The sequence below is a fragment of the Pogona vitticeps genome, chromosome 3 (genome assembly GCF_051106095.1).
Source record: "Pogona vitticeps strain Pit_001003342236 chromosome 3, PviZW2.1, whole genome shotgun sequence".
In the NCBI taxonomy this organism is placed as follows: domain Eukaryota; kingdom Metazoa; phylum Chordata; class Lepidosauria; order Squamata; family Agamidae; genus Pogona; species Pogona vitticeps.
The window spans coordinates 72,905,849-72,977,937 of record NC_135785.1 but is presented as its reverse complement, the minus strand read 5'-3'; the positions used below and the strand labels follow the sequence as shown (position 1 = coordinate 72,977,937).

General features: G+C 38.8%; 1 long non-coding RNA gene across 1 annotated transcript; it reads left to right on the top strand.

Moving 5' to 3' along the window:
* Nucleotides 1-16,330: 16,330 nt before the first annotated feature.
* Nucleotides 16,331-43,002, top strand: LOC144588389 (uncharacterized). The gene is made up of 2 exons (XR_013543929.1): nt 16,331-17,415; nt 18,408-43,002. It is a non-coding gene; the product is annotated as an uncharacterized LOC144588389 (long non-coding RNA).
* The last annotated feature ends 29,087 nt before the right edge of the window (nt 43,003-72,089 follow it).

The following is a 72,089-nucleotide window of genomic DNA, read 5'->3' as shown; positions in this document are numbered from 1 at the left end:
TAGTCTGAAAGAAAGATTAGAGAACAGGAGAGAGTAATACATTACCTACACTTGCCACTAGTCTTTTAGTACTGTACAAGGAATCGCTCTACGTTTCGTAATTCTACAGTGACCATTCTTCTAACTAAGGAACAGGTAGTGCCAATAACTGAATAACTGTGAGCAATCTAATTGACTGTGAGCTGCCTTAACCTTCCTATGGGGAGAAAGGTGGCAAATAAATCAAATCAAATAAATCAAATCTAGCCGCCTAGAGTGGTCGAAATGACTAGATAGGTGGGGTATAAATACAATAAATAATAATAATAATAATAATAATAATAATAATAATAATAATAATAATAATAATAATAATAATAATAATAATAATTTCACAGTTCAGTGATGTTAATGATGCAAGAAGCATTCCATTTCAATATACCAGAAACACAATGTTGATTTTGTTACTTAAAATAATTTGTAAGAACTAACACTCTGTTTGGGAGCTAACAGATATGAGCAGGATATGCCACTCTATAACTATTATAGAGTTGTTGTTGTTGTTGTTGTTGTTGTTGTTGTTGTTGTTGTTGTTGTTGTTGTTGTTGTTGTTGTTACACTCTACACAATCCAATAGCCAAAAAACGTTAAAATACAACCATAACATAATTACAATGATAAAAACATACAGTAAACAATTATTATTCCATAAGAAAATAACAACAATCAAAATAATTATAATAATGTAATAATTGAAGTACAGTAATTCTATCTCAATAATTGTCTATTTCCATGGTCAACCCCTATGGTTCCAGGTTGAACAAGTAGTTTTTTAGGTCTCATTTGAATTTGTCCAACTCTAGTTCCACGCAAAGGTACTGCGGAATTCCATAATTTGGGGGCCAGATGAGAAAATGCTTTAAGTCTAGAATTAGAGATCCTCTAGGGCTGCCTTCCTGCACAACATATGAATCTTTATCTCATTTTCTTGCTTTTACAGTACTTGCTACTTTTAACAGAAAAAGTGAACTCCAGACTACTATAATCTAAAGAAAGCTAAAAGGTTTTGAATAAAAACAAACATGCAGCTTTGCAGAGTGGTCTTAACCGACCAGATAGGCGGGATATAAATAAAATAAAATAATAAATAAATAAAATAAATAAAATTCTTGCTGCACAAATAAACATGAAAAGAGGAGGTTTGACTCTTGCACTAGGAACAGGATGAGCAGATTAAATTCCCATACAGCTGCTTAATTTCCTGCATTTCACATTAGCTCACTTTTTTAGCTAAACATGTGGGAATAAGAGTAAGAATGACTTAGTAAAATTAGGCTACTTGGATGTAGAACAAAGTTTCTGTGACTATACAGAAATTCAATACATGCATCATTTACGTGCATGCAATTTGTGCCCCTCCATGTATTCAAAAGAAGACATAATAAATGGATGAGATAATGCTGTTGAAGTAGCCTGCTTCTGGTCAAAATTAGTCTAATTATTTTAACGTTTTAATTTGTTTTTCATTTAACCTATATTTCATATACGTCCATAACTTTAAATTGTGCAACACTCTGATACAAAGGAAGAAAAAAAGGCTGTGACAGTCAACAAGCTGGTGGGTGAATATAGTCACATTTTACTGTGGTTGCTTCACCAGCTTGAGTGCCATATGAATCAATATTGAACAAGATAGTAGCCAAACAATATTTTCCTTAATGTGCATCATTTTCCTACACATCCCTTTCCAGATTATTCCCCTCCTTCATTTTCTTTTAAACGCCCCATCAGTTTGCTTGAGGGGTGTATCTTCAGTCTTCAGGAAAATGACTCATTGTCTTTGTTTCTTCTGGCAGAAATGCAACTGACAAGTAGGAACTGTTGTTGGAATTTCTTTTTCTGAGTGTCCTAAATTGCAACAATTCTACGGGAAAGTGCACATAGCATTAGTACAAATTCTCAGGTCCACCTTGAAGCTGGTAATGGCCAGGTGCTATAACATGCAGCTTATGTCCTGCACAGTTGTTGTCCTTGCCTTCAGCATCTTTCCAGGAAGATGGTAAAAAATAAGTTTGAAGACCCTGCCTCATGTTAATTTCTTGTCGCTATGAGCCACCAAGTCAGCCCTGACTTCCGGCAACCCTATGAAAGAGTCATCTCCAAAATGTCTGCTCCTGAACAGCCCTGCTCAGTTCTAGCAAATTCAAACCTGTGGCTTCATTTAGGGAGCCAATCCATCTCATATTTGGTTGTTGTCTTTTCCTGCTGCCTTCCATTTTCCCCATCATTATCATCTTTTTCCAAAGAATCCTGTCTTCTTATGATGTGCCTAAAGCCGCTCAGAGTGGTCAATTTGATAAGATGAGCAGGATATAAATCAAATAAATAAATAAATAAATAAATAAAGTAGAACATAGTTTCATCGTTTTTTTCAGTTGGGTTGTTTCCAGAACGGTCACTCTACTACTCAGAGGTGTTTTTGTTTGTTATGAAATAATTATGAGTTCTACCCCTTTCCAACATGTAATCATCATATATAAACAAGTTCTGAAAGCAAGAAATGTGTACTGGGTTTTTTGTTGTTGCTGCTGTACGCATATTCAGTGAAAGTAGAATCAGATCCTGCTTCTTAATGGAGCCTCTAGGTGTTGCTGTAATACAAATAATAAAAAATATATAGACATGCATCTCCTTAAAAAATTGTCATTGTGGTTTTTTTGTCTCTATTTCTCTTAATAATAAATTCCAGTTTTCACACATTGGAAACCCACACATAAATCCTGAATCTCTAACAGCCACTATGCAAAAGCAGATATTAAATAAAGAAGCTGCTCATCAAATTGAGAAGAGATTGCCACAGATGTACAAAGAGCGGGAAAAAGTAAGTAAATTTTAATTTGTTTTTGTTGCTTCAGTGCATGCATGTTTGTGATTAGTTAATTACTAATTTAATTAGATAGCAGGAGGAAGTCTGAACTTATTTTGGATTCTAAAGTCTCTACATCTAAGTTTACATTCATAGTTTTTGCCCTGTCATATTCTGTGCATTTTGTAACATTATGAATTGTATATTATACAATGCAATGACAAAAGGTTCGCAACAATACATTTTTTTTAATGCAGTCAGGTCTGTATTTCCATAGTCAATGCCTCATATCAATAAAAATAATGACTGGACTGGCCATTCACTGATATGAGTACCTGTAGTTTCTATTACTATATTGTGGTGCTCCACCCGCCTCAACTTTTTCTAATGGTGAAGAAACTGCAGGAGCATATCAATCCATGTTGGTTTCTATTGGAAGGAGGAGATTTGCAAGGTTTTGACATATACAGACCTAAGTACAGGCAGAGACAGTAGTACTGTAAGAGGCTCCAACAGCCAATTCAGTTTCTCTCACCTATCAGGAAAAGTGGTATCATATATGTGTAATGCTGTTTCCTCATAGGAAACTTGACTGAGGTCTCTGATTATTGCTGCACTAGGGTGTAGAAATGATCTTGTGCTTTAAGGCAAATCAACATTTTATAAGGTATTTCTAAAAATGGGGGCAACCCAAACAAAAAATTATAACTTTGAAACTATACTTCATATCAGTGCCATATAGTTTGTTGTTGTTTGGGGGAAATTGGGGGAAGTTTTTAAGTTATGATTTTTTTAAAAAATAAAAGTATTTACAGCTCTTGTTCAAAAATTTAGGTGATGTTAAACATCCACAGATTAAAAAGCAATCATATAAATTCAAAATATCAATCTTGCTTATGTTAATAGAGAATGATTGGCACCAAACAACTTCTTAATTTGGAAAGAATCCAGGCTGCAGAAGCTGAAATACTAATCCTCAAAAAAGGCCTTTCAAGAGAGAAAATTGGCTGCTTTGTTATAAGACTGAGCATGTGTAATACAGGCTAGCCAGGAGGAGCTTTGCAAAATGGAACATTTTATACATTTGCAGGAAGTGGGGAGGGAGAAGCAGATTAAAAAGACAGGTAATTCTTTAAAACGTTTTTTAAAAGTGTGCTTAAAGAAATTAATGGAATGACAGTCCTCCAGAAAGGGGGATATTTTGCCACGTATCTCACAAAATTTCTGGAACCAAACAATCTCTTTACATATGTTTTCTGAGGGGGAGTCAGCACCAGGTTTGGGACAATTTGAACTTTTGATCCTGTGAATCAGGATGTAATTAACTGACTCTTAGCTAACTTTTTAGTTACTTTCTGGCCAAAAGGCTTATCAGAATCAAGGAGGAGGGTTTCTGTATCTAGTTGTAAAAATGGAGACAGAAAAACAATACTAGCTTTTTTAAAAAATAGATATTGAACATATATATATATATATAAAAGAACACAGAACAAATATTCAGAAGCTCAGCTATGTAGGCTGTGAAATTACTGTTTTTGGCTTTGTGACTGGGAATGGATTTACATACTTGATGTTAGCACAGCTAACATTGTGTCATACTCTTCTGCCGCAATCTCCATTCCCCCCATAGGCAACCCTTCTCATGTACCTTTTTGCCTGCTGCCCCCCCATACCACTATTCCTAGTAATATTGTCTTTTCCTATCAGTTCCGTATTCTCATTATATGAGCAAGGTAGGATATCCTTAATTTACTGATTTTTGCTATAGTGAGAATTTAGATTTGACTTGATCAAGGACCCAATTACTGTATTAGCCTTTCTGGTAGACTGTGGTATCTGTAAGGTTCATCTCAAATGAGTTGATTTTCCCCTTCCATATTTCTTCACAGGCAGTGTTTTAAGCAGTATGGATGATTTTGGCCTTGGTTTCAAGTGACAGTCCTTGCTAACTCCCACCTCCCCTTTTTTCTTTCGAAAAGCAAGGAGACATATTTTGGGAAGCACGCAGGCAACATGTTTGTAGAGCAAGAGTTTGGAAATTGGAAGATAGCTTTCTAGTCTGCATTCTGAAGAGCAGGCATACCAACATTAGCTTACCTGAGAGGTCAAATGGTGTGTGTGTTCCTCTGCTGCATTTGTTGCACTCACACTTTTGCTTCACCATTTCATTAACTTCAAAACAGCATTTCAAAATATTTTGGCATAGAGAGACTGTAGACAAATCCCAGCTGTTCTTGGTTCTGCCCTCCACTAGCAACCATATTACAGATAATGCAGTCCTCTTCTGGGGCAGTCTAACACTGGGTAATTATACATGAGGGAATTTGCTGTTGGAATGTGTGTGTAGTGTACATATACTTAAACTTTCATTTTAAAAAAGCCAGGAAATTCCGTTCAAAGTCACTATCAGAATGAAATTCCTTTTAGTAAGCGGGGGGGGGGGGGGACATTAGCAAAATTTACTGAACCTTTTTGAACATGAAAAGAAAAAAATATTCAAGGAAAAGGACAGGGGGCCTATCTTTAATCCACACACTGCAGCTAAGGGTGCTGTAGCCTAGGTCACTCTGTTTGCAGTTGTTACTGAGGAACACACACACACACACACACACACACAGAGAGAGAGAGAGAGAGAGAGAGAGAGAGAGAGAGAACACAAACTATAGTTTCTGAATTCTTCAAAAGAAACTTGCAGTTTATAAATGTGAGATATTGTGCTTCTGTATCCACAATTCAGAACTTCAATAAATGCCCTGATATTGCTGCACAATACCATGTGAACATTGCCAGCAGGAAAAACTATGTCAGTTTACATAGCAAAGGGCGACCTGAATATTGCAGTCAAGATGATCTACAGCAGTGGTCCCCAACCTTTTTAACTCCATGGGGAAGGCAGGGCATCCACATGCACAAAGGGGTGGGGCGGGCGGGCACTCGGGGGGCATTCGTGCACACTCGCAAAGTAGTGGGAGGCACACACACAAACACAATCGCATGCATGCACCAAGGGGCTGTTTGGGAGGGTGGGAGTGCATGTGGGGGGGGGGAGATCTGTCTCCACGGCCCGGTCCAGCCCAGGCAGCGACCCAGGGGTTGGGGACCCCTGACCTACAGGATACCTTTGTGTCCATTTGTTACCCAAACACAAAGTAATTGTTATGGCTGTTTTTCAACAAGTTCAAGTTTCTTCCTGGCACTCCTCCCTCCCTGCCTGCATTTCTCGCTCCCACCTGCAAACCCTACATAACCCTGAGCTGCATTGTGTGGATTAAAGATAGGTCCCCTGTCCTGTTCTCTGAATGTTTTTCCCCCTGTTCAGAACATTCAGTGAATTTTGCTAATGGATTTTTCCTGCTTTCTAAAAATAATTTCATTCTGAAAGTGATTCTCTTCTTTTAGTTTATAGTCATATGAACTCATTAGAAAAAATGGTTTTGTTTTGAAACTGGAATCATTTAAGAATATGAAAATTGTACCAAGATCAATACTGCAGTCCCTTTCACCTATGTTTGACTGCCAGTTCATCATTTCTTCATGTGCTTGTGGATATGGAAATTGTTTAGCAGTTGGAACAAACGCCGATAATCAGAAGGTCAGAAGTGATTTTTCTGTTTAGCTGGATATAATTGACAACATTTGCAAGTCATTTGAATAATTGTAATGCATGCTAAGCCACAGATGGCAAACAGATATACTATTTTGTGATACTCTTAATATGAAATTGTTAGCCTAACCTTTAGGGGAAAAATAATGTATAAACATAATCAAACAGGCTAGGAAATCATGAGATGGGGGAAAACATATTAATATGGGCTTCTTTAAATATGTGCTGCACATATTGCCTCAAGTTCTGTACAGTATTTATTTATTTACAGTATTTATTACCCTCTGTGGAGTCTAAGCTCTCAGAACAACAGCAACAAAATTAATAACATACAATAAGACCACTACAAATCGAAAACCACAAGCAGAGCTGAATAAAATATTATTATAAAGTGACATACAGACTGACAGCACAATCCTGTATATGTATACTTCGAAATCAATATCATTCAGTTCAGTGAGACTTGTACCAATAAAGTCAATATAGGAGTGCAGCATAAGGCTATGACAGAAAAATTTAGAGGAAGATATATTTTATATGCATTAAAACAAGTATTCTGCTTCCTACCATGTTTCCCTGAAAATAAGACAGGGTCTTATATTAGTTTTTGCTCCAAAAATGCATTAGGGCTTATTTTTAGGGGATGTTTTATTTTTTTTTCATTGACCACAATCTACATTTATTCAAATACAGTCATGTCATCATCTTCTGGTTGCTGCCCAATGGTGGAGGGTGGGGTTTCACTTGACTGGGGCTTATTTTTGGGGTACGGCTTATATTAAAAGCATCCTGAAAAATCGTACTAGGTCTTATTTTCAGGGAAACAGACTATGTGTTAAATGTTGAACTCCAAAAGTTGCAAGCACATACTGGGTTTAGTGAAGAGTAGTGCAAGAGGCTAAAGATACAGGGAAAGGAGATTTACACTTCCTTGTAAACCATCTGTTCTTTTGGCCACTGCTTAGAAGAGGATATTAATTCATTGATCTACAGTATTTTGGTCTGAGATGTCTTTCCTTCTACATTTGTTTATGTTCTTTTGAATATTGAAAAATATTCCAACAAGTATGCATGTTCACTTTATAATGGAGGAAATCTGGCACATCAGAATTAACAATACTCCATTAGATGGTGTATGATGTCACAAAACCTGAATGTGAGAATTTGCTTTACTTCAACAGTTTTTTAATAATTGTTGGAGAAGTCTTTTCCTCAGTTCAGAAGAAATTGGAAACTGACTGTGGGTAGCAGCTGATTGCCTTTAATCTCCCCCTATGAGGAACCACTCTAGCTGTGAGATTAATTAACTATCTTAGGAGGAGCACTACTTTATTTCCTCTGTTGTATTTGACTGTTCTTAATTTGTTACAGACTCAAAACTGGTTTAAATTGTAGCTAAATTATCAAATTGTGATTTAATTCACTAGATAGATAGATAGATAGATAGATAGATAGATAGATAGATAGATAGATAGATAGATAGATAGATAGATAGATAGATAGATAGATAGATAGATAGATAGATAGATAGATAGATAGATAGATAGATAGATAGATAGATAGATAGATAGATAGATAGATAGATAGATAGGGACTAAAAGAATTGCTGGAATAGTTCCATATGTCTAAAAGCGATCTGAGGTTACGTTTTTTAAAAGCAGCTCCACCCCATCCTCCACAGCACAGAGCAAACAAGTTTTAAGATTGAGATGACTTTCAAAAACAGATCTTCCTTTTGGAGATGGGAAGTAAAAAAATATCCTGGGTATGCATGTCTTATCCAGGGGTTTGGAACCTACCTTCCTTCCTTCCTTCCTTCCTTCGTTTATTCATTCAATTTGTATATTACCCCATTAGTGCAAACACTCTCTGGGTGGTTCACAAGATGTCAAATCACATTAAAATCAACAATAAAATATGCAATAAATACAATAAAACAGGTAAAATCCTGTCACTAGCTTAAAACAAACAAAATTAAACAAAAAAAATTTGGGAATCTGGGGGTCAGTGGTTAAAAACACTATTAAAAGGCCACCTTAATTAATTGTGATTTTTTTTAAAATTAATAATTTCCTAAAAACTGAAAGAGATGGCATGTGACAAACTTCTGTAGGAAGCGTGTTCCAGAGGGAAGGGGCAACAACCAAGAAAGTACTGCTCCTGATTTTAGCTATTTTGTCCTACGTAAGTGTCACCATTTTTAACACCAAAGACTGCAAGGAGCAGGTGGGATCGGCAGCTGTTTTGTGGGAGAGACAAGTATTGAGGTCCTAAACCATTAAAACTTTATAGATCATAAGTAGCACCTTGAACCAGGCATGGAAACTAATAGGGAGCCAATGAAGTCACATAAAGACTGGGGATATGTGTTCATTTCTGCTGGTACCTCTGATTAGTCTGACAGCCACATTTTGCTGAAGTTTCTATACTGATTTCAAGGACAGGTCCTATGCAGAGAATGTACAGTAGTTTATTTTAGAGATGCATAAACTACTCCAGTTAAGCATTTCTTTTCCAGGTAGGAGTGCAGCTGGGCAATCAACCAAAGCTGGCCACAGCAGATATTTGCACCGCCTGGGGTGAAATCCAAATGCTAGTTCCAACTAATAGCTGGATTTAGAGAAAACAGTTGCTTGGGTCTTTAGAGAAACAGTTGGTAGTTCAAACAATGGTATCATTATCCTATTCAGATAGTGTATACTTACCACAAGTAGGAAGGAATGCTTTAAGTTCCATTCCCTATTTTTTTCCTTTTGTCATTATCCTACTTAAAAAGACCAGTGGGTCTAAAAGGAAAGCACCTTTTATCTATGCCAGTAATATACATGAGTCAGAACCATGCGAAATCAGCATCCTCACCTATTAGACAGCAAGGCGCCACAAGTAAGAGAATGATACAATGGGAATTAGAAGGATGAGGCTAGAGTGCTCTCCTTTACCTCTGTGAAATATATATGATTTGCCAACAACTGAATAGGACTATTGTCAATACAGAGCTTATCAACAACGTCCAGTATGCAAACATTACTACTACCATGTTTCCCCAAAAATAAGACAGGGTCTTATATTAATTTTTGTTCCAAAAATGCATTAGGGCTTATTTTCAAGGGATTTTTTTTTCATGGACAACAATCTACATTTATTCAAATACAGTCATGTCATCTTCTTGTTGCTGCCCAATGGTGGAGGGCAGGGTTTCACTTGACTGGGGCTTATTTTGGGGGCAGGGCTTATATTATGAGCATCCTGAAAAATCATACTAGGGCTTATTTTCAGGTTAGGTCTTAATTTCAGGGAAACAGGGTAGTTGACAAATTAAATAATCTGCAAAAGTTACTTGCTAAAGTTAGTGTAGTAGATTAGTCTAAAATGAATGTTGAGAAAGTTCATGGTGATCAATATAAATCAAGTGGCCCAAAATGCAGTTAAAAATCGAAAACAAAAGAATGAAGCATGTGACAAACATAAATACCTTTGAATCTGGTTGAATCAATAATTATATAGCCACACAATGGCCAAAATCCTGTTGCTTAGCATAGTAAATTGCTAAAGAGTAGTCTCATTGAATCAATAAAGATTTGGGAGTCAACTCTTGTGTAAGTTACATTTATTCAAATGGGCCTACTCTCACTATGACATACTTTGGAATAATAAATTGCACTTAGAGCAGTTTCATTTGTATCAATGGAACTAGGGAGTAGGCTCACCAAATCCCCATTGATTCAGTGGCCTTCTCTAATGCAATTTAGTACTCTAAGCCACTGGTTCTTAACCTTGGGTTACTCAGGAGTTTTGGACTGCAACTCCCAGAAGCCTTCACCACCAGCTGTCTTGACTGGGGTTTCTGGGAGTTGCAGTTCAAAAGCATCCGAGTAACAAAGGTTAAGAACCACTGCTCTAAGCCACTAGTTCTTAACCTTGGGTTACTCAGGAGTTTTGGACTGCAACTTCCAGAAGCCTTCACCACCAGCTGTCCTGACTGGGGTTTCTGGGAGTTGCAGTTCAAAAGCATCCGAGTAACAAAGGTTAAGAACCACTGCTCTAAGCAACAGGATTCTGACCATTAACTCAGAGCAGAAATTACCTGGAACAGCTTCCACACAACAAATTTTAAAATTGGCTTTGAGAATGTACAGTGTTATGTATTCTCAGTTCTACTGTGTAGCTTGTAATTGAAATAGGCTACTGTAATCCATTTGAAATATGGATTTATTGCCAGGTACTAAGAATTCCTTTGTTCACCAGGACAAGGAAGAAATTCTTGGTTCAGGAACAAGAAATATGAAAGCAAATGAATAAAGATGAAGAAATCATAAAACACATTAAACACAGAAGAGTAGAGTACTTGGCTGTATAATGAGAAATTAGAAGTTCACGTTCTTGCAGCCAATCATTTAGAGTAAAATACACGGGAAAAGAGATTAGCGAAGAACGTCTTGGCTCACAAACCTAGGAGACAGACTTGTATACAACACAACAGCCTTGCTTATACTGTCCGCATCCAAAGTGAGAAAGATGATGTCCAGTTGAAGAGGGACAAGAGGAAAAAGATCTCTTACCTACAGTACACCATTGAGGAATGGGATTTACTGAGTCAAGAAGACATTTGTCATCCCATTGATTTTAGTGTTTATTCTATTTGGGACTATCAATTGGATCTAGGCCCGGATACTTGGGTTTATGTTTGCCATCAATCCAGCCCAACATAGTTAATAGTAAGAGTTGGGGGTTGTAGTCTAAAAGCATCTGGTTTCTCCAACTCTGCCCAAGTTGTTGAAGATGCTTAAAATAGTGCTTTGGAAGCAGTTGTTTTCCTCTAATATATATTTAATATATCCTACAAAATACCGATGTCTTTGTACAGGATACACAATGATACACCTTTACTTTGTATGAGCTTAAGTTTTATAAAAAACATGCAGTTGTCTCTAACTTTTAGGTTTATGAAAAAAGTTGTAAAAAAACAACAGAAAGTGCAGTTTGAAATGTGGATTTCAGTCATGCCTGGATTTAGGAGCCAAAATCATTTCCACTAGTCAGCAAGGATGTACTACCACTGAGTCTAAGTACTTTTCCTTCTCCACTCAGAATGAGGTAGCCTGCCCTGTCACAGGATTAAGTAGAGCCAACAGCACTGATGGCATTATTCATTAAAAGCCTGGCTTCCTTGTAAGTTTCTTTCTGAAAAGTGCTCATACTTGCCTAGCAAGTCCCAATGCAGGCCACAAGCATATGTCTTCAAAAAAGCATATGTCTTCAAAACAAGAGTTATAAAAGATAGGGAAGTGATTCTCTTTCTTCCAAATAGATCTACTCTAGATTTCCCTTCCTCTCTGTGCAGTAGCTCTTTTCCACAACACTTTCCTTCTGTGTTCTTGCTCATCCTCAGGAATTAGTATAATTTAAAAGGTTTGTTTTTTAATTTTCTTTTGTGTAAAGTGGAAGTGAGATAGAAAGAAACTAGTTGGAAGCGTTGCTGGGAGCGAAGAAAGACGTTGGAAACAGATGCATAGAGAGAAGGTAGACGCTGAAGGACAAAAAGGGCAGTTTTGAAGTATAATATTTGAAGTATAAAAGTGCATTAAACAAATGAAGTCTTTAGCTATGCCACAGTTATACCTACCTAATATTATAGCATACTGCTGCCATTGCAGTTCTGTGCTCTCCTGACAGTTAATTAGAAAGCAAAACAATGCTAGTAGAATACAAGAGATAATGTAGTAACTCCAACAAATACTCCCACAGTATCTTTACAAGCCCTGTGGTCAAACAGCAAACATGAACAGGTACTGTGGAGATTATTCCCCATGTTAGATATGTATGGAAGGCACTATGAATGCATTATGATCAAACAATTCTGTTGCAACTGCAGTCCCACATATTTCCACACATATGAGAAACCATACAGCAGGGCATCTGGGAAGAGCAGGCTTACCTCTTCTAATACAGGCACCTATACGCCCAGATCAGTGCACACTTCATGCCCAATGTGTGCCAGAACAAGGGGAAGTTAAAGCCTCTGACATCAGAGGGCAGGAAGGTCCCTACTCAGGGAAAATGCAGTGTTGGGGAATCTAATGCACTCTACTGAGGTTCACTCCCTCGTTCCAGACAGAAGTCTACCCTGCTGCATTAATGCCCTTCCTGGCTTATAAAAGCAGCCAGAAAGGGACTGGCTGAGTGGGCTTGGGGAGTAGTGGACGTCTCCTTGCAACAAGGCAAAGTATGACAATGCCTTAAGAAGGCAGTAGTAGTACACTTGTTAAAACATCTCTCTTGAAGCCCACTGTATTGGATAATTATTGGCCAGTCTCCAATATTCCACTTTGAGGCTAATTTTTGGAGCGTTTAGTGGTGTCCCAGCTCCAGAGATTCATAGATGAAGCAGATTACCTAGATCCACTTCAGCGTGCCTTTAGGTCTGGCTATGGAACAGAGAGGACTTTGGTCACTTACCGCTGCTGGTTACAAGGAGTGGATAACTTCCTTATTACAACAGCTTCAGATTGGTTGCCAGTTTGTGTCCAGACTAGAGATGTGGTTATTCATATTTGAATCTGCGATCTCAGTCCCCTTTCAAGGGAAAGGCATGCATGCATGCATGCATGCATGCATGCATGCATGCATGCATACATACATACATACATACATACATACATACATACAGTACATACATGCCCACCCCATGGTCTGAGGAGCAACAGTGGCAATCAGTAGTAGCTGGAGTGCAGACCAGATAGCAAAGTGTTCACTTGCAAGCATATGGAAACCTATTTTGATCAGCAAGTGAAATTCATAACATCTGTGTTTGGATGGCTAGGATCAGATCTCACAAGTACATCAGGAATGGTGGGGCTGTCATACTTATTACCGATACGGTCCCCCTTGATATTTAGTCCAGTTATGTCTGACTCTAGGGCACGGTGCTCATCCCTGTTTCCAAGCCATTGAGCCAGCGTTTGTCCATAGACAGTTTCCGTGGTCACATAACCAGCGTGACTAGACACGGAACGCCGTTACCTTCCCACTGAGGTGGTACCTATTTATCTACTTGCATTTTTACATGCTTTCTAACTGCTAGGTTGGCAGGAGCTGGGACAAGCGACGGGAGCTCACTCCATCGCATGGATTCGATCTCATGACTGCTGGTCTTCTGACCTTGCAGCACAGAGGCTTCTGCGGTTTAACCCGCAGCGCCACCACGTCCCTTTCACTTACAGTGGTACCACTAGTGCAATTGATTTATCAAGCCATGGGGATTTCTACAGATGTCAGTTTGAATCTTATGGAAATCTAAAGATAGGAGCAGGACAAAACATGATTTAAAGAGGAACAGAGTGGTAGTTCAGTCTGCCCTTCAGTATGGGGAACAGTGCTAGTGTAATTGTGACTGTTATTCTATAGAACGAGTAAGAATGAAGCTTTTGTGGGGACTTAAGCAAGATTCCAGCAGGACGTTTTTAGCCCCACAGCACTACTGATTGTTTCACTATGGGAAATAACTTTATTGGATTATTTATGTACTTGTCAAGACTGGTTGCAGAAAAAAAAATCAAATTGCTTGGATAATTTAGACATTGGGAAAGCTAACAGTGCTTCAGAGAAATAAATCAATGCACAATACAATGGGTAGACTTTAAAATGCAAATGACTCAAATGTGCACAAAATGAGAAAATATGCACAAGTACATTTTACTCAATGGGAAAATGCATACATCAGGCATAATATATAAATAAATGGGTGGCTTAGGAAAAATCTATTAAAATGTGGACAAATACTCATTTGAAAGAAGAACACAAGTTTTATAGTCTTATACAAAATAAGATGGGGCATAAATTTAGGCAAGGTCAAACAGTGTCGAAAGGTTTTCACATCCTCCTGTATTCCACACAGTTATTGAATGTGGCTCAGTGTAACTAATGCCTGTGTGAAAGGAATGTATATTTTACAAAGAAAAGAACTGTGTACAAGATGAAGGAAGAACATTATAGCAGCATCTACACAAGAAATGGCAACAGGGGCCGCTTGAATGTCCAGTGAGAAAGAAAATGCAGTGGGAAGCAAAGCACATGGGTTTTTGTAAAGCTTACCATTTGGGCAGGAGTAAAAAATGTGGGACCCTCTAGACCAGGGGTCCCCAATCCCCATTCTGCAGCCCGGTGCCGGTCAGTGGCCTGGGCCAGACTGGGCCAAGGAGATAGATCTCCCCGCAACACTCCCCTGGCACAACCCCTTCACATACATGTGCAGGTGCGTGTGAGCCCCGTGAGTGCCTCCGCCCCTTTGCACATGTGTGTCAGCACGGAGGGTGCCCCACCTTCCCCGCACACGGACCCCATCCTCCCCCAATTGTTCCATGGTGTCAAAAATGTTGGGGACCACTGCTCTGAACACTCTAGGATTGTAATTTCCATCAGGTCCAGATGGTATAACTACAGTAGAGAGATCGTGGGAGTTGCAGCTGAAAAAGATTTTTGCAAGGCCCCTTGTTTCCCAAGCCCTACCCAATCCAACAAAAAGAAATATGTAATTACAGTATAAGTAAAATGCATTGGTAACTTTGGAATTTTGCTTTTGAAAATGTAAAATGTATGGCTCCTGAAGTCAGCCAATGAGATCATAGTGGAAAGGGACATCACTGTGATCAACTCATCATTGCGAAAGAGATCATTGTGTGAAAGAGATAATTGTTTGGCCCTGACTGGGAGGTGGTGTTTTGGCACTTCTTGATCTTTCAGCAGTTTTTGATATGTTCAACTATAGGATCCTGCTGGATAGGCTCAGAATACTTAGTGATCGGAGGTCTGGTACTCAGCTCGTTCTGATCCTTCTTGAGTCCAGAGAGTTCAACTTGCGGAAGCATTGTCATCCTTGTGGATGCTCAGTTGTGGGGTACCTCAGGAATTGTCTGTCTCCGCAATGCTTTTTGACATCTTTGTGAGGCTGCTGGGAAAGGTTATGTGGAGTTTTGGGGTATGTTGCCTTCAGTATGCTGGTGACACACAGCTCCATCTCTGTTATTCTTTCCAGGTTCTTAAGTGCTGCCTGGCTATGATTGTGGAGTGGACAAAGGCTAATAAGTTGAAACTGAACCTAGAGAAGACAGTGCACCTTTTGTTGCCCCACTACCAACTGAGGGGCATCTGCCTAGGTTGAATGAAGTCATCGTCCCTCTTAGTGACTGAGTCTGTAACTTGGGGTGCTCCTAGACCTGGCTCTTTCATGGGAGCATCAAATATCGGCTGTGTCTATGTCAGCCTTTAACTGATTGCCCAGTTGCACCCCTACTTGGACAGGAGGTCCTTGATGACACTGGTTCATTTGCTGGTGATCTCAAAGATTGACTACTCTAATACTCTCTATGTTGGGCTGCCCTTGAAGCTGATTCAGAAGGTACAGCAGATGCGAAATGCAGAAGCCAGACTGATTTCCGGTCTGAATAAGTTTGATTACATTTCACCAGTCCTGGCTTGACTACATTGGCTTCCTGTTCGTTTCTGAGCCAGATTCAAAAGTTTTGGTACTGTACTAATGTACAAAGCCCTTAATGGTTTGGCGTCTCATTACTTGTCGAAGCGTCTCCCATCCCCAAAACTTCTGCTCATTCCACCTGGTCTTCCCAGACCTCACTCTGATGGGTGACCATGTTGAGAGAGGCAAAAAAGGTCTCCACCAGGAGTCAAGCCTTCTCAGTTGTGGTCCCATCTTTGTGGAACAGACTTGCATTGTAGATTTGGCAGGCCTCCTCCCTCCATCCCCCCTTTAAGAAGATGCTGAACTCTTTAAGGAAGTATTTAAAATATCTCCTGAGGTAGCTGTGGGATCTGGATTAACCTTATACCACCATCGTTGGGTTTGGGATTATTTGTTGGGGCTTTAATTTCCAATTTTTGTTTAGGATGGTTGTGCCTTGTGTTTTTTTTTTCTTTGATTATGGGGTGTGATTTGGGGAGCTTATATTTAACTACTCAGAACAGTGCATGTCACTGTGTTGGGCAGTATACGTATGCAATAAATAAATAAATAAATAAATAAATAAATAAATAAATAAATAAACAAACAAACAAACAAACAAACAAACAAACAAACAAACAAACAAATGTGGCCCTTCAACTGTTGATGATTTGCAAGAGGGGAATTTGGTCTCCATCTAGATTTTTTTTAGAACTTTTGTTCTTTGTTTAGATTTTAGGACTAAGGTTTCTGTAGCAGGCTGTTTGATCCCCTGTATGAGTATATCTTTAAGATTCTTACACTGTAAGCATCTTGCTCTTTATTTGCATTTAGCTGAATATGAGGGAAGGAGTTAAATTTATTCCACTGGTTTACTTAAAGTCTTTAGACTGTTATTCCTTGCTGCTGCTTAATACAAGAGACCAGTTCTTGAAAATGAAAAGCAATAAAATTGAACATGTGTCCACATGCCTTCTAGATTTGGGATGCAGCCATTTTAAATGTATAGTACAGTAATGTGATATAATATATAGCGTCTTCTCAGTGGGTGGCACTTAGCTCATAAATCTCAGGTTGACTTAATTATGAACTTCCTTTGAAGTTCAGCTTTTATTAGCTGAGTACTCAGTAGTGAGTCAGTAAAATAAATCTTGATATTTGCTTAATAATTTAAACCCATATAAATAAAGTTTATCTGATTCAAAAGTCTGAGTGCTTACAGAAGAGTGTAGATGATTTGGAAAGAATATATCCTCTTATAAACTTCGAGTAAAATATAATGTGTGTACTCTACCTTCAAAATGCTTACAAATGAGTATGTAGCATAAAGGAATGTATGCGTGCATTCAATTTTTGATTGCACAGAACATGAAAGCCATGTTCTTGTTATATATACCCAAGAGAATGCCATCTTCTTCTTAATTCTCTTTTTAGAAACCAGTAAACACGTTTCCATTTTCAGTCCATGACAATAGACATTGCTTATTGAATGAAGGAGAGTACTTAGATTCTGTAAGTATTCAGTTTATGTTATATTTTAAAATACAGTCATAATTGTTGGTTTCTTCCATGATTTATATCTTTTACAATAGAATCAATTCATTCTCCTTTCGAAGCATTCCTCTTCCGGATTGAAAAAAAATCATGAAAATCAAATCCAGAATATTGCAATGCCTTGTCTACAAAATTGACATATTTGAAAGATACAGATGTAGCAAATTGCTTTTTCCTGATGCAAGGTGAAAGTCTGGTTAGTTGTATTTTGTGTACATAGGCTGAAATCCTGCTGCTCAGCACAGTACGTCGCAACTCAGTTGGGCCCACTGGGGATCTGATAAGTCAGCTCATCCATAAATTCTGTTGATTCAGTGGGCCTATTTTAGATGTGATTTACTTTGCAAGGAAGCAAGATTTCAGCTATAGACTATCTAATGCTTATTTAGCAAATCCAACTGAGTTGAAAGTTTGTCTTTCTGATACATTTATATCTGGCTTTGACACTACATTTGACATAGACTACAAGCTCTAAACCCATATAATGTCAGAACAATGACACTAAAAGCTTTATTAAATGCATAGCCATCCAATCTAACATTCATTTTAAAAGTCCAGATCTTCTCTAATAGGTGACATGGAGATAATGAAGCATGTATCAGGACTACTTTATAAATTTCAACTTAAGTCGGCACACGTTTAAAAAACTGTGCCATTGCATCTCCTCCACAGTGAGTAAGGCAAACAATTATAAAGCTTTTTTCACCTTGAGAAGGTGCCATTTGTCCTGGCTCCCACGTGCTTCTACCGCAGATACATGACAGTGTACTCATTCCATTCTCTATTACAGTAGATGAGGATAAAATTTTCAGGAATTCATTGTTTACAGAACATTATCAAGTCACTCCCTGTTTTTAATGGTTCCAAAACATTGGAGGGGGTATTGTCAGTTATCTAAAATAGTAGATAAGAATTGAAATACTGTATATGTTTCTTTCCACTTCTTTTAGGGGCTTGGATTAAGGAAATTTCAGCAAGAGTTGTGTCAGCACCATTCGCAGGATTACTTTTTGGGAGCTCAGGAGCCATTTCCAAGTGATACTAGCCACCATAGCATTTACCAAACTTCATTTGTCCAGTATCCACATACTGAACGGTCCCCTTGGGGGCGATTTCCCAAAAGCCATGTAGATCGCTGTGTCTCTTTAAAGCGAACAGCTGAGAACGAGTGTTTATGGTTTTCAAAATGCTATGCTTCTCCTAATAATTTAGCTCCTTCCAAGTCCAATAGAAACGTTCACTCCAAGTCCAAACAACTTCTACCTGCAGAAGAAGTGATGGGTGTTAAAGAGGACTCTAAAGAAAATTCCAGTTTGGATGGGCCATGAATGTTTCAAGATCAGCAAGAGCTATCTTTTTTCTCTCAATCTGAAATGATACTAAGAATGTATATGGCATTAAAACGACAGGAACTAGATGAGTGGTTGTATTTGAACATCTGTGTTTTTTTTTAAATGCAAAGTACCTGGAAAAGGAGAAGACATTTTATGATCCCTTGATTACTTTATTTTCCTCTTTCCAAGATAAACATCAAGATTTTTCACAGAATGCCTGGTAATCTGGGCTAAATGTTTCCTTATAGGACTTTGTATAACACCCTTTGTACAGGTACTCTTTGAAAATACATAACCATTGTTCCCTGCCAAAAATAGGATCTGATGAAGTACCTTTGAAGCTATTTATAGGCTTGTATACCCTTGCTGGGGAACCTTTTGGACTATTTTCATTAATTTAACTATGCTTGGTCACTGGTGAAAGATCATGGGAACAGTAGCGCATCAACATCTGGATGCCACAGGCTCCACAATCCTACCGGGCTCCTTTCTCAGTTCACACACATGTAAAACAGAGAATAATAGTATCAGCAGATAATAATTATGTGCCATCAAGTAAATTCTGATTTATGGCAACCCTTTTCAGGGTTTTCCAGGTAGAGAGTATTCAGGAGTGGTTTACCATTCCCTTCTTCTGGGGACATCCTGGGACAGTGCAGATTTCCTGTGACTACACAGGCTGGCTCTTCCCTTAGGAGGCACAGTGAAGAACTGAATTCCCTACCTCTGGCTCCATAGCCAGATACCTAACTAACTACGCTATCCAGCCAACTAGACTTATCCAAATGTTACTAATAGGGGGGACATACCAATGGAATTTTGTTATCATCTTATCTAACTGGAAAGGTATATATCAAACGTCATTCATCATTTATTCTGAGACATGCATATTATATTGCAGAATATCCTCTATCTGTAGTGGTCTATGAAATGTCTATTGCATCCCCTGTATTTTTTGACATCTTTGCATTTCCTGAATTGATACCAACATCTATTGGCTGCACCTTGGTCTCACCTATCCTCAAGATTTTTTAAATGAGTGATGGATTCTAACTAGTATTATGCTTGGAATTCATTGCCTTCTTCTGGCTTGTTGTCAGACAGAGATGTCAATCATTGCTTGTCTCATCCTTGCAAGTGGGGAAAAAGAACTGCTACATGATTCTCCTTTCCAACAAGGCCAAGGAGCAACTAGCAGGCTGTCTGGATACTATTTATTGCAGCGATGAAAGGAAGGTTTTGTCCATGTTTTTTGTATAGAATAGCACTGTATAAAGCTAGGACAACTGCTTTGTTACATGGATAGTTAAGAAAGTGAAGCCATGGATGGGTTGTCTGCATTTTTCCTAACAGCCAGTTCTTCTTGTCTATGTATACTTTGCTTCTTATGAACAAAAGTTACTGGTTTTGCAACAGAAACATTTTGCACTGCTTACCTGGATTTTAAGGGAAGGAAAATATTGTCTTGCTCTCACCTGGAGGTGAGGAATCTTGAGGGGCTTCAAAATGCTTCACTGCAGTGTATTTTTGAGCTGATATATCTTAAATCAACAAGGACTTTAAATTGTGCTCAAAAGAATTCTAGTTGCAGTAATCATAGCTATCTACTAACTCAGGCTTCAGATCCATAGAGTTCACATCTTTAGCCATCTAGTGTCCAGTATATCAACAGACATAAAAGATTAACATTTCAAACAGCAAACAAGCACAGAGTTACATTATGCTGGCACTACATGCATACCTGTTTTTGATCTGAATCCTGGTTAATATACTATGCTGTCACTGTTTTGTTGAAATGGATCAAGAAGTAGTGCAGGTAGTACGACAGTAGCTAGGACCACCAATTCATAGAAAATGTTTTCTGTTGATAAATAATGGAAATGTCATGTCAAAATAAGCTGTTATGGAAGACTTCCGACATAATTTAATACATTTGCTCAGCAAATACTGAAATAATAATGATGATGATTTTATTTGTAAAGGACCCCTGTTGAGTTGCTTGGGGTGCTGCTGCACAACATTTTGAAACATAAAACAATTAGCGACATCATTAAACAGTTGCAAAGCCAAGAGCATGGCATCATTAGAAGAAAGCAATTTTTTTGTTTCAAGTTTCTTGTTTTTTGCACAATCAGGATTTCCACAGCATTCGCCAACAATTTCATCCCCAAGCAGATTCCAAATGAAAGTGCATGCCAATCACAGAATATGTGAAGTACCCCATGCTGCTTGGCATACTTGAGAGGGCAACTGGAGTTCTCCTACAGAGGGAAGAACTGCATATTTGCTACATTCGTATTGTTTTTCTAGGGTTTAATATTTCAAGGGAATAGAGTAAAATTTCTCTCTGTTTTCCACCAGCAAGAAGACAGTCCAGATTTGTTAAGTTTATCTAGCTCTTTATAGTTGAGATTTGTTAAAAACTTTCTCCATCCTCATACATTTATGAAGTCACTGGGGATTTTTGTTTATTGGGTAGATTTATCTATGATCATTAGTGAGATGAGAACTGTATAACCTTCCTGTACAATTAACATTATGGTGAGTTTTGATCTCAGAGCCTGCATAAACAATATCTTGAGACATGAACGACAACAGATCAGGACAACAAATCTTAACATGTTATGAAATGTAAAAATCAGCACAGCTTTACTGGTTTAAAAGGGTGGGGAAGCATATCAGTACTATTGCTGTTATTATTCATTGTGGTAGGAAAGTTAAGTGGTTTATCATGATTTCCGAGTATTATCTAAAGGGATTCCACAAGTGGGATACTGCTGTTGTTCATGACTTTTCATGCTAGCCAGGTAAGCCCATAGTGCAGCAGAAGATCAAAGAGATGTGTGGTACATTCAAGAGTACAGATGCATTATAGAATGAACTGTCATGGATTACAACATGCTTAGTCAAATACATGGAGTATAATCAGAAATAGGTGTCTGACGGTGAAGCCAGAGGCTGAGAATTTGATTCCCCACTGTGCCTCTTTGACAGGGGCTGGACTTGATGATCCATAGAATCCCTTCCAGCTCTGCAGTACTAAGATGCTAATGATGATTTTCACATGCACGTGCACACACACGCGCGCGCGCACACACACACACACACACACACACACACACACACACACAAACAACATATGTGGTTGTGGATAGGATCAGAGAGAAACTAGAAACAAAAAACTTTTGATGATTATATTATTAACACTCTCAATTAAGAAAACTGTTGGTGATTACATGCAAACATACAGACAATAACTAAGGTTGTTAACATATGTGCTGTGATAAGCATCTGTTCTCTTTTATAAAAATCTCTGCTCAGCAGTTTATTATTCTGATTTACCTCTGAAATCGTAAAAAAAAGAAATCTGTTTTCTACCAGGTGTCTCTTTTATTCTGCTGTATAGAAAGCATCTAGAGTCCTATATTACCTAGCAGATACTCGTTATACACAACTTGCCTGGTAAAACATGCGCTGAGAAACCATTGTATTGGTTCAAATCCTTGGTGATATACAGGAACCTGTGAATCTATTTTAATTAAGTTGTGTTCCACTCAAATCTGAATTTGACATTCCTTTTACAGTACCTCAAAATACCCACTGTGAGATCAGTGACAGAGTCCCTTTAGCATATATGGCTACTTGGAAATGGACACCAACTCCACTACCTTGTATGATGATCATGAGGTTGCACAGGACTGCTGTGCTACAATGACATGTTTGTATTGTTGGTAAAACATTGATTGGCTTTTTAAAAGAGAGATTAAATAAATGATTCAGCCAGCGGCAAATACAACCAAAAGCCAGCATTTTCATAATTGCTTGCTGTTATTGTTTTGGGGTTTGGGGTTTTTCTTGGTAATGATCCGTATTTGCTTAGCATTAAACTCTGAAAGAATGTGGCTTGTGCTGAAAAGTGGTTTGAGAAATGAAGTTATGTCCTAGCATTTGCAATCCTTACTCAAACTTTCTTTCAGCTGAACTCTCCCTATGAGAAAAAAGGCAAAAAGGAATTACCTAGAATTAGTATGTAGCCAATCAATACCATGCATACTTGCCTAGGAGTAAGGCAACTGAACCCAGTGATTCTGAGTAGACCAACATAGGATTGTGCTGTTATTTTAGCTTTATTTATCTTTGGTCCAGTTTTAGTCAGAGTTTAATTTGGGATCTGTCTTCAGTAGCCTTGTAAAACCATGTAAGTGACTAGCCTGGAGTTGGCAGAAGAGAAACATGTGTCTCCACCACACTGCCTGTTGTATTTTTGTTCCCGGGGCAAAATGGGAACCTCATCCATTGGTAGCCTGGTTGGTTTCTATGATGGACAAGGGTACACCACCCCTCTTGCACCAGTCCAATCTTTTTTTACAACTGCATGGAAATCTATGCCTCCACTTAATTCCTTTCGGCCTTATTCAAACTGGCAAGTGCTCAAAGAAAAAGCTAGACTTAGCGCTAGTGCACATTAACACAAAAAGCTTTCTTCAGAATGCGCAGTGTGCTGCTTTCTCCAGATGAGCAATCACAACGAACACCTAAACATCCTAAACTAAGGAGAAAGGTTTCCAAGCCAAATGATATAATTTCCAGGCTAACAAACTATTTTGGCAAAATCCAACAATGCGTGTGTGATATCTTCTTGTGCAGGAAGGCATCCGTGCCCTCCCTCCTGCAGCCCACACTCAAATTTGCTCCTGGGAGTCTCTTAATTAGCAGGGGATGGGAAGTTAACCATCCTGCTTCCCGTTTTGCTGTGTCCATTTTGGCATTCAGGTTAACTGAATACCACCCTTTTCATCTTAAGCCACCAGAGTTATTCACCACAATCCCTCATGTATGTGTCATTTATTTAGAATATCTATACTATGTGATCAGCACAAAGTAAGTATAAAATGTGCTTGCAGAAAAGCTTTTTCTGATGAAAATATCCAGCCCATTTTCTTAAAGTGCTTTACTATAGGAATAATGTGCTGATCTATTATAAAAATGCAATAACTTCCAAAGCAGTTTTATTTTGCCATTTCCTTCTCTTGTAGTTTTTTTGCAATACGTTTTTAGGAATACTTTATGTACTCTTAGCACAAAACAATATCTACAGCAGTAATAATAAATTAGATGCACTGGGAATTCAAGCTTGTTCTCATGTCCAAGGTGATATAGTGGAAATCATTCATAATAAAGAAGAAAGTAATTGTTATGCAGCATTTTGTATTAAGCACGGCCCCAAATTATCCTGGGTATAGAGCACAGTGTTATTGGGCTTTGAGGCAACTAATGTCTAATAAAATGTTTGTAAATATCCCCTATTTGCATAACTGAAATGTCTCTAAATACAAATCTTTTCTATTTTAAGAGATGCCAAATCTCAATCTACTTTCTATGTCTTAGTTTCTTCATTAATCAAAAATACCAAAATCAATAAGCATGCAAATCAATCTCTGACTAATTTCAGTATGCAAATACAGTATATTGATGGATTTTTTCCAGAATGTAAAATTGGTGTATTCCTTTCGTCTCTGCAGTCATTATGCTTTAATGTTAATATGTTCTGCACTACAGTATAAAGAGTCTAAATATAAAATCGAACATCTCATTTAGGAGTGCTTAATGCTTGCTTCTTTAACATTTCTTCAGCCTTTTTTTTACTTAAGGTTGTTGATATATTCATACACTAGAAAGCAGAGTCAGGCAACATGGAACATTCCAGATGTTTTGGCTACAACACTCATAAACCCTGGTCATGGTGACCAGGATTTTTGAGAGGTGTAGTTCAAAATGGCTTGCCCCAACATGTTGTTGTTATCTGCCATCGAATCACCTCCGATTTATGGTGACCTTATGAATAAGCAATTTCTGAAATATCCTATCTTCAGCAGCCCTGCTCAGCTCCTGTAAACTCAAGTCTGTGGCTTCCTTTATGGAGTCAATCAATCTCATATTTCATATTCCTCTTTTCTCATGGGCTTCAAGTATGGTTTTTCATAACAAAAACAAACCAAGGACCAAAACCCAACAAGAACAAAAGCCTTATCTGCCCATATATTGCAACTCAGTATATTTGCATTCAAGCTACCCTGCATCTGAGGTCTCTGGGTGTAGCATTCACCCTGCTCATTAATATTTATATGGAGATTTGCATGCACCAATAGGAGTTGGTGAGGGGTGGAGTTAAGTAGGTATCAATAAGAAACTAAGATGTTTATAATATTCCGGTCCCAATCCATCAGGGCCTGGTGTTTTACCATTTCTCAGTTTATTAATAACTTCAGCAGTTTCTTCTTCTTTAATCTCTTCTTCTACTATTCTTTTATCAGATTCCAATAATTTAGTTTTTAAATTCTCATATAATTTTCTATATTTTCTTTCAGTACATTGTTTCCTTTATATAATTTCTGATAAAATTCTTGAAAAATCTTCAATTTATCTTTCATTATATTACACCTCTTACCTGATCTATCTTTATTTACGCCAATCGTGTTTTTAATCTTCTGTTTGTACACATTCTAACTAATAATTTTGAATTTTTATTGCTATTTTTTTTTTAAAAAAATCCTCTTCATATATATCAAATCCCTCTGGACTTTCTCTTTCTCTAGGTTTTCTAGTTCCTTTCTCTTTGCCCAAATTTCTGCCAATATCCTTCTATCTCTTTCTAAAAAAAACCTTGCTTTCCAAATTTCTCAAGTCTTCTTCCAGTTTTTTCACGTTTTTCTCCTTAATTTTTTTCAATTTACAGGATTCCCTTATTGTTATTCCTCTTGAAATTGCTTTTATTATATCCCACAGCAGGCCTAATTTCGTACCTCCTGCTTCATTTATTGTCCATAATTCTAGCCATTCTTTCTTTATCTTTTCTATTACCTTTGGGTACTGAAAAATATTAATATCCATTCTCCACCTTTTAGAATCTTGATAATCTTTTTAAATCTCAATCTCCATTAACATAAAAGCATGATGATAATTTTAAGGTCAAAGATAGGTGTAGTTTTATCTGAGATCTATTCACAGATGCCTCTTGAACAAGCTTCTTGAAGTTCATTCCTGCTTTTGCATGTTCTTCTTTCACTTTCATTTATTTTATTTATTTATTTTATTTATACCCCGCCCATCTGGTCTAAAAGACCACTCTTTCGTTGGAAATCATTTTAAGTCATTGCTGCGTTCTGCCAGTTAGATAATGTCATCTGCATATCTTAAATTACTGATGTTTCTTTCCCCAATTTTCACTCCTCTGTCATCTGAATATAATCCATCTTTCCATATGATATGTTCTGTGTACAGATCAAACAGATAAGGGAATAATATGACCCCTTTTCTAACACCTTTGCCTATAGGAAACTGTTTTGTCTCTCCATGTTCTGTCCTAGTCGTAGCTTCTTGTCCACATTACAGGTGACATCAGAATAATCAAGTGCTAAGGCACACCCTTTTTTTTTTCCAGAACAACCCATAGCTTCTCAATCAAAGGCTTTGTAGTCTATAAAACATGCATTGATCTTCTAAAATTCTTTGGATAAGTCCAGCCATGACATCCATGAAAATCAATGAGGAAGTAGTGCCTTTCTATGATTACACTCCTCCAAATGGATCCATAGAAAGCTGCACTGTTTTCAGCCGCTTAGAAATATTTATATATTGGTCTTGAAATGTGGAGTGGGTGTGTTGTATTTTGTGAGCAATAAGGCAATGGTGTGTGTGTGGGGGGGGTCCCTTCACTCTGTTGCAATTGGATTTCCCATCTTCACTTGGATTTCCAGAGTCCTGTGCAGCTAAAAAAGAAGCAAGGGTAAAGTGCTAATTAGTTTCAAGGGGAAAAGTCAGATGTTACAGCAAGAAATATGATAAGTAAAGACCTACAATGAAACTCAACATATTACAGCCAAATAAAATGTGTTGTCTGGAATCCTTCCCTTTCTTGAATTTATAGTCTCTGTGATCATTTCTGTAGGGAAAGCTTTAAGTTTTTCCCCCTTGTTGAAACACAGTTTGCTTGATTATTTTGCCCAGTTCTCCAATCTATCAAGGTCCTTTTGAATTCTTATTCAGTCTTCTGAAGTATTAGCTATCCTTCCAAGTAGCTTTTCTCCAAGATGACAAAGAATGAATACTGTTTGGGTTCAGCCTGTCAACCAGCTGCAAATTCATCTAACAACAGCATCAGATAGTCCACATTTGACCAGCTTAGCCACAGGACTATCATAGAAGATGTGGCAGACAGCCCACACGTCCCTCCTGTCAGTCATTGTAGAGCGCTAGTGCAGGAGCCTATGACAAGACAGGAGGGGCAGAGTCAAGAAAACTGGGTGAGACAGAGAGTCAATTAGGGAGAAGATTGTGAAGTGTTTAGACAAGATATTGTAAAGTTGGTGTGTTAGGGAATATAAAAAAGTTAAAAGTAAGAAGAAATACATAGACAGAATATATTGAGACCTTGATTAAAGTGAATGAATACAAGCAAGCGTATAGGTAATCAAATACACATTTATTGAATGAATAATAAAAGAACATCAATGATTTTACTTCTGTGATTTACCTACCAAACCATAAATAAACTTTGTTATATTTGGCAGCAATAGTCTGTGATTCATAATTAGTACAGTGAGGGTAATATCCTCTGGTGGCAGCTTAAAGGGGTGAAAAGAACAAGTCGTGTCCGAAGGTGAACCTGTGTGAGTGGGAAAAACATACAGGGGACACTGGGGGTGCACTACAGAGGACCTTGTCAAAAACCATAATGAAATCAAGATACAGTACACCCACAGCATTTTTCTCATCCACAAAGCTTGTGAGGCTGTCATGAAAAAAGATATTAGTCTGACATGACTTGTTTCTGAAATCATGACATTATTTTCTATTTATTTATTTTGTGCTTTTAGACTGATTGCTTAATGATCACTTCCAGTACTTTTCTCAGTACTGATGATTAGCTGATCAGTTAACAGTTGCCCAGCTCCCACTTTCTCCCTCTTTCGAAAATGGCAGCAACATTTGCTAAACTTCAATTTGTCATGGAACCCATGTGTTCTCCAAGAATTCTCAAAGATTATAGCCGGAGGCTCTGAGCTTACTTTCTCACTCTCCTTTAGTATTGTTCGATGCAGTTCATCTGACCCTGGAGACTTGAATTCTTTTAAAGTAAGGTCTGACTACACAGGAAGAATACATTTAATTGGCTTGCTCTGTATTTTTTAAACCAAGTATCTGGCAGCTTCTGCTGCCCAAATTGTTGTAGTTGCCCAGTGACATAACTTAACCGATTGAAACAGTCCTCACCACACTTCTCTATGAGATCAATATCTTTTGGGATTGTAACACCAATCTATTAATACCCTCCTTCCCTTTTTCTTCCCTGTATTCCTCTTTTTTAATCTCTCCTCTCCTGTCAGCTGGTGTGGCTGTCCGATCTTAACCCTTATGTCAGGAAAAATTAATCCCCATTTTTCATGGAACACCGTGTAAACAATACAATTTGTGTTTCCATGTTCCTTGTATGTACTACTTTGTAACCCCCCCAGGTTAATTCAAAATCTCGACACAAGTGCACAGTACTACTTTAATCTGACCATCAATAGGAGAAGAGGACAAATTGCACCAATAGTAATAGATCAATTTATACCAATGAAAGAGCAAACACAGCAACTGGACTGAGAAATGAAATTAAGTGACCAGTAGGATAAAGGAAAGAAACTTAAGGGCCAACAGGGCAGCCTCAGCACTGCATCACTGATGGTGTTAATGTTGGGATAACCTTATGGTCTCCTTAAATCATAAGGAGAATCAAATATATAACTGTGTCAGGTGTGCATATATTAGATCATGTATTCAATCACTGGTATTAATCATGTTATGCTTATGTGTTCATTCCTGCTTCTTCAATATATTTTACTCTTTCAATTTCCTTTCTTAACCCCTTTTTAGCTATTCCTAAACCCTAGCACTCTCTCCCCATCTGCTTGTCCCTAATTCTCCCTATCCCTATCTGATTCCAACTGTCCCCAACTGTCTCTTCCAGCTGTCTTAACTGTCTTTTTAGCTCCGCCCCTCCTGCCCTATCCTCTGATTGACAGGCAGGAATGATGTCACCTTTTTGCAGTCCGCTACAGATGCTCTCCAGAATCCTAAGTCTGGGGCATCTAGCAGCAAGTCTATCTGCAAGGTGCAAGGTAATAGTTATAGAAACAAAATACTTTGTCAATCCTTAGTGCCAATTATCAAAACCAAATACTCAAAAAATATGACTCAGTTGGAACTGGACAGATTGCTGATGCTCTGAGTAACCAGGCAGACACAGCTTGAAATTGCCACAATTACTGAATATTCATATTCATTGCAATCATATGAAGTAAGCTATATTGAAACGAATGAAACATATTTCCAGATAAACAATTTGAGGAGTGCTCTGTTTCTCCCTGAGGAACAATCCATAACTTTATTGGACTATTCACACAGCCCACAAAGTGAGACTTTTAGTCATCCTTTTGTAATAGTTCCATATGTTCAGGATTTAAGCCCAATCTCATGTACAGCAGGGGTTTAACTGACCTACTCATTGCTATTGTCACAACGCCTCTGCCACATATAATTCTTTTTGTATCACATAGATGAAGTAGAATGCAATTCAGAAATACAAAACTAAAAATTGCATTGAAAATATGATAGAACATCATGGCCAGGAAACAAGGGACAGCTTTAAGAACACCCTCCAAATACCCTTTCTTTTCTGACCCCACTTCTCGAGCAGTCTATTGCCTGCCCCAATCCTTTCTTATGGAAAGAAAACTTGCTTCACATTTTATCCCTCATATCAGGTAGTGCCATTTGTTTTTAAACAAGTGCAACAGTGAAGTCATTACATTTTTAAAAAGTTCTTTCCCCCACCAACACTGTTCCCAAGATTTGCATGTGAATACAAGCTGCCCTGCTGTTTGATTAAACTGCAACCATTTTTAAAAGCCTATAAGAATCCCGATTTGTGTGTAGTAAAGTCCTTTCCACTTGCATCACAAAGGTTGTTGAAGGAAAAACGATAATATTCTTGGAAGTACAAGACTAATGAGAATATATATAGCACTTTTGAGAGAGCTCAAATGTATAATTATTGCGAGGATCTCACAGACACATAAATATAATGATCTTTAGGTAAGTAAATTCCTAGCTACCAATGAAATAAATGTGGCCCCTTCAGAGTTTGAAATCATTTAGTACTGTAGATGGTAGGAAATGATTCACCTTAGCTGTTATCTCTGGAACAGTAATAGAGAAATATATCTGCCAGGGCTGGAGCATTTACATTGTTCTTCATATCCTGTGGAGTTTGTCAGAAGATCTCTGGTACCTGCTGATTTCTAACCTCTTATTTTGATAAGCCACAGCACAGCATGAGTCAACAATGGGTTGGAGCGGCTTAATATTGTTTACTGTGGTAGGCATCCTGCCCATAATATTTTTCCAAGAAACACTGATGTGTTCAAAGGTCAGGTTGATGTTGAATTCACTGCTAAAAATGATTTCATCTTCCTGAGAGGAACATGGGTATAGCAGCCTTGGGATAAAGGTTAAATTGTTTTTTGCCAGCACCAAACAGGTGAAAAACATGATACACAAATCACAATAATCTGCCCTGCTTAAGTCAAGGAAATGTAGTCTTTGATACAGTAGAAATGACTTGTGTTTACTCACATCTTTGGAGACAGTTAACTACTGAGAACACCTTTCTGCATAACAGCCAAAGGTATACAAAAGGCATTCTTAAGCTGTTGCTGACAGGGTTTCCTATGCCAGTGCTGTAGGCACTGGCCACCAAAAGTCATTACTGGTATTACAGGAAATTCAGGAAGAATTCTGTCTGACTCTGTTGGCAAATGAGCACATACTATTTTTATATTCCACAACTCCAGTAAAAAACATTTCCTGGAGGTCCTTGTAATTATTTTAAACAATGCAAATTATATAGAAATACATAAATACAAGAAAAATCAAAGTGAAAGACTGAAATATAGTGACATTACCAATAACAAGCAGAAGCAATTCAGTTTGTGGTTATAAATGCCTGAGGAAATAAATGCAAAAGGCCTAATTCTGGTCTCAACCAGAGTCAATCCATTCACCCAGTTGCTGAATAGTGGATCAACACTTGCATCAATCCCGTTGATTCAGTATATCCGCTCTAGCTGGGACTACTGGTTCAAACCACCATCTTCAGTGACTGCTATAAAGACATAAGGAGAGGTCCTTGGCCAGCTTCCAGGGATAGCGATATAGGCATCACAGCTAAAACATCATTTTCTATTCACTTAATTTCAGGAAGCAGGGGCCCCTGCAAAAGGGCTTCTGAAAAATGGGAAACATATTGTTCCTTATGGGTTGCTGCTGTAGCAAAGTATCCCTCTACAGTCACCATCCTCTTCCTGTCTGACGGCATCCTTCTGCATTCGGATTGGTACCCCCCAAAATTTTTTTTTGCTAACTGAAGCGTACTAGCAAATGTCATTCCCCCAACCCCACTGAAATTAAAATATCCAAAACTAGCCTATTTATTTTGGCCCCGTAAAAAGGAAACCCCACAAGTGGTTCTCTACATGCAACAACAGCAAATTAAATAATTTTTTTGTTATCCTTTCATGATACCCAAAATCTGTTGCCTGAGGGGCAGCATAGCCTGACTCACACCCACCCATCATTCTGTTGCATTTAGCATTATTATGTTCCTTTGGCATTTGTATTTGGATAGGATCTATTGTAGCACACAATAAAGACTCTGTAATAAATGGCTGTTTTAGATTAAAGGTAAAGGTAAAGGTTCCCCTTGACAATTTTTGTCCAGTCGTGTTCGACTCTAGGGGGCGGTGCTCATCCCCGTTTCCAAGCCATAGAGCCAGCATTTGTCCGAAGACAATCTTCCGTGGTCACATGGCCAGTGCGACTTAGACACAGAACACTGTTACCTTCCCACCAAGGTGGTCCCTATTTATCTACTTGCATTTGCATGCTTTCGAACCGCTAGGTTGGCGGGAGCTGGGACAAAGCGACGGGAGCTCACTCTGTCGCGTGGATTCGATCTTACGACTGCTTGGTCTTCTGACCCTGCAGCACAGGCTTCTGCGGTTTAGCCCACAGCGCCACCACGTCCCTCTTGTTTTTGTTTTAGATTAGGTGCACCCTATTCAATGAAGCAATAAGTGTGACAGTTTCCTTACTTTTCAGTGGTACCACCAGCACTAGTCCTGCCTCCACTTTGGATATGCCATTATAGTTGAAGGGGTATGGAAGTCTTGCTTAACGTTTTATGCCTTTGCTATGGAAAAGAAGTAGAAACATGGGTTCTTTCTTTACTTTCTTTTGTAATGCATGTACCAGTGCATTGATTAATATATCAAAATAAACAATGTCTTTTAAAATCCTAATTCCAGAGAGCTGTCTACCTTTATCAGAATATTTCTCATCATAACCTAGTTCTTAGCTGCTTTAATTTTATTTTCAGGACACATCCACACAGTAGTGTTGTCCCTGATCCTCATGGGGTTGTTTTGGGGTTCTAGTATTTTTGCTGTTGCTATAGTAGATTTGAATATATCACTCCAGTCTTTCCATCCACACATGGGGAAGGTATTTATTGCTCTTCATCATCCCAGTATTGCCTGTCAACCCATATCTGGTAATGCTCCCTAATGTCTCCCTCCCAACCCAGCTTGCCCTCCCCTTTTTCCTGTTCTCTCTGCTGTCTCCCTACCTACTTCATTTTCTCCTCCTGCTTCATTCCCTCATCTTTTCCTACCTTGTTTATCTGCCCATGGGAAGTGATGTGGTGGAAACTGAGAAGCAGAAAAATTGCCCTTAAGGAAACATCAGCAAATGATGCTCACTGACAAAAGTACATGGATCACCATGGAATAATGCATTAGTAGGGACCACAGGAACAGAACAGATCCTGCACCAGAGCAGAATTAGAGCAAAACTGAGCAAAAATAAATTGCCATCCAGCAGTGGTGTTAAAAACAAACAAACCTAAAAGAAATTTTAAAATCCCACTTTATCTTTATTGTCACTAGTTTCTGTTTGGTGGTGTGTGGACAGTGGGATACAATACCATTATCATGAGTGTAAGAAAAAAATGAGCAAATGCTTATGGTAGATGGGCTTACATTTCTTTTATTCATACCATTTCTTTTTTTCTAGACAACTCCTCTGAGCTTCCATGTGTCTCTTTCTTGTGCATTGTTTAAACTGCAACAGTATATTCTATGTCACTGTCTGGTCAAGCTCAAAAGGACTAGATTGTCATAAGTAAAAGTTGACAAATAATGAATATGCTTCTTACAACACACAAGCTGATGATGTATGCCATTTCCATTGACAGTAACACAAGCTTGCAAATAGGCACAGCAATGAATGCTCCATAAAACATATGTTAATGGGACTGATAAGAGAATAAACAATTTAAACACTGATGCGGTTGATGCAACAGTATTTACAATTCATATTAGGAGCTTGTTAAAACAATGTTTCATTTCAAAGATGGGGAATGCTGCTACAATATTTCTAATCTCTGTAATCCCGATAGGTTGGGCAATGGCCCCATGTAAACCTTTTCTTACTTGTCTGTTAGTCAGTCCAAATGGGGATTGCAGCCAAGAAATCAGCCAAGATTATGACTGAGAGCCTGGTTATACTGCTGATATACCTCATAATATACTGTAGTATTAACTAAATTGCCTTATAGTCACATTACTCATGTAGTTTTTGAATTGCTGTCTGTGTTCCCTTGTGGTAATTTTTAATACATTATTTTTAAAAGTTGTGCAGTGATGTAAAAGGTTACACTTGCTATTTGAGCCCTGCTTCCTAAAAACCCTGCATTTTAAATGGGGAAAAAAATGCCTGCGGACTGCCATACTTTCAAAATGAAGTGGGTCTGTGTCATATTTTTCTTTCTCTACTCTGCCCTCCACCATTTTTCTTGTTTCTCTTTTCAGCTGTGAGAAATGCTTTATGTGCATGGTGCAATGGGCATGGTGGCATTGGAGTTGGGGGGGCAGCTGGCTGGTTAATTTCTTTGGGGGCTGATGCCTCCTTGCTTCTTTCCCAGCAAACTTGGACCAGCCCAGAAAGGACATAAGAACACAAGAAGAGCCCTGCTGTATCAGCCCAAGGGCCCATCTGGTCCAGCTTTCTGTATCTCATAGTGGCCCCACCTGATGCCTCTGGGAGCACATGAAACGTGCTGAAGGAGTGTGCAGAAGGCACAGTGGAGCTGTTCACACTTGTGGTAGAGGAAATCGTTCACTCCTCCTTCTTCACAAGCCTAGAAGCTCCCAATCTTGGTTCTGCTTTGCGAAGGAGGGAACAATTTTTTCCACCAAACCTTTCTCTCTTTGCTGGCTCATAAATTTTCATACATTTCCCCTCTTCTCAGCCTAGCAGTATCTCTTCCTGCCCCTCCTGTCATATCAGATTATTGCTATCCTATTTGGAAAGAAGGGGGGAGAATTATAATAGTCTACAGCAGGAGTGGGAGTGGCTGTGGAAGGCAGCCATCACAAGGCAGTTTACACCAACAAAGGCATTCACATATGCCAAAATGATTAGAAATAGATCAATTTTACATCTGTGCTAAAATAGAAAGCAACCCTTGGCTGGCACAGTAAAATGCCATGAATCTGATTTTTTAAAAAACCCTGATTCCTGCGCAAACAAACCCATGCTTCCCTGTATATTGTGTAGTCACTTTATTTTAAGTCAACTTTAATTGTGCTAAATCCGATTCAACCGTGCTTCTTATTGCAAGTGGAACCATACCCTGGGACTTGGAAGAGCAATAATACAGCTATGAATTAGAAATGCTCCTAGGAAAGGTTGTGTCTCTGGACACTAAGGCCAAGATAGTCTATACCACAGTGTTCCCAGTTACTACACATGGACATGAAAGCTGGCCAGTAAAATAACCTGACATAAAAACAAATTGATTCATCTGAAATGGTGGTGTTAGAGGAAAACTTTATATTTAAAAGAGGAAAACTTTATATATAAAGTTATATATATTGTGAACAACCAGAAAGACAAATAAGTGGTTGCTAGATCAAAGCAAAACTGGAATCTCTCTAGACAGTGACTAAACTGAGCAACAATGCCTAGAATTTGTGTACATCATGAGAAAACAAGACTTACTGAGAAAGACAATAATAGTGAGAAAAGTTGAAAACAACAGGAAGTTGAGTAAGACTAAATGAGATTGATCAACCCCCCAAAAGCCATTGCCTTAAGTTTGCAAGGCCTGAGCAGGCCTGTTAATTATAGGACCTTTTGGAAATTACTAATTCATAGGGTTGCTATAATTTGGAAGTGATTTAGTGGCATATAGTGACAGCTAGAAGAAACAGAAGAGTTAAGTTGCTGTCCTCATCACAAAAAGTATTACTAAAAGAGAGTAATTCATTTTTCTCTTGAATTATAATCTTTCTTGATTTGGCACTGGAGCTCTAAACCACAAAGGTGGAAAAATGCTGGGCCCCAATCAACAATGCTCGTGGACAGAGCTAAGGCGATTATTCCTAAAACCAATTAGTTAAGGTAGCATTTCAAGGCTCTCCCCCTCCGGGAATTACTATTATATACTCCATTTTAAAAAACAAATCACAATACATTGCTGGTTGTTAAACTTCCAAAAAAGAGTTAATTTTCTTTCAATGTTGTTATTTTAAAATCTGAATACACTAAGCTACTAACATGTGGCCTTCCAATACTTCAACCATGGTGGTAAATTGTGATATTCCTCCACCATTTAAAAAGGCACAGCTGAAAATTATGAAATTAACTAACATGTTAATGCTACACTATGAAAAGAGTGAAGTTATCCCTTGTTAAATCATGCCCATATAGTAAGTCAGCTATGGCATTAGTTGTGGAAAAAAGAATTCACTACAATTAGTTGTTCATCACGGCTTCTGAATGGGGTACATCTCAATGCAGCAGCTGGTACTCAATTGCCCTGGGAACTTTCTGTAATACCTAACCCTGTGTTCTTTAGTCGTTAAATTGTGATGTACTCTTCGTGATCCCATGGACCAGAGCATGCCATGCCCTCCTGTCTTCCACTGCCTCCCGGAGTTTGGTCAAATTCATGTTAGTAGCTTCGATGACACTGTCCAACCATCTTGTCCTCTGACATCCCCTTCTCCTCTTGCCTTCACACTCAGGGTCTTTTCCAGGGAGTCTTCTCTTCTCATGAGATGGCCAAAGTATTGGAGTCTCAGCTTCAAGATTTGTCCTTTCAGTGAGCACTCAGGGTTGATTTCCTTCAAAATGGATAGGTTTGTTCTTCTCAAGATTCTCCTCCAGCACCACAATTTAAAAGCATCAATTCTTCGGCGGTCAGCCTTCTTTATGGTCCAGCTCTCACTTCCATACATCGCTACTGGAAAAACCATAGGTTTAACTATGCGGACCTTTGTCGGCAAGGTGATGTCTCTGCTTCTTAAGATGCTGTCCCGGTATGTCATCACTTTCCTCCCAAGAAGCAGGTGTCTTTTAATTTCATGGCTGCTGTCACCATCTGCAGTGCTCCTGGAGCCCAAGAAAGTCAAATCTGTCACTGCCTCCATCTTTTCCCCTTCTATTTGTCAGGAGGTGATGGGACCAGTGGCCATGATCTTCGTTTTTTTGATGTTGAGCTTCAGACTGATTTTTTTGCACTCTCGTCTTTCACCCTCATTAAGAGGTCCTTTATTTCCTCTTCACTTTCTGCCATCAGAGTGGTATCATCTGCATATCTGAGGTTGTTGATATTTCTTCCGGCAATCTTAATTCTGGCTTGGGATTCCCCCAGTCCGGCCTTTCGCATGATGTATTCTGTATATATATTAAATAAGCAGGGGGACAATATACAGCCTTGTTGTACTCCTTTCCCAATTTTGAAGCAATCAGTTGTTCTATATCCAGTTCTAACTGTTGCTTCCTGTCCCACATATAGGTTTCTCAGGAGAAAGATAAGGTGGTCAGGCACTCCCATTTCTTTAAGAACTTGCCATAGTTTGCTGTGGTCCACACAGTCAAAGGCTTTTGCATAGTAAATGAAGCAGAAGTAGATGTTTTTCTGGAACTCTCTGGCTTTCTCCATAATCCAGCGCATGTTAGGACTTTGGTCTCTAGTTCCTTTGCCCCTTCGAAATCCAGCTTGTACTTCTGGGAGTTTTTGGTCCACATATTGCTGAAGTCTACCTTCTAGGATTTGGGGCACAACTTTGCTAGCATGTAAAATGAGTGCAATTGTACGGTAGTTGGAGCATTCTTTGGCACTGCCCTTCTTTGGGATTGGGATGTAGCCTGATCTTTTCCAATCCTCTGGCCACTGCTGAGTTTTCCATACTTGCTGGCATATTGAATGTAGCACCTTAACAACGTCATCTTTTAAGAAAATAGTTCAACTGGAATGCCATCACCTCCACTAGCCTTGCTGTTAGCCATGCTTTCTAAGGCCCACTTTATTTATTTATTTATTTATTTATTTATTTATTTATTTATTTATTTATTTATTTATTTATTTATCTATTTATCTATTTATCTATTTATCTATCTATCTATCTAGCTATCTATCTATCTATCTATCTATCTATCTATCTATCTATCTATCTATCTATCTATCTATCTATCTATCTATCTATCTATCTATCTATCTATCTATCTATCTATCTATCTATTTATTTATTTATTTATTTGATTTATATCCCACCCATCTTGACTTCACTCCCCAGGATGTCTGGCTCAAGGTCAGCAACCACATTATCTGAGTTGTCCGGGAAATCCAGATCTTTCTGTTATAATTCCTCTGTGTATTCTTGCCACCTCTTCTTGATGTCTTCTGCTTCTGTTAGGTCCAAACCATTTTTGTCCTTTATCATGTCCATCTTTGCACAAAAGGTTCCTTTAATATCTCTGATTGTCCTGAACAAAGCTCTGGTTTTTCCCTTTCTATTATTTTCCTCTATTTCTTTGCACTGTTCATTTAAGAAGGCCCTCTTAAATCTCCTTGCTATTCTTTGGAAGTCTGCATTCAATTTTCTGTAACTTTCTCTATCTCCCTTGCATTTTGTTTCCCTTCTCTTCTATGCTATTTGTAAGGCCTCGTTGGACAGCCACTTTGCTTTCTTGCATTTTGTTTTCTTTGGGATGGTTTTTATTGCTGCCTCCTGGACAATGTTACGAGCCTCCATTCATAGTTCTTCAGGCACTCTGTTCACCAAATCTAGTTCCTTACATTTGTTCTTCACTTCCACTGTGTATTCATAAGGGATTTGTGTGTGTGTGTTTAGTCGTTTAGTCGTGTCCGACTCTTCGTGACCCCATGGACCAGAGCACGCCAGGCCCTCCTGTCTTCTACTGCCTCCTGGAGCTGTGTCAGGTTCATGTTGGTTGCTTCGCAGACACTGTCCAGCCATCTCATCCTCGGTCGTCCCCTTCTCCTCTTGCCGTCACACCTTCCTAACATCAGGGTTTTTTCCAAGGACTCTTTTCTTCTCATGAGATGGCCAAAGTACTGGAGCCTCAGCTTCAGGATCTGTCCTTCCAGTGAGCACTCAGGCTTGATTTCCTTTAGAACTGATAGGTTTGTTCTCCTTGCAGTCCAGGGGATTCTCAAGAGCCTCCTCCAGCACCACAATTCAAAGGCATCAATTCTTCGGCGGTCTGCTTTCTTTATGGTCCAGCTCTCACTTCCATACATCACAACAGGAAAAACCATAGCTTTGACTATTCGGACTTTTGTTGGCAAGGTGATGTCTCTGCTTTTCAAGATGCTGTCAAGATTTGTCATCGCTTTCCTCCCAAGAAGAAGGCGTCTTTTAATTTCAGGGCTGCTGTCTCCATCTGCAGTGATCATGGAGCCCAGGAAGATAAAATTTGACACTGCCTCCATATCTTCCCCTTCTATTTCCCAGGAGGTGATGGGACCAGTGGCCATGATCTTAGTTTTTTTGATGTTGAGTTTCAGACCGTTTTTTGCACTCTCCTCTTTCACTCTCATTACAAGGTTCTTTAATTCCTCCTCACTTTCTGCCATCAGAGTGGTATCATCTGCATATCTGAGGTTGTTGATATTCTAGGGGACTGGAATGCTAAAGTAGGGAGCGAAGAGATAAAAGGAACAACAGGGAAGTTTGGCCTTGGAGTTCAGAACGAAGCAGGACAAAGGCTAATAGAGTTTTGTCAAGAGAATAAGCTGGTCATCACAAACACTCTTTTCCAACAACACAAGAGGCGACTCTATACATGGAAATCACCAGATGGACAATATCGAAATCAGATTGATTATATTCTCTGCAGCCAAAGATGGAGAAGCTCTATACAGTCAGCAAAAACAAGACCTGGAGCTGACTGCGGTTCTGATCATCAGCTTCTCATAGCAAAATTCAAGGTTAGACTGAAGAGAGTAGGAAAAACCACTGGGCCACTCAGGTATAATCTAAACCAAATCCCTGATGAATACACAGTGGAAGTAAAGAACAGATTTAAGGAACTAGATTTGGTGGACAGAGTGCCTGAAGAACTTTGGATAGAGGCTCGTAACATTGTCCAGGAGGCAGCAACGAAAACCATCCCAAAGAAAAGGAAATGCAAGAAAGCAAAGTGGCTGTCCAATGAGGCCTTAGAAATAGCAGAGAGGAGAAGGGAAGCAAAATGCAAGGGAGATAGGGAAAGTTACAGAAAATTGAATGCAGACTTCCAAAGAATAGCAAGGAGAGACAAGAGGGCCTTCTTAAATGAACAATGCAAAGAAATAGAGGAAGATAACAGAAAAGGAAAGACCAGAGATCTGTTCAGGAAAATTGGAGATATTAGAGGAACATTTTGCGCAAAGATGAACATGATAAAGGACAAAAATGGGAGGGACCTAACAGAAACAGAAGACACAAGAAGAGGTGGCAAGAATACACAGAGGAATTATATCAGAAAGATTTGGATATCCCGGACAACCCAGACAATGTAGTTGCTGACCTTGAGCCAGACATCCTGGAGAGCGAAGTCAAGTGGGCCTTAGAAAGCCTGGCTAACAACAAGGCCAGTGGAGGTGATGGCATTCCAGTTGAACTATTTAAAATCTTGAAAGATGATGCTGTTAAGGTGCTACATTCAATGTGCCAGCAAGTTTGGAAAACTCAAAAGTGGCCAGAGGACTGGAAAAGATCCATCTACATCCCAATCCCAAAGAAAGGCAGTGCCAAAGAATGCTCCAACTACCGTACAATTGCACTCATTTCACACGCTAGCAAGGTTATGCTCAAAATCCTCCAAGGTAGGCTTCAGCAGTATGTGGACCGAGAACTCCCAGAAGTACAAGCTGGATTCCGAAGAGGCAGAGGAACTCGAGACCAAATTGCTAACTTGCGCTGGATTATGGAGAAAGCCAGAGAGTTCCAGAAAAATATCTACTTGTGCTTCATTGATTATGCAAAAGCCTTTGACTGTGTGGAGGGATTTGGTTTAGATTATAAGGGATTTGTTTTAGATTATACCTGACTAGCCCAGTGGTTTTTCCTACTTTCTTCAGTTTAAGCTTAAGTTTTGCTGTAAGAAGCTGTTGGTCAGAGCCACAATCAGCTCCAGGTCTTGTTTTTGTTGACTGTATAGAGCTTCTCCGTCTTTGGCTCCAGAGAATATAATCAATCTGATTTCAGCATTGCCCATCTGATGATGTCCATGTGTACAGTCGCCTCTTGTGTTGTTGAAAAAGAGTGTTTGTGATGACCAGCTTGTTCTCTTGACAGAACTCTATTAGCCTTTGCCCTGCTTCATTTTGAACTCCAAGGCCAAACTTACCTGTTGTTCCTTTTATCTCTTGACTCCCTACTTTAGCATTCCAGTCCCCTATAATGACAAGAACATCTTTCTTTGGTGTCAGTTCTAGAAGGTGTTATAAGTCTTCATAGAATTGGTTGATTTCCGCCTCTTCAGCATTGGTGGTTGGACGTGCCATTAACCCCAGAACTGTTCTTATTGAGTATGATACCTGATAACATAGATAAGTCAAAGGAATATATGGTTATATATATATATAGTTACTGCTTCCAGAATTCTCTATGCCAAAAATTGGAAAAGTCTGACAGTACCGAAACAAGAAGATCTTACTGAGAAGATATGGGAAATAGCGGAAATGGACATTTTATCAGAAGTACTGAAGGACTGTCCTTTACAAAAGGCAACAGAAAGATGGGACTTATTCTACAAATGGACTGAATAAACAGGCGTATGAATAGCATATACAGTATTGAAATGAGAACTTATTTATTTATTTATTTATTTATTTATTTATTTATTTATTTATTTATTTATTTATTTATTTATTTATTTATTTATTTATATTTGATTTGATTTGATTTGATTTGATTTGATTTGATTTGATTTGATTTGATTTGATTTATATCCCGCCCATCTGGTCTGCTCGACCACTCTGGGCAGCTTCCAAAAGGTATATACAATAAAATGTACATCCAAACACATACAATAATAAAACGAATATTGAATGAAGGAAAGAAAAAGAAAAAAGAAAAAAAGAATAAAAGAATTAGATATTGACAGGAGGGAAGGCCTGAATGAATAACCATGTTTTTAGTTGGGTCTTAAAAGTGCCGAGCGTAGGGGCTGTGCGAATCACTGGAGGAAGGTTATTCCAGAGGCAAGGAGCCACCGTCGAGAAGGCCCGATTTCGAGTCCTTTCCTGCCGGGCCTCCCTCGGTGTTAGGCTCCTCAACCTCACCACCTGGCTCGCGTGGGTGATCCGAGTAGATCTAAGTGGAAGTAGGCATTCCATCAAGTATCGAGGTCCTAAACCGTTTAGGGCGTTATATGTAAGCATTAACTCTTTGAAGTCGATGCGGAAACGGATGGGCAGCCAATGCAGCATGGCCAAAGTAGGAGAGATATGTTGGAATTTTCTCACTCCCGTGAGCAGTCTGGCCGCCACATTCTGCACCACCTGAAGTTTCTGCATCAGCTTCAAAGGGAGCCCCACATAGAGCGCAACTTAAACCTAGAAGGCAGAAAAGAGTAAATAGAGTAACTTGGAATTTTGATATGGCAATAGGTATAGAATGGATGTTACTATGTGATTGTTTCTCCTTTTCCCCATTAACCTCATTTCCCCTTTTCCTTTTTGTCACCCCTCTTGTTAAAAAATAAAAAATTATAAAAAAAAACATTGGTGGTTGGTGCATAAACTTGGATTATTGTGATATTGAAAGATCTATTTTGGATTCGTATTGAAATCATTCTCTCATTTTTGAGACTGTATCCCAGTACAGCTTCTCCCACTCTTTTGTTGAGTGTGAGGGCTACTCCATTTCTTCTACAGGATACTTGCCCACAATAGTAAATATGATAATCGTCTGAATTGAATTCGCCCAATCCCATCCATTTTAGTTCACCCAGGATGTCAATGTTTATTCTTGCCATCTCCTATTTGACCACCTCCAGCTTCCCAAGGTTCATAGATCTTACATTCCAGGTTCCTATGCAGTGTTTTTCTTTGCAGCATTGGACTTTCCTTTCACTTCCAAGCCTAGAAATGCTATAAAATAAGTAAGTAAGTAGGCAGGCAGACAGCTAAGAGTACATATACAGCTCAATTCCATATAGATTTTCCTTGCTAGTTTGGGTGATGCTCTCATTGAGCCTTTGAATATGTGATGCTGAAATATTGTGTTGAATATATTGGATTCCACTGATATAGCTTTATATTCTTTTCACTGAATTATTATGCAACCAGCACTGTTGCCCACAACTTTGAAAATATGAAGAGTTCTTGGAAACGGAGGAAATCAATATTGAAAATATACGGCTGTCATCAAGAAAAAAATTGAAAGCAGCATCCTAGAGCTATATATAACTGGGCAGGATTGCAGCATGAAAAAACAAGTTTTAGTATAATAGCTGCACTATCTGTCACAATTAATTGTTAAACACTTGGTTCTGTCAAGTTTCCTTTTGTTCTTACACACAATGGCAATTTGAGTCCCAGCTCAGATTACAACTTTGCCTTAATATAAATCAAAATTAAAAGAGAAACACTATTTTTCAAATTTGCTTAGACTGATAATTTTGCTTTATGTGTAACACAATTCATACAATGAATAATGATCTCTCAAAAAATACACATATGTTTATATTTACAAAACTACACATGAAGTATCTGCATTTCCTCCCTTGTATTAAAACCTGCCACTTTTTTTTAAAAGAATTTTTCTTTCCTCATAAGAGGAACAGTAAGGGGGGGAGGAGGAGAATAGACTATCAACCTAATCACAAGATAAGTGCTGTCCCTAGATTAGCTACAGAAGAGGCATCAGCTCAAATATCTACTTTCTTATATGAAAATATTTCACTGCAGATAGCTCCAATAACCCTATTTTGTGGCTCAGCATGAATCTAGCTTGCCAAGACCTTAATGTTATCCACTTAACAATCAAGACAGTTTGAGCAATCCAAGCTTTCTGGTATTTACTGTGGAAAATAACCCAACACTAGAAATACGGCTGTCAGTGTCTGATATACTGTACACAGTGGCTGGAATCAAGTTAATGTCTCGTGTTGCTTCTGTCCATCATAGATTAATTATTCTACATCCGTAGTTCATATATAGCACATTTACTTCTGGAGCATCACGTTGCTCATCAAAATATAGTGATTCCAGCTTTGGCAAAATATATCAAGGTAAATCAAGTTCTTGAGCTAAATGAAGAGAAACCTCAATCAAAAGTGGGAGTAAGCAAAATGTTGTTGTTGTTTATTCGTTTAGTCGTGTCCAACTCTTTGTGACCCCATGGACCAGAGCACACCAAGCCCTCCTATCTTCCACTGCCTCCCAGAGCTGGGCCAAATTCATGTTGGTCGCTTCGATGACACTGTCCAACCATCTCATCCTCTGTCGTCCCCTTCTCCTCTTGCCTTCACACTTTCCTAACATCAGGGTCTTTTCCAGGGAGTCTTCTCTTCTCATGAGATGGCCAAAGTACTGGAGCCTCAGCTTCAGGATCTGTCCTTCCAGTGAGCACTCAGGCTTGATTTCTTTTGAATTGATAGGTTTGTTCTCCTTGCAGTCCAGGGGACTCTCAAGAGTCTCCTCCAGCACCACAATTCAAAAGCATCAATTCTTCGGCGGTCAGCCTTCCTTACGGTCCAGCTCTCACTTCCGTACATCACTACAGGAAAAACCATAGCTTTGACTATTCGGACTTTTCTCGGCAAGGTGATGTCTCTGCTTTTAAAGAAGCTGTCAAGGTTTGTCATTGCTTTCCTCCCAAGAAGCAGGTGTCTTTTAATTTCGTGGCTGCTATCTCCATCTGCAGTGATCATGGAGCTCAAGAAAGTAAAATCTGTAACTACCTCCATATCTTCCCCTTCAATTTGCCAGGACGTGATGGGACCAGTGGCCATGATCTTCGTTTTTTTGATGTTGAGCTTCAGACCATTTTTTGTGCTCTCCTCTTTCACCCTCATTACAAGGTTCCTTAATTCCTCCTCACTTTCTGCCATCAGAGTGGTATCATCTGCATATCTGAGGTTGTTGATATTTCTTCCGGCAATCTTAATTCCGGCTTGGGATTCCTCCAGTCCTGCCTTTCGCATGATGTATTCTGCATATAAGTTAAATAAGCAGGGGGACAATATACAGACTTGTCATACTCCTTTCCCAATTTTGAACCAATCAGTGTTTCCGTACCCAGTTCTAACTATTGCTTCCTGTCCCACAAGTAAGTGGGAGTAAGCAAAATAGAATAGGATAAATAGTGATCACTGTTGGAAGTGAAGCGCAATCACACCAGCACAAGGGATTAATGTGTCTACAGAACTGTTTCCATTTAACAGAGTCCTAGAGAGGTACTCTGAAGTTGACTTGACTTCCTTCCTCTCCGAGTCCAAAAACTCTGTGTTCCATTTACATAGCTAGTCACAGTATCCCAACTTTATTCTTCTGTCTACTAACGTGCTTTCTAAAATAAATAGCACAAGACAGTCTTTGTCACATATGTGAAGCCCTAGATCCCACACATATCCAACAGTACTGTACCAAGTTTCCTGATCCCTATTAAGCATAGGTGCGTGCCTGGTGCCTAGCTCACTTTACACTGTTGTGATCCCACCCTTTTAAAACCTCCATTATATGTGTGTCTATAATTAATAGTACTAGGTTTGTATGGGAATACTTTGCCTGAATAGTATATACACAGGGAGAGAGTTCTAGCATGATTGGCAGCTGAATGATTGAGTCCTGATTGGTGGGTGTGACTGCAATGTAGTGTAGACAAGTCTAGTCTGTGAATCAGTTTTTAGAGTGGAGTCAGAGCTGAACAGGAGAGAGATTTAGAGTCAGTCAAGGGAAGTCACCTGTGCCAGAAGTTATTACTAAAAGCCTGTTTTGGAAGTATCATGCGTGTCAGAAAATTAAAGAGTCTGTAAAGAAGTTGTGTTGCACTTGAATTACAGAAAGAATTCTTTTACATTTTATTGTTTTGACTTTTATCAGTCATACCTTAAAACCTATCTTACCCTTCATACCCATTACATATGCCGCCCCCAATAAAATTATTTTTGTCTGTTTAAATCAAATTCTTCTCACTGTTTATTTTATTATAACTAAGTAGAATTTAAGCAGACTACAAACAGGTAACAATACACCTACGTCACATTAAGCTGTATCTTCCCGGAAGGTACAAAGTAATGAACTAGACTTGAAAAACTCTTTTCCTAAACATCTGAATATAAAAAGACACCAGCTAGGGGCAAGGGGACTCTGGCTGGGGCAGAATAGAAGCGGAACCCTCAACATACTTGGCTGAGGCTTTGACTGATGTTTGTCCTTTTAGGCTATCAACTTTACTTATGGACTAAGGAGTGGTTTAAATTGCCACGGAGGTGCCTATGACTGCTGTAAAAGTGTTTGACTCACTAGTATGAAAATTAGTGGAAAAGTCATCATCTCCTTGGGACATAAGGTTGCTGCAGATGCTATCAATCCATTGTCACCATAATTGAACATGTCGGCAGTGGATTGGCAATAGAACCGAAATGACAGCTGCATTTCAAAATCCTCATTTGGCAAGGTATTTTCATTCGCTAAGAGGAGAATATTTTCTTTCCTTCTGCAAAGGCATGTAGTAAAATTTGATTACTTGAAACTACGAAAGTTGCAATCTTCTACACATTTCTTTACAAGTAAACCTACTTGGATGAGAGAGTTTGAGTATGTCAGGGAAACTGAAAACCATAGGATGTCACACTTAGTTACAAGTCCAGACTTCTAGTAGGATGACCCAAGATAGAATTGGCAGTATTGAAATCAACTGACCATAAATTAGGATTGTGGATTTATACCAGGGATATTACAAAGAAAGAATGCAAAAGGACTATTCGTGGAGTCAAAAGAAAAGAAAAACTTCAATAGATGACTGATAAAATACATAAAGTTATTAAAGACAGATGAGATACTAATGTTAAAAGTGACAGAAATAGGTTCAGAATTCTAACTGTAACTTTTCAGCAACATCCATGTAATGACAATGAGGACTTTTAAGATAATGTCTGCAGAGAAATAAAAGACCAAACCAACGACAAAAGGAGTGGCAAATCTCTTCCGTGAGATCCAAGTAATGAAATCCTAAACCAAGGTTGAGGGTGCTAAAAGATTGACAAAGTAATATAATTTTTAAGGATAAAATAAATGGAAGATAGTATACTTAAAGGCTATACAGAAGAGATGCAAGGATGACAATTCCTTCAAAAACTCTTTTGAAGAAGAACCTGCCATTTTAGAAAGTGAACTGAAAGCTGCTTTCAAAGCAATTGGAAGGAATAAATCACCAGGAACAGATGGGATATCAACTGAACTATTGCAAGTAAGGAAGCAGAATCTAGGTAAGATTCCTGTGTTTCTGGGGGATCAGGTTATAGAATTAATACACAGATCAGAGGCGGCCCTGGTTAAAAAACATAAAACATTTCAGGATATGACTTTTTGATACAAGTGCAGGGGAGGGTTCGAATTTGACCTGGGAGATGAGATTCACTTCCTCTTATCTTCCTAATCTTTTTGCAGCATGTATGAAAATGATTTGCACAACAAAAGTGTTCCTAGGTAAGAATCTTTCAAAATTTCAGAAGGCTAGGGGACTATAAAAACAGTTTTAAGAGTTTTTTGTTTGCTGATCAGTTCTCCTCAGTTGTTAAAAGTGCAAGGGTAGATGGGGAGAATGGACTTGGATACTCCTGGAATAGAGAATTAGCAAGAATCTCTGCCCAGAGCATTGGAATTGTACAGCCCCAGGAAAACAATTCATTTTTATTTGAAGCCAGGGGCTCTTTTGCAGCAGGCTGATGCAATCTAAATAGAATTGCTTGGGTTGGGTAGAGGTGCGATATGCCATTTGATGCAATCCTCGCATCCAAATGGCATATAGGAACTCCAGTGACACTATTTGGTCAAGCTCTTCCCAATATTATGAAGTGAGCCACTTCAGGATATCCTCAAATTGAGCACGTTCTCTTCCCCCTCAGTGGAAGGGAAGAGGGACTGATTTTTTTAAAAAGACTTCTATAGACTATTACTGAGGTGCAGCATCACTTTAAAAAAGTAAAAAATATATTTTCTTTGGTCTATCTAAAAGGCCAGTTGAAAAACTGCCCACAGCTGAATCTGACCAGTCACTTATAAGTAGGAAAGATACATTTTTAAAAAAACACAGTTTGGTCTAGACTGTAAAACATTTAATAGCTACCACTATTTTATTTTTGACAGCCCGGCACTGATACATATTATTAGCTTACTCTATGTCAGCATACACAGATGCATGTATGTATCATACAGTATATGACATCTCATAATGAAAAGTAGAAAGAATTCATCACAGATTGATGGTCTGTGGGCATTTCTTTTAAATAACTTTCAAAGTAAACTCTTTATGTTCTAAGCATTATTTTTCAAGGGTTGCAGAGAAAGGTAATATACTAAGCAAAGTAAGAAAATAAATGTTAAAGGAAGATAAATCTAGTCTCCTAGAAGCTGCAGTTTGGGGATGAATTCCTGGGTCTGCAATTTTTACCCAGGAGAAATATCCTGAATAATCTATCAACCTTATGAAAGAATATAATTAATATAAAAGGTTGAAGACCGTGAAGAATATAGAGTAAGCAGGGTAATACATTCAACTTAACTAAAGTAAACATTGTCTCCCTCACTGTGCCTCCCCAGTCATATGCTCCAAAGATACACTCAAGGATTGCCTTTTATCTAAATCTAAAATGTCATATTGTCCAGTTTAGTTCACACAATAGATGTAATGGTTCTGAACACATTTATCTAGATATTATCTAGTTGTTATACTTGCCAGCAAAATGGAAACTCTGCAAAAGTGGGTTCTGCTATATCCATCTTTTTATATTGAATTTGCTCTCTTTTCACAGTTGATGTCGATTTCATTGTTATCCTTCACCAACCAATTTGCAATGTAATTTTCTCTTTTGTTTTCCCAGCTTAATGGAATCAGTATTGAAACAACTATTGAAACTATTGAAACACTTGATCACAGCAGATCTAAAATGCAAACACAATGGCCTTTGAAATTCCCAACATGGCCAATGTATTACAGTTGTTGAGCTTTATTTTGCACCAAACACATGGTTTGCTGGACTTACTTACTTACTTACTTACTTACTTACTTACTTACTTACTTACTTACTTACTTACTTACTTACTTACTTATTTAACTAGCAGCCACAGAAGAGTGGGCGATGAGATTGCCATGTAAATAGAGAGTCTTTTAAACTGCTTACAGTATAGCCTTGCTGAAAATCCTCCTGCCCCCAAGCCCTTGTTTACGTCAACAGCAAAGCTGCTGGTGGTATGCAGAGCAATCTGGGACATCTTCTAGGCTCCACTGATTTAGATCACCTGATCACCGGAAGTATGATGTGCACTACCAGGGAGGTAGAGTGACACATCTGGCCATGAGTACAGTGGTTGAACAAATCTCTACTAAATGTAAGCCTGGTTCACAACATTTCTCTATAGACAACCGTTGAGTTCCTGAGCTCATTGGCCAGGCTGGTCCAATTAGGCAAGTTACAAATATGACAGGTAGAATTTGGAATTTTTCTTATGGCCAATCTCTGTATTTTTCCATCACTTGGAAAATTTTGAATATGGTTGTTTGTAGCAGATTCCTTCACTGGAAAAGGAGGCTGGGATTTTATTGTCTTTGGGATAATCTCTGCCTGCTGGGTTTCTCTTGACTTTTTGTTTGTTTGTTTCTCTTGACTTTTTTTTAACCTAGTCCAACATCTACAATTATCTCAGGCATGCTACTATAAATGCTGTCTAGTCAGTCAGTCAGTCAGTCAGTCAGTCAGTCTCTCTCTCTCTCTCTCTCTCTCTCTCTCTCTCTCTCTCTCACACACACACACACACACACACACACACACACACACACTTACTTTTTAAACTAATAAATGATCTGACACACCTAGCCTTGGCCAAGTGGAGAATGTAGTTACCAGTAATTTAGAGGTGGTTTTTATAATGTCAAAACTGGAAGATCAAACTTTTCTGCCTTTCTAGCTCCCAGCTCATCTAGGTTAGTTCCAGTAAAACCTCAAGCCATCACATCGCCTGACAATGCTGCATTTTAATGTTTGCAGTGCCCTTTTATGCAAAGTATTTCCGGGGGGGGGCACTATGATTATTTTAGACAGTGGTCATGGCAGGTTGCTGCCAGCAGTGATAGCTAAAGTTTTCTCTTGTGGCCAGTTCCTCTTCCATGGGAGAAGCAGCAGAAAAGCAGCAAGTGGGAACTGTGGCCACTGCTGCCCACCAGAGAAGGAGGAGGTGGCAGCAAAGACTTGCAAAATGTGACCAGTTTGGACTTTGCTATGGCTGATTGTGCACAGAAGAGACTGAACTCTGGTCCACTACCAATGAGGTGCAGTCCTTTTTATGCAAATGTGGAGGGGGGTCCACAGGTTACTTTGCTATTATAAAGGGGGTCACAACTTGAAAAAGATTGGCAAACAACTCAAAATCTCATGCATGGGTCTCTTTTCCTTTGGCTAATAAAGCTATTATACTAATACAGAAGTTGCCCTTTTTTAAAAATGAGGAAACCCATTTATTCTTGCTTTTTTAAAAAAGAGGAATTTAAGTTTGATAGGACTAATTTGTCTTGTTTATTTCAGTGGGATTAAGGCATAATTAACTAACAATGCAATCCTACCTTCAGAACCAAGCCTAAAAGTTTCTAATCAAATTTATTATAAAGTAAGGGTGAACAAAATTATTGCTTAATTTGGGTGAAACCATAGAAAATGTCTTCTCCTTGCCATCCCATGTGCTTATATGCATGTGACACACAGGCAGTCAGAATCAGTTTGTTGTAAACATAAACCTCTTCTTTTTCTGTTGCAATTCAATGCACATTTGATGTATGGTACCAAAGAAGTAATTGGTGCCCATAGCAAATTAATCATATGTCCCATTCATCTTGTGCAATCCAGCTGGAAAAAAAGAGCCCATTCATGCACAGAATAATTGTGCTAATCAGCTCTGACTTTCCCCTGGCACCGTGATACAACATTGAGATGGCAACAATCACACGAGGTGAGGGGAAGGGTAATGTGATCTGAATGCAGCACCGTACCTGCAATGAGATATATTTCTTAAAAGCCAAGAATATGTTATTAATTTTTTAGCAACCCAGAGTCTGTTTCTACAAAGAACTGGCATCGGTGTTCATTTAAGATTTTTGATCCTGACTTCAAGTAGCAAGTTGTCATACCTCAGCTGCTCTGGCACTTGGTTTAGGAACAGATGGATAATACTATCCATAATAATCTGGTTGGCCAAGAAGCAGAAACAATATCTACTGGAATCCTAAGTGGCTTGCTGGCTGAGTTCTCTAGCATAGGATTATTATTGCTGTTGCTTTCCAAAGCATCACTGCATGGTTTTGAGCAATTTATATTGTGCTGCAGTAAACTTCAAATCATCCCAGACTGGAAACAGGACAATGTAAAGACTATCATATAGGTCTAAATCCAGCCTCATGTCTGCTTGAGTCTGCCTGAGTGGTTGCAAACCATGATTAGATTTTCTTCTTTGTTTTTTGTCAGAAGCAATCCAATGATGCCTCTGAAATGGAAGAACCAGCCAAGAGAGTGCTGCCATTGCCCTGGGGACACCCAAATGTTTTCACAGTCCTCACATTATTTGGGGAGGCTCCTTCCACGTCCCCTTCTGGACTGAAAAAAAAATAAAAAAGAAAGAAGGAAAGAAGGAAAGAAAGCAAAGCAAAGCTATCCTAATATATTTTTTCCACGTCAACTGTATTTTTGACAGGTTGAAGAGGTGGGAAGATTTTGTATTAAACCACCAGTGGAAAAATTTAACATTGAATTAATGCTGTTGTTCAATGTCTTGGTGAGTTGTTTGGCTTCTCTAGGCATGTAAAGAGACTAATCTCATGGCAGGTGGAGTTTTATTTGTGTGTTTCGCGTGGCTTTAAAGCCAGCCTGGAACACATCTTTCTAATTCCCACCCGACAGCACAATGCACTGCTTCAGTAGAAAGGTGTTCTTATGTGTGGTACACAATGTTGGCATACCAAAAAGCCAAAGGTAAATGGAGGGAACTGGGTAGCAAGGTGGAAGGTACATACTGTATATTGGGCCCCATTGCATGTCATGTGTGCTGTAGATATGGAATTTGAGCCCTAGAGGAAACGACTGCTGCTGCTGCCGCAGCTGCTAGGTTCAATTTTGTCACCTGGCCGAACAAACAAACAAACAAAAAATAGAAAATCTGCCTGGCTCTGGGTTGTCGTGTTACCTGATCAGCTGGGTTTTACTGATGTGGGGCCGATTTTCCTGGATTCTCCTAATGACTGTTTCCACAATCAGCTGATTATGGCCCTGTTCCTAGATCTGAATGAAGACTGTTGTCCTGCCTCTGTGATATTTTGGACCAACTACACCGACTAGTCTAAGGTTTTGATCCTGGAATCTCACAGAATGGGATACTGCAGTTCTAAGACCCTAGCTACCTGGTACCCATCTCATATTCTACATTCAGAACCAAACTGGATTCCCAGTTGGAATGTTAGTTCAATAATAGCAGTGGGATAGCCTTGTGGAGTTTGGGGGCAGCAGGCTAGTTTAGGGGAACTGGATAGGCTGTGGGAGAGATGCAGTAGCTGCTGTGCCCTCCAACAAAAGAAAATGGTTGGGAAAGCTTAGTAAGAACAGCCAAGGGATTGCTAACTCTGTCCCTTGGCATCTGCTACTTCATGTAGCTCATTTGCCTCACTCTGCCAAATAGTAGGGCAAGCTTTGTTGAGCAAGAAAGTATTCCTGAGTCTGATGTGTTTCTACTCTGTTCTGACCCTCTGGCTTCATTCCCAGCTCCTCCTCTGGCTGCTGCCAAAGTCTCAGCCCTGGAGTGCTTACTATCTTTAGCGTGAGCCAAATGTAGTTTATTATTCCCCTATTACTAGACGGAGATCTAAGCCTGAGAAATATGCACAAAGTCACTAGGATGCCTCCCACTGAAGTGACATCTGAATCACTTTAGAACTCTCTAAGGCAAAAGGCCAATTGATTTTTATCAAAAAGATGATCCAGATGAACGGGGAAAAGTATATATTTGCATCTTTGTAGTTGAATAAGTCTATAAAATGACTATTTTAAAACAATAACAGTGGAATAAATTGCTTACAGACTGTTTCATCTTACATTGTGTTCCCACATTACAAATCTGTACTAATTCACATTTCAATAATCAACGTTGGCATGCACACAATACTACTGACATGACACAAATGATTCACAAATACAACATGAGCATATAAATCTGGGTGTGTCCTAATGGACCATTTTTTTTCTCATGAAAATATCAGGCTCGGCTCAGTATTTTTCTTGCCATCCACACTATGTAAGGCTTATTTCATTTGATTCAATAACTTTTCCCATGACTCTGGGTTTGATCAGACGGCTGCAAAGGCATGTTCCTGACTGCACCTGAAAGGTTTACTTTAAAGGAGTTAACCCTCCTTAAAGTGATCCTTACGTATGCTAGGGAATTGCTTTAGCACAGCTCCCTAAAGTATGTAGATACCCCACAGCTAGACCAAAAAAGGTCCAGCTTGAACATGGATAGGAACTCTTTTCCCTGCACATTGTGTGATTGCCATGAAGTGGATTGCACCAGACCCACCTACCCCACTGGTCCAAAATGTGATCTATTTCCCCATGTGATCACACTTTGTTCCTTTTTGTCATTCATGAAATCAGGATTTAGGTTTAGTTTAGTTTTGCTTGCAGTGTGCATAGTTTTGCACTAATTTTAACTTGATGCCGAGTGAGGGAAGCTTTCAACTGAACACTCAAAGAACTATATGCTCCAGAAAAGAAACACCATCAGAGAAGTGGCATACTTAACTATAAAAAAAAATCTTAACTATTTTCAAAAGAATTCTTAAAGATGTCCTTAAAACCAATTTCCTTTAGAAGAAAATACTAAATGGTCTTTAAAAGGGAAATTAAGATGCAAAAGAATAGACCTCAGCAGATGGGAAACCCTGACATCTGAGCGTTCAGCCTGGAGGCAGGCGTTGCATCACAGCCTCTCCCAATTTGAAGAGACCCTTGTCCAGCAGGCCGAGGCCAAGAGGAAGTCACAAAAGCAGCAAAACCAGGGAGCTAGACAGGGGACGGATTGGATTTGTCTTCAGTGTGGAAGGGATTGTCACTCTCGAATTGGCCTCCTCAGCCACACTAGACGCTGTTCCAAGTCCTCCATACAGAGCACGTTACCATAGTCTTTCGAGACCGAAGGATGCCTAACTATTGTAAGCACCCTGCTTCTTCATAACAAGGCAGGAGGAGGAAAGGGTGGGTTTTTTGTTTGTTTTTTAGGGGGTATATGTGTGTGTGTGTGTTTTGCTCCATCCAGAAAAACATTTCTAGGCATGAAAAAGCCTGAGGAAATAGGACTTTGATTCCACAAAAACTCTTGCCATATGGTATTCACGAGCAAGGCCCACAGAAATTGTCTTACTATGTGAGTGGGCTAGTTGCATGCTGAGTTTCTTAGATATATCAGTTGAGTCATCTCATAAGATCCTTCTATCATTGTCTCTGTGCAGTTGCAGAGATAGATTCTATCTGTCTCATCAGAGCTCCATTTTGGATCTTCCTAGAGCTAGTGTAGTGTTTTGTGAATTGTCTGTCAGACCACTTGATGAGAGGGGCTTCAGTCTTTCTGTTCATTTCTTTTTTCCATGCCTTTGCACAAGTACCAAGGAACCTTTTTTTGCTTTGCTAAGAAAAGAAGGAGAATATGTTTTCTGTTCTCCTTACAGCTTTTTATTTTCACTTCCATTTTTATATTTTCTATTTGCAATAGGTTAAATATCTGCCATTTTAATTTCCATTTAGTGTACATGGGGCAAAACTGCCATCACTTTATTAAAACAGGCTTGTCTTATCTTATGCTGATTATATAGAACAGTTGTGTTTTTTGTCTAAACAACGTGACATTTACAGATTTTACACTACATCTTCATTGCATCGTACCTGTCACAGTTAAAGCAGATTGTGCAAAACAGTTGGAAAATTAAAACAAATATGAAAAACAAAAGCATTCCCATTTATTTGTGTTTATACAATACACAAGTTGTAATTTCTTACCCCTTTCTCTCCTCTAGTTCCTGAAAAGTCTCTCTGATGTCAGAACACCCACAGGCTGGGATATGGGTTAGAGAGTAGTAAGGGGAACAAGGAATTCTAGAAAACGGGCAATGGCAGCTTGCACAAGTACCACCTGGAAACACCACATCTGCATCGCAGTTTTGTTTTACTGATCACATTACCCTTGGGAGTCAACTGGGTATTGTGCCATTAACTTTAGAATATATGTGTCCTCTGAACCATATTGTCAAGCTCATCTACCATTCCATGTTCTGTATACTGGTGTAAAATAAGGGGGTTTTGTGCAAAAGTGTCTTCTTTTGAAGTATATTTTTCAAGGCCATGTACTTGCAATATCTGTGTGAACTGTTTCTCCTTGATGTCTTAAAAACAAATAGCAATTAATCTATTTGAAAAGTCTCCCTGCTGTTAATGGGCAACCTCTCCTGAGTTGGACATGCTATGTGCAGTTGGCTATGCTATGAAGCCGTTGTTAATGGGAAAACTGGACAAAAATTACTACTTTGAATTGACAAGTAGTGACAATTTTATAATATCAATATGCAGCAAAATGAAAACTTCACAATGCAGAAGTGATTGCTTGTGCTATATAATTAGGACTTAGGTTTTAAGACTTAAGGGTTATAAAGCAGATATATTTTCTCGAGTCTGTTGAAGGCTTATTCTAGTAGATAGCCTAATTATCTCTTAAGCACAATGGCAAACCATGTTAGAAATCTCTCTCCAAATCTAATAAAATTATACTCTCCGGAGATAGTTTCAGTTGTTCATTTAAACCAGAAATGGCAATCCAGTTTTTAAAACAAAGGAGCTAAATCAAGTCACTTCCATTCTCAAAAGATTAACATTTAATCTTTTAATATTTAAGATGCCCTAATATTTAAGATGAGCTACCCTTCACAGTCACTAATCTGATTCTTATCAGCTGACATCAAGTAGTAAGTAACTAGTGTAGGCCCATTGAATAAATGGAACTTACAAAAATGTTGACTCACCATATGATTGAATGGGCCTATTCTAATTGTGTTACTACTGGATTTCAGCCACTGTCTTGCTTCCTCCCTCCTCCGACTTATTTGGGTAGAGATAAATTCCAGGTACGTACAGCACTCATCCAGATTTAGTTTCCTTTAGAAGGAGCAAATGTTACTGAAGGTTTTATATTTGGGCTTATTAATTTTTTAAAAAAAAATCATTGGAAGAAATTAAGTGGAGGAGCAAGTTAAATATTTCAATAGCCAAACCCACTCTGCTACCTTTCTTTGATTCATTTGTTTGTTTGTCCATTTGTTTGTTCATTCATTCTTAATCCTCTTCTTCCTCATGCAAATACATGGTGGGTAACAATCTGCAATTAAAAGCACAAGTTTAAAACTCTGGTTTTTTTAAAAAAAAAACACAGAATAGCAATATAAGAATAGGTCAAAGACAAACTGAAATATCTCTTATTTTCTACAAGTTTATAACAATGGTTATATTTTTAGGTGGTGCCCGAGAAGCAAATGTGTAGGGGTCTAACCAGATCTGCAACAGAATGGTGTTCTACCTGAATGGCACCAGAGAGAAAGTTGTTCTGAATGGCATGGCCCTGTGGGACAAAGTACTTTTGCAGTGGATAGTACATGCAGATGCTCTCTGGCCGAGCATATATTAAATCCAGAATGGATTGGTGTTAGACCTTGTAAGGTGATTTTCTTAGTCAAAGAGGGCTTGAAGAAGCTATGTTTTTGGACTGTAGCTCCTAGAATCCCACAGGTATACATGCACATGCCATACTCTGAAATGCGCCATGCTCTGAAAATAAGACTTCTGCTAACTGCTGCTACCACACAAAGCTTCCAAAATTTACATTTCCATGTTGATTTTGTTTGTATAACAGTAAAAAAAAACACTACAGCCTAATTTCCACTCACAATTGTTTTGCCTCCTTCCTCTTCTGGCATTTGTTTGGAGCTACTTATTCCCATCAAAAAGCAATTGTTTAATGATTACCTCTCATGAAAACACAAAACCTGAATATCCCAGATATTAGCATTTTCTTGTAAAGTCTAAGATTCTGAAAAGCCAATACTTTTTAACTGATGTAACCACCCACCAAATAGTTGGGTGAAGACAAGAAGTGCTTTCCTTGAGTATTTACATACCAGGAAACTTGCAGTCCTGTGCATATAAAAGGTGTAGCCTAATGAAACATTTAACATATGTAACAAATACTCACATATGTTATCATCATCTATTGAAAAGAGAAGAGAGAAGAGGAGAGAAGAGAAAAAGCATGCCTCAACACATCAAGATACGCTTTAGTTTTGATTTGAACCCATGCTACATACAAACTCCAGTGTGGTAGGCAGTCACGAAACAGGATGAGGATGGCTAAGTAGTGCCTTCTGAAAACCTCTCTCAACAGCAAGTGAGTAATAACTAAAAATTGTTCAATGTATCATAGAAAACAAACAGCCCTCAGTAAATATTAACATAAGGTAAAGGTTCCCCTTGACAATTTTTGTCCAGTCATATTCGACTCTAGGGGGCGGTGCTCATTCCCGTTTCCAAGCCATAGAGCCAGTGTTTTGTCCGAAGACAATCTTCCGTGGTCACATGGCCAGTGGGACTTAGACACGGAACGCTGTTACCTTCCCACCGAGGTGGTCCCTATTTATCTACTTGTATTTGCATGCTTTCAAACCGATAGGTTGGCGGGAGCTGGGACAAGTGACGGGAGCTCACTCCGTCACGTGGATTCGATCTTATGACTGCTTGGTCTTCTGACCCTGCAGCACAGGCTTCTGCGGTTTAGCCCACAGCGCCACCACATCCCTCCCAAATATTAACATAGGAAATAGTTAATCCTGGAGTAATGAGAACAAACAGCTTGGGCCCTGGATACCTGAAGGACCGCCTCCTTCCATATGAGCCTACCCGGCAGTTAAGATCTAGCCAGGGTGCCCTTTTGAAAGAGCCGTTCCTCAAGGAGATAAGAGGGAGGGCTTGTAGACAAAGGGCCTTTTCGGCAGCTGCCCCCAGACTATGGAATGCCCTCCCGACTGAGATTCGTCTGGCACCAACATTGATAACATTTCGGCGCCAGGTCAAAACCTTCCTGTTCCAGCAGGCTTTTAATTGAAATAACATCAACTGTGGGTCCTGGTGGCAATTTTTAGAGTATCTATTTTAATTATATTTTAATCATTTTATCTTTTATTGTATTTTAATTGAATTTTAAGTGTTGTAAGCCACCCAGAGACCTTTGGGTAAAGAGGGCGGCATATAAGTTAAATAAATAAATAAAAATAAATAAACAAAGAAAATAAGAATTTCCAGTCCATTTGGACAACTCCTTACATCATAACTCAGTATTTCAGGGAACTGGACAACAGTTATTCATGAGAGGATGCAAAGATCAACTATGTCTCTTCCTGAAAAGATGGAGGGATCAATGTGCTATGCCATCAACTGGATGAGGACCAAGGATGCAGCACCTTGCTATAGTCCCAAAACAAAAGGCTTAGCAAACTTGGCAGGTGGTAATAATACCATCCAAAGAGAGGAAGCACCAGAGTTATATTACTCTCCACGCTTCAGCCCACTTTCTACAGTTCATTGTCCTAGTGACTCATGAGACTGATGGGAACAAGTGCAGAAATGATCCTGTTGTCCTGCACAGGATGGAAGACCCTGAGGACTTGCATCACACTTCTCTGCCGCATTATTTGAGCAGGCAAACACATCAATGGCTGATGTCCCACACTGATGAATGAGGGTTTGAGCTGCTTGTGGAGATGGCATTCACTGATGAGGGCAAGTTGCCGGCTGTCAGAACAGGCCTACTAGAAAGTTCTTCTTCCTTGTTTGGAGGCCTAGTGGGCAGAAAAACAATAAATACTGTGTAATTTATTGGGAGCTTCAGGTGAACATCCTTTGTTGAATAGGCTGCATGCAGCTTTACTCAGACTGGCTGTGCTTGCTGAGCTGGTCAGTTAGGTTACTCCTACAGGCTAGCAATGGACCAAGGGAGTTTTTAACTGGTGTGGTTATTGATTGATTGAAATTTGGAGGGGTGTGTGTCTGGGGAAGGTATGAGTATATATATTGCAGCTTGCTGTGAGTGTGGCAGCATGTGGTGTCTCCTGCAAATAAAGAGCTATGCTGAAGTCATCTCCATGTCTGAACCCACTATTTTACATATGGTATATATTTTAGACAAACAATAAATCAGTGTAAAAAGCTGGCCAGCAGGAGATAGAAGGGTTCTGGACTTCATTCTAGCTTATTTGTTAATACTGAGTACAGTGGCCGCATTGTAATTGTATGTAACTACTCTTCCATGGAGGAGGGCTCACATGCCTGAAATTGAGATGTTTTGGCCTATAGTTGCAATTTCTTTGATAAAAAGGCCTCACTGAAACAGTGGAAAATCAAAAGTGCAGGTAATACAAAAACAAAATTAATATGAGGGCAAGTAATATTAAGCCAAAGATATAACAGAGTAATTAGGACTTAAACAATTTAAAATATAATGGTTCCCACCCTAGCCACACTGTGAATCTAGTAATTAAAGTCCAAGATAAGGCTTGTAAGAAATATTGATAGATCAGACCAGAGTACTTTAAAAGCCTTCAGCCACTCTGCAAAGAAAGCAATATAATGTCTGCTCTATATACATCGGTCTCTCAATAAGATCTTGGAGTAGAAGACTTAGTCAAATAATCAGTTTCAAAACATGCTAATAATAGAGGGTTTTATTATTTTAGCAGAAATTTGGAACAACATCTAAATGAACAGAAGCAGTTCTCTGGATTTTGTGGGTTTTTTAAAAAAATGATAATTACCTCATGAGTTGAATAGTAAGGATATCGTAGTCTGAGAACATAATGCCAGAATTTACCCACCCAGAAGCTATTTGATCTTTTATTGTGGCTGAGGGTTGCCAGATAAGTGTGTTTAAAATATGGTCTATGACTCCTTTGTGACTGGGAATGGATTCATTATATAATAACAGCCCTAATACTGGCTTGGTGTTTGGGAAAATTTTCAAGTTGGACATGACTCATCATAGAACTTATAGTTTGGGGCAAGCTTGAGAATTTTCCCACAGAATCCCCAGTATGTTTGAATTTTATTGTGATCTCTTATCCCGTAATTATTTCTGCTGAGAAGACATTTGTCTAGTGTGTTTCTGTGGAGACAAGAGTGCTTGCTGACACTGTTCTCTTGGCATACTCATACAGCCACATCCCTCACAGGGAGGTGAGATTTTAAAAAGCACCCACACAGAGAAGAGCAACCATGACACCACTGCTCAAAACCAGCCGGAAAGACTCAAGGGTTGTAAAGGGAAGTCAGTATGATAAAATAATTGAATTTCAATGGCTTCCCAGTAGATGGAGCTGCTGTAAACTTTAATTGTTTCTGGGTGGGAAAGTATCTTGGCTGTGCTTATCCTCTTAAAACATGCATTTATTTATTTAAGTGATTTCCATCTATGTTCATATGACATACTATATCATAACTTTTTCTTTAAAACTGAACAACGGTAAGTCCTTCTGAGAAGAAAATACAGGATTCCAGAGGCTGCTTTTCAGGAGCAGAAACTCCAGGCAGAAAGGCAATTCCTGAATATCCATTTTCATGTTTATGCTCTGTTTTTTTGTTATTGTTTTTGTTTTTGTTTTTGTGGGCCCAGGAGAAACAGCCTGGAACATCCTCGGGCTTGGGCCCTGCAGAGAGCAGAGTCAAATGAAGGAGTGCTGTGGCTGCGACGTGGATCAAACTGCATAAGATTGAGGGTCCAGCGTGGACCCTGACACCCAAACAATCTGCCATCTCTGTATGATCATCTGATTTGAACAGAAGCATGAAACAGGCCGTGAATCAAGCTGTAGCAAAGCCAAATCGCTCTGAATCAACTTGCCGATGTAGCTGCAGCCCAAGTCATAGCACTGATTCAGTTGCCTCAGAATTGTCCACACCGGCTGGCAGTGGCTTTTCAAAGTTTTCATGGGAACATTTCCCAGCTCTGCCTGAAGATTCTGTGAGATAAAACAGGAGCATTCTCCATGCAAAGCATTTGCTCTGTCACTGACCAATGGCTCTTGCTCCTACCATAGAGGGTAACTGGGCTGTGGTAAGTCCCCATGTTCCTGATAGTCTAGCTGCAACCACCCCATGGGGTGTGTGTGTGTGTGTGTGTGTGTGTGTGTGTGTGTGTGTGTGTGTGTGTGTGAGAGAGAGAGAGAGAGAGAGAGAGAGAGTGAGAGAGAGAGAGAGAGAAAACTACAGGAAAATAGTAATTCTGGTGGAAAATTGTAATGACTAAAACGAGTAAAATTGTCTATATTTTAATATAAATACATTGCAATAATCATATAGGCATTTTAGCCACAAGGAATGGTCTTGCATTTATTCACAAGTAAGAATATATAATAGTGGTGCCGAGAACAAACACATTTAGGAGGGTTTAGTTGGGCACCTAAACATACTCACTAACAAGCAAACTGCCTGTCTGCAGGAACATACAGCCCCCAAATTGGTCCTAAATTGTCTCACAGAACAGATTTCAGTTGTGTGAAAATACATAATTTTGCCCCAGTTAATCGTATAAACAGTGAATTCTTTAGGGTTTAAATTTCTAGTAGCAATTACTTTCTACTGATATTTCTCCAATGACTCTTAATGGAAGAAAGGTTTTCTCATGTAATTTATACTTTTAAAAATAACATTATTTCTCCTGTAGGACTGCGGTATCCGTGGGGAATTGGTCCCAAATGTCCCCACAGATGCTGGAAATAGTGGATAAATGAAGCACCTACTTCCAGTTTCTTTGGTGTCTGTGCATGGTTGAGAGAGGGAAGACCTTGGCACAGTCTTGCCAAAGGACTAGATTTTTGACCTTCCTGTTTGCAAGGGAGGCTTCCCTAAAACCATCAACTGCTGCCTCCCTCCTGCCCCCCTCCTGCAAAGGCAGCTGATCCATTTCACTGGAACCTGCTTCCCTTGGAGATTTCAGGCCACAAGTGCATTTCCATTAAGATAGCTGTATATAGCATAATCTCTGGTTCTATCTAGTGGCCATTTCTGCATGTATTTCTGGTTTTTTTTTATTTTTTTATTTTTTCAGCCAGTGGATAGATAAAACTGTGGATACTGATCCCACGGATATGGCAGTCCTACTGTCTGTTGTTTTCAATTATTCAGATTACTGTTTATTTCTAAGTGATCACCAAGTGTTAAGGATTAGATTCTGATCTCAGGACTAGATTTTGCTTTTCATGTGTACCTGCCAGTACTGAGGATTCAAGTCACTATTTAGAGACCCCATTTGTTTTGGTTAACTTTGGTTAGTAAAATTTCTTCTAGACAATCTTCAGGGACATCTTTGCTGTATTATGAAGAAAAATATAATAAGAACACACGGACGTGCTCATGTTTATGCCTGGAATTCTGAGAGCTAGAGGTTTTTGTGGGGTTTTTTGGTTGTTTTTTAAGGCATATAGTTATTCCAGAATGCGGGTTTATTTGACAGCTGGCAGTCTGCAAATAGAGCCTCCTGTGTTATTTCTCATAAACCAGAAGTGGCAATCCTGTGACCTTTCACAGGTGACTAAATTAAACCTGCCATCATATCTTAGTATTGGCCAGCCTGGTTTGAATTTATGAAATCAGAGTCCAACACGCTATGAAGGCTCAGATTTTCTCCACACTTGTCAGAAACTATTGCTGGACAATGTACTCCTTCCTTACTCAAAATGAGGAAGTGGCATTCAAGGAGATGCCACACATCCAATGCCACGTTGGCCTATCTCAAGGAATAGATATGCCATTCACAAGAGAATGTCGAGTCTTTCAGCTAATCGCAAGCAAGTCTAAAATATATTGATGGCCAGATAGGAAAGTTAAAATAAAAACGAATACTTTAATCAATTGCTTCTGCCTATAGACAACAGGCTTCTAACATAAGAATATGAAATTAATGAAGGAGAATTATTGGTTGCATTCTCAGGATATTAAAGCCTTATTCAGGTGTTCTTCAGTCCAGTGCTGTGAATACACTTAACACCTAGCCCTGCCCATCCCATTGTCATGTTCTTCATGATTTCTGCACTAGACCTGAAAAGGAGAGTTCCCTGCTCCCAAGTAGACTTTATCCATCTGGGTTCTTGTTGCCGTGAAGAGTCTACACTGGAGCAGGACTAGTATTCTCTTCAGGGCCAGAGAGGTAACTGTGAGGAATGTGATGATGGTGAGGGCAGCACTAGACTGTTTTCTTTCAGCATCATTGGGTTAAAGAAAGCTTGAACAGGGTTTAACAAAGAACCTCCAAAATGTAATAGAAAGTGTAAAAAGAGTAACAAAGAAATGGCACCTTTGTTTGTTCTTAACACAAGGTAACCAAAAAAAATAGTGATTTTCCAGTGTGGTTCATGAAATATTTTTGTAAACCTCAACCCAGCAGAAAAGGCTAGATGACTGAAAGCAATCCGTGAAAGTTTTATATTACACTGTAAATGCAGAGTAAGCGGTAGACTCTGGAATACAGGCCTCTGCCTGTCTCACAGTTTGAAGAGACCCTTCTGGTTTTTAAATTTAGGAATGGCAGTATCAGTTTATAACACTGAAGTGGGTTTACATCATTTCCATTGTTGAATCACACAGTGAAGCATGTCAAACTGAAGCATGTTAATTTCCAGAGCAGGGTAATGAAATATATGTGCTAATGTGTAATATATGACTCCCACTTTCATCAGTAAAGAAAACCTCTTCCAGGGAATGAATTTTGGAGCTAAGAAGCAGTGGCAAGAAAACAAATATTTAATGTTTTCCAGATCTGGCGTTTCCCTGCTTCATACCATCTAGCGTTAGTACTTACCCCCAAACTGTTCCAAATAGGCAATTGTGAAAACACACATGGTGTGTACAAATAACCTCCATCTAAAACTTGCAGATAATTTATAGGCTTATTCATTAATAAAATTAAAGCAAATAAACAGCAACACAAGCAACAACTGCCTCCTGGCGAAAAAAAAAACTGGCTCATGTTTACCAGCATATCCATACCTGCTAGATAAAAATATTATCTTTGGAGTACTGACATCTGATATTATTACAAACGCATGTGCAAGAATTTCCTTCAGACCCTGTAGTGTAAATGTATTCCTTCACCTGCAACAATCAACACCTAATAATCCCTTGCCTTCTTAATTGGACTCTTACTTATTACTGTTAAGTAAGAATGTTCCAATGTTTGCCTACTGCTTGAACATAAGTACATGAAAACCTGGGTAAGGGGGGGTGGGCAATCATAGCAGGGCTGAGAGCCATTATCCAATTTTCTGGGAGCCCAAGGGCCACACCCTTTTTTGCATATTCATTTTTAATTATTAGTTTGAGGTTTGTTTTCCTGCAGCCATTAAGTACAATACAGGTTGCTGCTGTTGGCTTTTCTGAATTGAAAATTTGATTCAATTTTTTAAATGAGTTTGTAAACTTGCAAAGCTCCTTTATGCCCTCTAGCAGGAAAAAAAAATTAGAGGGAGAGGGGAGCCCAGCGATTCCACAGGTACCTCAAAACATGGAAAACTGACCCCTCCCACCCTCCAGTTGGCACTAGAAAACTTTCAGAGCAAAAAAAAAAATGCTTTTAAAAGATTGGTTGAGGAATCTTTTAAAAGATTGGTTGAGGAAGGGGTCCTTGGGACTGTAAGCAGCCCTACTGGCCCCACGTTGCATACCCCTGTTCTTTAAAGAGAAGAAAGAGAAATACATTCTTGTGATTTTCATGAATGCATTTGATTTAGCAGTTTACAGATGACTTTTAGGAATGTCAGAATTTTGGTGCACCTTCTTTCCTCTTTCTTAAAGCAAAGTAGCACTTATGCCCATGAAAAGATTCTGAAATTACAAAGGGAACAGATGAGAAAGCTACACATAGTATTTTATCCATTGACAAAAGCATTAAAAAGCCATCCACAGAGTTGCAGAAAATTATATGTAACTTTATAGGAGAAGTTGCAATTGGAAGCACCAATTTGCAGGAACCAGGAAATAATGGACCTTTTTCTGTGCACAACTTGGAACATGGGTGTTGGTGGGAAAGGACATACAAAGACACATGCCACCAGTTTTCTGAGCTGTGCTTCAGATCTTCTGAGCTACTTGGATGACATTATCTTGCTTAGAGATAGCTTGTTACTTTACTTTGTACTAAGCAGTCTTGTACTGACAGTGTGTTGAACTAGACACTATAGAAAGTTTACTGTTAGAAGCTGCAGCTCCTCCACTGTTAAGAGACACCTGATTGTCATCATAGAAACTACGACAATATTTCACAATGGGATTTTGCCCATGGAGACTCTGATTTCCCATAGCTTACAACAGAAAGGCAGGAAGTGTAGTGTGAAAATGAAATCTTTTATGGGAGACACAATAATCTTCCCTTCCTCTACTGTCCATATTATTTTTATTCCATCACATCTAAAATGACAGCTTAATAAAGGCACCCCACAGTGTCTAATAGGGTAGATATATACTGGTTGTAGAAATAAATCCACTCAAATTTTGGTGACATTAATGTATATTTTTCATGTGGAATATAGGAATTCAAAAATTGTAAAATACTGAAGCTTCCAAACATTAGCCAACACCAACCCATAAATAATATGGTATATGCTTATGTTTATCCCAGATCTGATCCCCATTTCCAATGTTATCCCACCCTTTTGAACCACCAGTGTACAAAATATGGGCAGATGCTGAACTATAATTCCCATGATGTCTCATACTGTTTGTCACCAGAATTCCTCAGCTATCTATGCTAGCTAGGGCTTGTGGGACATGAAGTCCAGCAACACTGGGAAGGCAGCACATTGCTAACCCATGATACAGTAGTTGGAGGAGAGAATCAGCAGCAACAAAATTTAATTTATATAGAGTTGTATCCAATAGTGGCTTTGCTAAATGGGACGACTCCTCTCACACAAGTCAGGTCACAAACAAGAGGAGGGGGAAAGATGTTTGGTATTCCTGCGTATGCATCTTCACAAAATATTTGCATGCTATGAGAAGATTACACCCCCTGGAGAATTCACCCAGTTCTTAGGGTGCCCCTGCTCAAATGGTTCCACTGAGAGTTTTTCAACATAAGCTATGATCCTTTTTCCACAAAACAGATTATGGTCTCTGCTTTCAGAGTACATAGATTTCTTAAGTTGCAGCAATTAAAACCTATGGTAAAACACAGCCTGTTTAATGTGCACAGATAAATTTTTATCTTGGATCCAGCTGCACAGAATAATTTCTACTCATAAGTGAAGCATACTAGAATGTAGATTTATGATACTGTTGAAGCACTTCTGTCCTTGCAACTGCTCTAAGAAGGAAAATAAGTGTTTTATTTAACTATTTTTTAAGTAAAAAAAATGGGGGGGGGAATGACCTACGTAATGTGTACTGCCTGCAGAATATTGGTTGACCAAAGACACAGGGCACAATATAATAGCAAATAGTGCCTGAATGTCTTTCGAAGTCTACCCTTTTCTGGAGAAAATGTCAAAGTTTCCAAGAGAAAGGCAGTTTTTTTACTTTGCATTACAGTGAATGTACACTATTTTATCATGATTAATGCATCACATATGAAGGCGCGTTCTTACCCCAAACCTTGCATCTGGATGGGAAGCATGAGTTTTTGTTTGGGGTGCCTCATTTACAGGTCGTTCTCCTTTTGGTGCTGTATACTGATTTGGCAGGAACTACCTGCTGCTGTTCTCTAGGGAATTCAAGCAAGCTGAACTGGTACAAGTCATATCTCATTTATTTTGCTTTATTTCTATTATGTGGTATTTTGCTGCATTACTGCTCCTTTTTGCAGGATTTGATACTATCGCATCATATTGTCGCTGCTGTATATCATTTTATGATCATTTATTTTCTGCAATTTTTCTACTGTCATTTTCCTTACTTCATTGTCTCATAAATAAAGTTTTATAACTTTTCCTCACTGGTGTGCTTGTTGTCTTTCTAATCAAAAAGAACCTAGTGCCACACACCCAGGTAAAACAATGTCCAAGTATGCAGTGGACAGCTGGCAAGATGCTGTACTCTGCTTGTTCAATTTCTCACATATGCTAGAATTGGATTGTGATCTGTGTAATAAAGTGGCATGGCCTTAAATACTGGAGTGATGCTTTGTATTCCTAACAATTACATTTCACCATCACATTTGCTGCGAATTAGGTCTAGGTAAAAAGCAAGAACAGTATTTTACAATATTTCACAGGGATCAAACATACAGAGGAAAAGCAAACACCCTTGTAGAAAAGAGTACATTACACTGGACTGGACTAAAAGATCAGCGTTGTAAAAAGACATATTTTCCCAGGCTCACATAATTAAATTTACTGTATGATGGGTGTGTTCAATGTATAGTTGTGCAGGAAAAGCTGCTTCTCTGAATAATTATTTCCAGAACCAGCTTTTTACATGTGCCTCCACCCCCGGATACTGTTAAGACTATAATCCCTTCATCTATGCTGGTGAAAACTGAAATCACACTTAAAGGAAACATTTTCTCCTTTCTATTTTCTGTGCAATTAGTTATTAAAAATGAACTTTCACTAAATTTGAAATGTGCTTGTAACTCAAGATTTCTCCCACCACCACCAAATTAACATGGGGGGGGGAGAGAAATCTTGAGGAACAGTAACAGTCAGTTGGTACAATGGCCAATTTCATAAAGAGATCAAACAAACATAAGACATTGTTCTGCCAGTAGAGACGAAGTGCAGAGTCTCATAGTTGACAGAAGAGTTTAGTCAACAGTGCTAGCAGATTAATCGACACATAATGAAGACTATGTTCAACAGCCTTATGGAAGAAAAGCCTTATTGATGACAATGGCAGCATTGTTGGATAAAATACAGGGTGGAAGGTTAAAATTGTATTGGTAGGGAAGGCTCTGTTAAGTCATGTAAGAAAGAGAGCCATTACAAGGCATAAACTAGGCACCCATTTCGTCCTTTCACTTCACTGTTCCCTTAACGAAAAACAATGAAAGTCAAACCAAAAGAAAAACGTTCTTCATTCTTAAATTAGCCGAATGACCTCTTCAACCACACACATGAATTTTCAGTTGCCATGTCTTATGCTTGAAATATGAATTGTAAAAAAGGCGGAAAGTAAGTATGCCGTTTCTTTTGGTATTTTGTTTCTGTCTTGAGCCTTTGATCTCCATAACACCATAGTTCAGACAATCTGTAGGAATATCACTAAATCAAGTTACTTTGTTATATTTTGCATCAGCCATTTGTCAGCATATGCCATAAATTTTTTTAGTGTTCTCTCTTGATCTTTATCAGAGAGTGCTGTTTCACTTTGATGTCTTCTCTTTATTTTACATTTGGGGTCTGGTTTCGTATTTAATTATCTAACTTGCTCTTGCTATTTGACTAGAAAAGTTCACTACAATATTTTACTTCTGGGTTACTAAATTCAGAAATCCATGTCCCGGTAGATTATGAACCCCTGATGGTTTTGTGTAGCTGATAAGATACATATTTCCTGGTCATGATAATAAAGGCAGAGAAGGCATATGTGTATAAGCACATATACAGAAGCACAAGCAATTTGCAGACATTTAAATACCAAGCACATGCTGTGCTCTACCATACCACATGCATTGTTAAAGTGTGTGTCATTTTGCGTCCTAGCCCATAAAATACAAAACATGGCACTGTTTGTTTTGGCCTGCCCAGATAACTTCAAAAACTACTCGCGACACCTCATACCTTCTGTCTCGGCCATAAGGCACAGGCTGAAACCAATGCTAATTAATTTGTGTGGAAATATGTCACATGAAAGCTCTTTCCTTGTCTCATGAGGCAAATAGTTGAAATAGGTCCTATTTTGTGTCAAGATTTTTTTCATACCTTCTTAAAACAAGGATCAACCTGACTTTTAGCCCCATCTGGTCAGGCAGGTGTGTCTGACATTCTAATTTGGCTCCAGGCAAAAGAACCCAATGACCCTTTCAGGAGGTTTTTTTTTGCCACCTCTGCTTATGCCAAACTTATTATTTGCTTTGCATAAGAGAAAGCCCACAGCTCTAACAGAGGTTTTCTTCAGTTACACAGTTTTGCTTTTTCGTTTTTATTTTTAAAATAATGTATTAACCATATCAAAAAATGAGTTTCAAGACAATATATGTAAGATAAAACAAAAATACTGTATTGAGCATCAAGCAATCAGCTACACAGTTTAATTATGAGGAATGTAATTGTACAACCAGCTGATTTAAAAGGCCTGCCCAAATATTAAAAAAGAATTTATCTGGCATCAAAAGGAGTATAAAGTTGGCAACCATGTTTCCTCCAAGAAGGCATTCCAAAGTCTGCAACACTGCAGAGAAACATATCAATCTATTAAAAACATTTCTCCTAAACATGGACTGTGAAGAATGGCCTCCTCTAATTATAGGAATGTACAGGTACCTTGGTTTGGGACAAAGTGCTATTTCAGACATTTGACCCCCAAGCTGTCTGGGGCTTTAAAATTAAAACAACAGTTCTTGTGGTTTCTTCAGAACTACTTGTGAAGAAACCACACAACTACTTCTGGACAAAGGGTGAGGAAGCATATTAGGCCCAAGGGTGGACACTGAGCCACACTAAGATATGTGGAGATGAACACACACATGTGATACCGATTGTCCCCTGGCCAGTGCTGGATATAGATGATCAAGATTGAAAAGGTAATACACTCCTGATACACACATTTAAGAGCATAATTTGTGACCCTGTAAACAGAGAAAGTGGTGCCCATTCCTGCACCATTTTGAAGTGAGTGCCTCCTCACTCTGTCCTAAGCTGCTAAGGATTGATAATATGGAGGATAAAACAGAAACTTTAAAATGCTGCAGAATTCCTTTATCACCATTCCTCCTGACTCTGTTACACAGAGTTTGACTTCCTAACCCTAACATACAGTGTCTGATACCATCATGGTCAATGATACCAGATGGATGGATGGATGGATGGATGGATGGATGGATGGATGGATGGATGGATGGATGGATGGATGGATGGATGGATGGATGGATGGATGGATGGATGGACGGACTGATGCACACATTGAACTGTCACTCTCACCTTATTTCCCAGGACGAGTCATTCATCAGAGTGATAAGGGCTGTTTCCACACTGAATTTTGCCAAACTAAAAGGGGTCTAGATTATCTGTTTCATATAACGGTACCAGGATTTGGGTCACAAGTGCCTTGCTTAAAAGATAGTATCTCTGAGCAGTAGTTATTACAATCTTCTTGGCATAGTGAGTGTCACAACCACACAGTTTAAATAAGAATCATGCAATCATAGAAATATAGAGATGGAAGTGACCCTAAGGTCAATCTAGTTGAACTCTGTGCTGAATCAGGAAATCCATGACCTGACAGGTGGCCATCTTACTTATGTTTAAAAATGAAGGAGAGCTCACCACCCTCCAAAACAGTCTATTTCACCATCAAACTACTCTTATTGACTCTTATTGTCAAGAATTCCTCCTAATGTTAAGATAAAATGTATTTTCTCATAATTAGAGTCCATTACTTTAGGTCCTATCTTCTGAACATAAAGAAAACAAGCTTGTTCCATCTTTCACAAGAAAGGCCTTCACATACTTGAAGATGGCTGTCATATCACCTCTCAAGTCTTCTCTTCTCCATACTAAACATATCCTAAGAAGTAAGTTTGACAAAAGATTGTGTGTTTGAGATTATGTTTGACATTATGATGTGAGAAGTAATAATAGGGAAGGGCTCGAGATACAGGTCAATGGGTAAATCTCTCCAAACATGTGGTCCACATCCCCAACCCAAAAAACAAAACAAAAACTAATAACATAAAACCACATCAGACTATGTTCTGGATTCATTTACTGAATCAATTATGGCATCTAGGCCAGTATAAATATGAACAACTATACCATCAAACTATTTCAAGAACTTGCTACAGCAAGATTTCAAGAGTTCTAAACAGAGTCAGGATAAGTTATTTTTTATGCCAAGGTATCCTTCCAATGGTATAGAGGTAATTGCCTTTTCACCACTGGAATTAGTATTGCCAAAGAGCTATCTGAGGATACACTGGAAATCCAGATTACTTCACTCTCCTTGTTAGATAAAAGAAACACAGAAATGCACTCTTACTTGACTGTGGGAAATAGTGACTTTAGAGATATTTACCCAGAAAAGGAAAACAACAACACAATCTTCACATAGAGATTACTTATATGTGACAAGATACCCTTTTATACAGTCTATAACATCTTCAGAAGAGGCACATAGATTGTAAAAACAACATCAAAAATCCTGGAAATATATTTTACAGAACAATACTATGGAAAATTTATTTAGGACACAAAGAAAACTTGACAGTAAACCCAGTTTACTATTATCTCTTGATTGTTTTATTTGGTTTTTGTTTTTATATTGCATTCTGCCTTATTTTTTAAAAATTAACATTCTGTTTAAAGTCAGAGTATATGGTCTGAGAATTTTTTTTTTAAATAAGGTGTTGCTATTTGTGATGTCACTTAACAAGCTTCCAACATCACTTTAAAGCTTTAAACATCTACAGTTTTACACACTGTCCTGGTAATTTAGATGTCCAAACCTCGATTAAACAAAAAAGCAGACCTGGGAAATGGTGGACATGCTGGTTGTGGGATTCTGGGACTTGTACTCCAAAAGACCAAACATTTCTTTTGTCTGGACTTCATGCTGTAGGAAGTGGTATTACAAAGCAATTGTGAACAGCCTTTCCTGTCACATGTTCCCACAGAAAAGCCAGAGTTCCAACAGGAGCAGCAGCTACATCAGTAGGAAAATCCCTCAGAAATCCATTAGATCCCATAAGACTTTGGAGATGAGTCAACTTGAATGGCTTGACCATCCTTTCAGGGGGAAAGGATACAATCTACGTCACAGAATAAATGTTTCTACTACAGCAACAGGCTTATAGAATAGAGTAGAATAAAACTTTATTACGGTCTAAGACCAGCCACAAATAAAATATAGTATATAAATATACAGAGATATAAAAAAAATATTGGGATAAAATGCAAATACTTGGTTCTGAGGTGAACAACAACAGCATCAAAACATCTCCCCTAAAACAATTCCAGAATTTCTAGCAAACCATGCTCTAACTACAGAACATCCGCTTTTAGGGTCCTTTTTCTAATGCCCATTGCAGCAGTAAGAAATTTGGCAGCCCTATGTGTAAGCATGGGATTGGAGTCAGACAGCAGCACGTGCATACACTGTTGCTCTGTACAACCGGGAAATCGGCCAATCAGAGGGGAGACAAGTTCTTCACGTACATCACACATGCACATGTGCGTGCACACGCACACACACTTTCAGTTTTCCCATCTGTTATTCCATTGAAAATGTTTGGTTAAGGTGCAGTCAAAAATCAAATATGATATACTGCAAATTAAAATGCATAAAAGTACTCCAGTCTGTGAACACTGTTATCCATAAAGTACATCAGTAAGCTACAAAATAATAAAA